Genomic DNA, 72,089 nt, shown 5'->3' with positions numbered 1-72,089 from the left:
ATCAAAGAGATTTTACAAAAACTATTCGAATGGCTATTCCAATTACTATAACTGCAAGCCAGTTCAGAAGAGATATAGACTGAACAATCAGTTGAATAAAGCTGAAACACATATTGTATCATTCGTAAACCACACAAGCACACAAAAGCCGAGAAAAGCCATTTGTAATACAGCTACTGGAAAGCCTGTTAGACTAATCCAATTATGGGTTCCTAAAGGACTAATCAGTTCAGGACCCAAATAGATATGGGTACCAAATTATATTATGTGTGTGACTGCATGTAACAGGTACAAACAAGAACTCAATATGGTATTTGGACAGTGGATGTTCGCGACATATGACAGGAGATGCAAGTGTGCTATCTCAACTGATCAAATACAGTGGTCCAAATATCAGTTTTGGGGACAATTCCAAAGGTAGAACTGTGGGTAAGGGTAAGTTTATCCATGGTAACTTTACTTTTAAAGATGTTCTATTAGTAGAAAACCTGAAGTATAACTTGATCAGCATCAGTCAGTTATGCGACAGTGGATTCTCAATACATTTTGACAAAAACTCATGTTCAGTCAAAATTTCAACTGATGAAATCATACTAACTGGAAAACGTTGTGGAAACACATATAAAGTCAGTTGGAATGATCAAACTTATGCACCAGTTTGTTTTATTGCTTCCAAATCATCTAAAAACTGGTTGTGGCACAAGAGACTAAGTCATCTAAACTTTAAATCCATTGCCTATCTGAGTAAACATGAACTTGTAACTGGTTTGCCCAAAATAGACTTTTCAAAAGAAAAACTTTGCTCAGCATGTCAGTATGGTAAACAAGTACGATCTTCTTTTAAAAATAAAGGTTGTAAATCTTCATCCCGATGCTTAGAACTGTTGCACATGAATCTCTTTGGTCCTATACCAGTCATGAGCTTAGGGGGAATGAAATACACCTTGGTAGTCGTGGATGATTTTTCAAGATTTACTTGGGTTATTTTTCTCAAATCTAAAGACCATACTGCTTCACAACTGATAAAGCTCTTCAAAAGACTTTTAAATGAAAAATCAGTTTGAATTGATCGAATCAGATCAAATCGAGGAACTGAATTCATCAATCAAACTCTTTCAAATTTTCTAGAGAATGCTGGAATTAAGCATGAGCTCTCAGCAGCCAGAACTCCTCAGCAAAATGGTGTAGCTGAGAGAAGAAATCGGACCCTTAAAGAAGCTGCTAGAACAATGCTTGCTGATTCTAGTATTTCTCAAAGGTTTTGGGCAGAGGCAGTAAACACTGCGTGTTATACTCAGAACAGATCAATGATTAATAAGAATCATATGAAAACACCATATGAGATCTGGCATGGAAGAAAAAGTATAATTACTTATTTCAAAATATTCGGTTGCCAGATGTTTTATTCTTGATAATGATAAAAATTATTTAAAAGTGTTCGATGTTAAATCTGCAGAGGGAATATTTCTTGGATACTCATCATTTAGTATAGCTTATAGAGTCTTCAATAAGAAAACCATAAATGTTGAAGAATCAGCTCATGTTGATTTCGATGAAACTGAACTAACAATAAGCCAACTGATCATGTTGAGCTAGTTGATCGATTTACAGATATCAGTTTGGAGGATGATGATGAAAAAGACAATCATATTAATCAAAACAATCTCCAAACACCCGAACCAGAAGTGTCAGATCAATCAGCTGAACCAGAAGCCATTCCTAATGATCAGTTGATAGAGCATAATGATAACATTCAAATACCAGTTGACGAAGCACCAACTGAGACTGAAAACTGTGTTCAGTTACCAACTGAAGAAATTGCTGATACAACAAATACTGAGTACAGATGGAGAAAATCACATCCACCTGAGCTGGTAATAGGAAATCCATCTGATCCAGTAAGAACTCGCAATCAAATGATAAATTTATTTATCTATTCAGCTTTTGTCTCACAACTAGAACCAAAGAAAACTGATGAAGCTCTTGCTGATACTAACTGGGTAAATGCAATGCAAGAAGAGCTAAATCAGTTCACTCATAACAATGTCTGGAACTTAGTTCCAAGACCAGTTTCAAAAACTGTTTAGGTACAAAATGGGTGTACAGGAATAAACTGAACGAGGATGGTTCAGTTGTGCGCAATAAAGCGAGACTAGTAGCACAAGGATATAGGCAAGAGGAAGGAATTGACTATGATGAGTCATATGCTCCAGTTGCAAGACTGGAAGCAATCAGAATGTTTCTTGCTTATGCATCATACAAGAACGTCAAAGTCTATCAAATGGATGTCAAAAGTGCATTCCTAAATGACCAGCTACAAGAGGAAGTATATGTTGAACAACCCCCAGATTTTGTAAATCACAACTTTCCTGATCATGTATATCATTTGAACAAAGCTTTATATGGTCTTAAACAAGCTCCCAGAGCTTGGTACGAAACTCTTTCAAAATTCCTAACTGATCATGATTTTTCTGTTGGATCAGTTGATAAGACCTTGTTCAAATTTACTAAGAATGATCACATTTTATTAGTTCAAATTTATGTTGATGATATCATATTCGGGTCAACTAACCCCAAATTATGCGAGAAATTTGCTAAGCTAATGCAGGATAAGTTTGAAATGAGCATGATGGGTGAACTGACATTCTTTCTTGAACTACAAGTGAAGCAACTGGAAACTGGTACATTCATCAGTCAGACTAAATATACAAAGGAGCTGCTAAAGAAATTTGGCATGGAATCATGTTCAGCTGCAAATACTCCCATGAGCTCATCAGTAAAATTGGACACTGATCAAGGGGGAATATCAGTTCAGGCGACACTATATCGAGGTTTAATAGGGTCATTGTTATACCTAACTACCAGTCGTCCTGATATTGTATTTGCTGTGTGTATGTGTGCTAGATTTCAAGCAAATCCTAAGCAATCACATTTCTCAGCTGCTAAAAGAATTTTGAAATATTTTAAGGGCACACAAAATATTGGGTTATTGTATTCTAAAGACTCTTCTTTCAATTTAGTTGGATATTCAGATGCAGATTATGCAGGATGTAAGCTTGATCGTAAAAGTACAAGTGGATCTTGTCAGTTTCTAGGAGACAGGCTGATCTCTTGGTTCAGCAAGAAGCAGACATCTATAGCTACCTCAACAACTGAAGAAGAATACCTTGCTGCTGGTAGTTGCTGTGCACAACTGATCTGGATCCAGCAACAATTGAGAGATTATGGAGTAATTACAAATAATTCGCCCATATTTTGTGACAATACGAGTACAATTGCCATCACCTATAATCCAGTTCTTCACTCAAGGACAAAGCATATAGATGTCAGACACCACTTCATAAGAGATCATGCTTTGAAGAAGAATATCAGACTGGACTATATATCAACTGAGCAACAAGCAGCTGACATCTTCACCAAACCATTACCCGAGACTAAGTTTTCTTACTTTCGCACTATTCTTGGTTTAATTGATCTGTCTTAAAATTATTACTAATGTTGCTTTACTAATAGAATTATCTGCAGAAAATAAGAACACAACAAATTGAAAATAATACTTTATTAAGAATATCATCGATCCCAGTGTACAGAAGATATCATAGAACCAACTGAATCCTGCCATTCTCTAATCCAATCATTCAACTCATAAATTTGGATTCTAGAAAATGACCTAGTTGTAGAAATCTTCTCAACCACATGCCATTCCTTCCATAACATTGCTTCTAACAGACATTTGTCATCAATCAGATCTGTAACATGCCTAACTTCAAAACGATCAATGTATTTTCTTGTTGTTGCTGCTTGAGCACGAGTAGGAACAGCACCACCACTACTTACCCTCTGCAAATCATGAATCTTGAACCATGTTGACATCACTTTCATCAAGACATATTCTTCCATTGTCTTCTTCAATTCTTCTAAATAAGGACTTAATTGCTCATTAACTTGAATATGCGAACTACTGCATGCATCAAAGTTACATGAATCCGACATATTGAACTGTTATTGTCTCACATTCTATCATCTTATTTAAAGACAGATGAAATTTAAATGTTGAAGAAACTGAAGAGACTCAAATCAACCGAAGCGTCTTTCTCATTTACCGAGGCTTCTTAACTATCAGTTGTTCATTATCAACTGATATCAGTTTGACATTTATTACTTAACGCTTAACCAATCATCAGTTCATCTGTTTATGATCGTAATTCATATATAATAACTAATGAAACTTATTATTTGCAAGAAAAAAAAAAACAAAGTTAAGCCAAAATAAATGTTTTATTCAACCATAAATATTTGCTCGGATTACATTTTCATATTTTTCCTCTATATCATCTATCCACATTCTCAACCAAACGGATAGAGATGAGGAAGATGTCTTGAGAAAGCTGTGTGAAGAAGCTATGCGATTAAGGTTCTCCAGTTCCTTTCGAAGCATCAGCTGATAGATATGACCATCCTTGAAGATCTCCACCCACACAGCTATATTCAATTACTCCCGCACTTCTCTCAACTCTGCCATCAGTTTGGGAGTGGCAGCCTCTCCAGAATTATACAGGAATGCAAGCTCCTGTAACTTTTCCCTGTAGGAAAGACTCTTGTAGAAGACTTCGTCTTCTATAACAGCCTTCCTAGCTTCCAGAGAAAATGGCGAAGCACTCGAGCTACTCGCATCTGCCATTCTTTCGTCTTGAATATTTTCACCAATATAACTGAAACTAACCGTGTTACTTCTATTTATAGCAGAATATCAAGGAAGCTGAAGGCTCGTCAACGTTTCAGCAAACGATAATCTTTCTGACCTTTAAATTTATTCGCTTTAATTTTTTTATGCACTAATTAAGAGGGAATAATGGTTTTAAAAGGTTAACTGAGAAGACAAATGTTAGTAAACTCTCAACTGAAAGAACACAGTCTTACAACTGATCGTTCAGTTGGGTATTTCACTAATCTTCTCATATAAGTTAACTAATTAAAACATATTATATTCCAAATCAAGTGACGTGACTGTCTATTATCTAATGATGAATCTCATTTTGAAAACGTGGAAGCATTTGAACCATTTAAATTGTACACACGCTTATAGCACACGAACACACGTTTTCATTCAAAATTTTGATGGACTGACACGTGTCCAGAATCTAAACAGTCATATACATATAAATAATTTCCCGCTTCAATTTAGCTTTCTTTCTTACGCGTACATCATCTCTCAGAGCAAACTCATACACTCAGAGCTTGTATTTCGCAAAATTTCAGGTTTCCTTACTCTCAGCAATGGCGAATCAAATCCCAGCTCACATGTTGAACGCTATGGCCATTGATTTTGACTCAGTTCTATCAGTTCACGAAGCTGAAATTAAGAACGTCTTTCTGAAGATTGAATCTGCTAGTCTCAGAATGTTTTTGGGATAATACTCGCAGGAGATTTACCCAAAAGAACTCCAAGACCTCTACTCAAATGGATATATCAACTCTGATGGAAACATCATTGCCACTATTAACGGTCAGTCGGTGACCATTTCTGAAGATTCTTTCGGAGAAATCTTTTCATTACCCTCTGATGGATTAGTACACCTTGCTGATGTTAAAGCATCAGATATTGAAGAAATGCAAACTGCACTCTCTGCTGATGGATGGAAAATCAAAGTTTCCGATCCTAAGAAGGAACTGAAGCATGAGGTTCAGTTGCTGGCTGATATCGTAGCCAAAGGGCTATTGGCCAAGGCAGGATCGTATGCTGCCCTGACTTTGGAGAAGTTTCAAGCTATTACGATCATTATGGCTGGAAGAAAATTCAACTGGAAGCAACTCATTTTTAGTATCTTGAAGAACATGTTTTCCTCCACCAAGCAATCCAAAGGATTTGCAGTGCCGCTAATCTATTTGATGAAAGTCAAAGGGTTGGTGGCTGATGATTCGGAGCGATTATCTAAATTCAAAATTTTCAATGGGAAGAATATTCTGCCACCCAAGACTAAACTAGACATTTCTCCTGCTCAGTTTGTAAAGATAAAATAGGAGATTGGGACTCAACAGGCGGCTCCCAAATCAGTTAAACAGGAGAAGACATTGGCTCAACTGAAGACAGTTAAAAGAAAACTGATTATTAGTGAATCCGATTCTGAGAAGACGCCCTCTCTAAAAATTGCCAAGAAACCAAGAACACAAAGGACAAAATTACCAACCACAGTAGAATCAATTCCTACTGAAAGACTGATATCTTCAGATGCCCAACAGCCTATCAAAGCAGTTCCTCTGAAGATTATTCCACCAGAAATCTCAGCTGGTGCAACAAAGGAAACAGTTAGAATCAAAGCTCCTCTAATCGACATCAATCGTCCTACCGTTCTAGCACCTCCCAGACCCAAAGGTATAAAGATTATAGAATAGGTGGATACTACTCGTACTGGATTGGAAATTCCACACATCCTCAGTACTGAAAAAGGCAAAGGCAAATTGATTGAAGAGCCCAGGCCATCCAATTCAATTCAAACTCATATGGACCTTGTTTGGGAACAGGTTAATAATTTTGCAGCATCAAAACTTAAAATCTATGATGACTGGACCGTCTACAGAACTCAAATTTTTGCTAAGCAGCTGAAAAAGAAATCCCAGCCGAACAAATTTATCAAACTGGAAGCAATTGTCCTCAAGATGGTCAAAGCTGCTACAATTGTTCAGGCTTTGGAGAGAAAAACATATTTTTTTGATCAAATTCGAGCTAAGAAACTATCTCAACTGCTTGAGAAATTAAAGGCAAACTACATTCCCACCAATCCAACTGCCTATAATGATCGAGCTGTGATCACTCAGCTAGATACAGATCTGAGTTCTGTAAGCGGTCCAGGCATAATAGGATTGAAGTTTTGATGCTTAAAAATTATTAACCTGTTCCCAAACAAGGTCAATATGAGTTTGAATGGGATTGGATGGCCTGGGCTCTTCAATCAATTTGCCCTTGTCTTTTTCAGTACTGAGGATGTGTGGAATTTCCAATCCAGTACGAGTAGTATCCACCAGTTCTATAATCTTTATACCTTTGGGTCTGGCAGGTGCTAGAGCAGCCGGACGATTGATATGGATTAGAGGAGCTTTATTCCTAACTGTTTCCTTTGTTGCACCAGCTGAGATTTCTGGTGGGATGATTTTCAGAGGAACTGCTTTGATAGGCTGTTGGGCATGCGAAGATTTCAGCCTTTCAGTAGGAATAGATTCTACTGTGGTTGGTAATTTTGTCCTTTGTGTTCTTGGTTTCTTGGCAACTTTTGGAGAGGGCGTCTTCTCGGAATCGGATTCACTGATAATCAGTTTTCTTTTAACTGTCTTCAGTTGAGCCAATGTCTTGGTCTGTTTAACTGATTTTGGAGCAGCCTGTTGCGTTTCAATCTCCTTTTTGATCTTCACGAACTGATCAGGAGAGATATCTAATTTAGTCTTGGGTGGCAGAACATTCTTCCCATTGAAAATTTTGAATTTAGATAATCGTTCCGAATCATCAGCCACCAACCCTTTGACTTTCATCAAATAGCTCAGCGGCACTGCAAATCCTTTGGATTGCTTGATGGAGGAAAACATATTCTTCAAGATACTGAAAATAAGTAGCTTCCAGTTGAATTTTCTTCCAGCCATAATAACCGTAATAGCTTGAAACTTTTCCAAAGTCAGGGTGGCATACGATCCTACCTTAGCCAATAGCCCTTTGGCTACGATATTAGCCATCAACTGAACCTCATGCTTCAGTTCCTTCTTAGGATCGGAAACTTTGATTTTCTGACCATCAGCAGAGAGTGCAGTTTGCATTTCTTCAATATCTGATGTTTTAACATCAGCAAGGTGTACCAGTCCATCAGAAGGTAATGAAAAGATTTCTCCGAAAGAATCTTCAGAAATGGTCACCAACTGACCATTAATAGTGGAAATGATGCTTCCATCAGAGTTGATATATCCATTAGAGTAGAGATCCTGGAGTTCTTTTGGGTAAATCTCCTGCGAGTATTGCCCCAAGAATATCCTTTGCCCAGCTGATTCAAGCTTCAGAAATACATTTTTCACATCGACTTCTTCGACTGATAAAGATGATTCAAAATTGATAGCCATAGCATTCAATATATGAGCAGGGATCTGATTTGCCATTGCTGAGAGTAAGGAAACCTGAGATTTTGCGAAATTCAAGCTCTGAGTGTATGAGTTTGCTCTGAGAGATGATGTACGCGTAATAAAGAAACTGAATTGAAGCGGGGAATTATTTATATGTATGTGACTGTTTAAATTCTGGACACGTGTCAGTCCATCAAAATTTTGAATAAAAATGTGTGTTGTAAGCGTGTGTACAATTTAAACGGTTCAAATGCTTCCACGTTTTTTAAAATAAGATTCATCATTAGATAGCAGACAATCACGTCACTTGATTTGGAATATAATATGATTAATTAGTTAACTTATGTGAGAAGATTAGTGAAATACCCAACTGAACGATTAGTTGTAAGACTGTGTCCTCTCAGTTGAGAGTTTACTAACATTTTCCTTCTCAGTTAACCTCTTAAAAACTGATATTCCCCCTTAATCGGTGCATAGAATAATTAAAGTGACGATATAAAAATAAATTTAAAGGTCAGAAAGATTATCGTTTGCTTAAACGTTGACGGCCCTTTAGCTTCCATGATTTTCGGCTATAAATAGAAGTAACACAGGTAGTTTCAGTCATATTGGTGAAAATATTCAACACAAAAAGAATGGCATATACGAGTAGCTCGAGTGCTTCGCCGTTTGCTCTGGAGACCAGGAAGGCTGTTATAGAAGATGAAGTCTTCTATAAGAGTCTTCACTACTGGGAAAAGTTACAGAAGCTTGAGTTCCTGTATAATACTGGAGAGGCTACCACTCCCGAACTGGTGGCAGAGTTGAAAAGAGTGCGGGAGCACTTGAACATAGCTGTGTGGGTGGACATCTTTAAGGATGGTCGTATCTATCAGCTAATGCTTCGAAAGGAACTGAAAATCCGTAAGCGCATAGCTGTTTCTCAGAGCTTTGTCAAGACATCTACCGCACCTTTATCCACTTGGTTGAAAATGTGGATAATTGTTGTAGAGAAAAAATATGATGATGTAATCCGTGCAAACTTTTATGGTTGAATGAATTATTTATATGAGCTTAATTTTGTTTTTTTTTTCTCTTTCCTGCAAATGATAAATTTCATCAGTTGTTATATATGAATTGCGAACTTAAACAGATGAACTGATGAAAGACTAACTTATATAAGTTGACTATGAACTGAAATCAGTTAAGCATTAAGTAATAAATGACAAACTGATATCAGTTGATAATGAACAACTGATAAATAAGAAGCCTGGGTAAATGAGAAAAACGCTTCGGTTGACTTGAGACTCTTTGGTTTCTTCAACATTTAATGTCATCTGTCTATAAATAAGACGAGAGAGATAAAATGTGAGACAATAACATTTCAATATGTCGGATTCAAGTAATTCTGATGCATGCAGCAGTACGCATATTCAAGTTACTGAACAATTAAGTCCTTATTTAGAAGAGTTGAAGAAAACGATGGAGGAATATGTCTTGACGAAAGTGATGTCAACATGGTTCAAAATTCATGATTTGCAGAGGATAAGTAGTAGTGGTGCTGCTCCTTCTTGTGCTCAAGCAACAACAGCAAGAAAATACATTGATCATTTTGAAGTCAGGCATGTTACAGACCTGGTTGATGACAATGTTCTGTTACAAGCAATGCTATGGAAGGAATGGCATGTGATTGAGAAGATTTCTACAACTGAATCATTTTCTAGAATCCGAATTTATGAGTTGAATAATTGGATTACAGAATGGCAGGATTCAGTTTGTCCTAAGTTATCTTCTGTAAGATGGAATCGATTTTATTCTTAATAAAGTATCATTTCCAATTTGTTTTTATGTTCTTATTTTCCGCAAAAAATTTTATTAGTAAAACAGCATCAATAATAATTTTAAGACAAGTCAATTAAGCCAAGAATATTGCGAAAGTAAGAAAACTTAGTCTCGGGTAATGGTTTGGTGAAGATGTCAGCTGCTTGTTGCTCAGTTGAAATATACTCCAGTCTAATGTTCTTCTTTAAAGCATGATCTCTAATGAAGTGGTGCCTGACATTAGGTGATGACAATTGTGCTCGTATTGTCACAAAATATGGGCGATTCATTTGTAATTACTCCATAATCTCTCAGTTGTTGCTGGATCCAGATCAGTTGTGCACAACAACTACCAGCAGCAAGGTATTCTGCTTCAGTTGTTGAGGTAGCTATGGATGTCTGCTTTTTGCTGAACCAAGAGATCAGTCTGTTTCCTAGAAACTGACAAGATCCACTTGTACTTTTACGATCAAGCTTACATCCTGCATAATCTGCATCTGAATATCCAACTAAATTGAAAGTAGAGTCTTTAGAATACCATAACCCAACATTTTGTGTACCCTTAAGATATTTCAAAATTCTTTTAGCAGCTGAGAAATGTGATTGCTTAGGATTTTCTTGAAATCTAGCACACATACAGACAGCAAATACAATATCAGGACGACGGGCAGTTAAGTACAACAATGAACCTATTAAACCTCGATATAATGTCGCCTCAACTGATATTCCCCCTTGATCAGTGTCCAATTTTACTGATGAGCTCATGGGAGTATTTGCCGCTGAACATGATTCCATGCCAAATTTCTTCAGCAGCTCCTTTGTATATTTAGTTTGACTGATGAATATACCAGTCTCCAGTTGCTTCACTTGCAGTCCAAGAAAGAATGTCAGTTCACCCATCATGCTCATTTCAAACTTATCCTGCATTGGCTTAGCAAACTTTTCACATAATTTGGGATTAGTTGACCCAAATATGATATCATCAACATAAATTTGAACTAATAAAATGTGATCATTCTTAGCAAATTTTAACAAGGTCTTATCAACTGATCCAACAGAAAAATCATGATCAGTTAGAAATTTTGAAAGAGTTTCGTACCAAGCTCTGGGAGCTTGTTTAAGACCATATAAGGCTTTGTTCAAATGATATACATGATCAGGAAAGTTGTGATTTACAAAACCTGGGGGTTGTTCAACATATACTTCCTCTTGTAGTTGACCGTTCAGGAATGCACTCTTTACATCCATCTGATAGACCTTGAAGTTCTTGTGTGATGCATAAGCAAGAAAAATTCTGATTGCTTCTAGTCTTGCAACTGGAGCATACGTCTCATCATAGTCAATTCCTTCTTCTTGCCTATATCCTTGTGCCACTAATCTTACTTTGTTGCGTCCAACTGAACCATCCTCTTCAGTTTATTTCTGTATACCCATTTTGTACATATAATAGTTTTTGAAATTGGTCTTGGAACTAAGTTCCAGACATTATTATAAGTGAACTGATTTAGCTCTTCTTGCATTGCATTTACCCAGTTAGGATCAGCAATAGCTTCATCAGTTTTCTTCGGTTCTAGTTGTGAAACAAAATCTGAATAGATAAATAAATTTAGAATTTGATTGCGAGTTCTTACTGGATCAGATGGATTTCCTATTACCAGTTCAGGTGGATGTGATTTTCTCCATCTGTACTCAGTATTTGTTGTATCAGCAATTTCTTCAGTTGGTAACTGAACATAGTTTTCAGTCTCAGTTGGTGCTTCGTCAACTGGTATATGAATGTTATCATTATTCTCTATCAACTGATCATCAGCAACGACTTCCTGCACATCTGATTGGTCCAATACTTCTGGTTCAGGTGTTTGAAGTATGTTTTGATTGCCATGACTTTCATTTTTGTCATCATCTTCCAAACTGATATCCTTAACCACAGTTCTACCTTTGGAATTGTCCCCGAAACTGATGTTTGGACCACTGTATTTGATCAAATGAGATAACGCACTTGCATCTCGTGTCATATGTCGCGAACATCCACTGTCCCAATACCATATTGAGTTCTTGTTTGTACATGTTACCTTTTGGCTAGATGATTCTTCTTCTGCATCATTAGCCATCAAGCACTTGACTTCGTCATCATCACTAGAGCTACATGAGCTTTCTGGTTCTGACTCCTCATTGTCAGTTTATGCCCATTTAGATTTGTTTTTTTTCAGCTAAGAGTACCTCATGTTTCTTTCTGAAGGACTTCTTATCTTCCTTGGGTCTTCTTTTGTGTTCATATGATTTCTTTCTTCTATCAGTTGAGGCTTGACTGTCCTTCTTGGGTTTAGGACAATCAGCAATAAAGTGACCTGATTTGCCACAGTTGTAGCAGGCATTTAATACATCTTTGGAGTTGTTCCTTTGGTATGGCTTCTGGAAGTTTCCTTGATTCTTTCTCATGAACCTTCCAAATTTTTTTATGAACAATGACATAGCATCACTGCTCAACTGATCAGCAGATTTCTTGACTGAATTGATTGGTTCTGTTCTGACAGCAGCTAGAGCAGTTGTGGCTGCAGGGATAGATGGTTCTCCTTCTCTGGTCTGCAGCTCAAATTCATAAGCCTTTAAATCAGCAAACAGATCATGAAGTTCAATCTGGTTCAGATCTTTGGACTCCCTCATTGCCATGGTCTTGACATCCCATTCCTTGGGAAGACCTCTCATTACCTTCAGTGCAATCTCTTTGTTGGTATACACTTTTCCAAGCGCATTTAACTCATTGATGATACTGCTTACTCTTTCATCATACTCGTGCATTGATTCTCCTGCTTTCATTTTGATGTTATCAAACTTTTGAACAGCAACAGAAAGTTTATTTTCTTTGGTTTGATCATTTCCTTCACACAGCTGGATCAGCTTTTCCCAAATTTCTTTGGTTGTCTTACACATCTTTATTTTGCTGAAGGTTACTTTGTCCAGTGTTTTGTACAGAATGTCTTTAGCCACATTATCAAGATTTGCTTTTCTTTTATCTTCAGTTGTCCATTCATCTCTGGGCTTTTCTATTCTTTGTGGTGCCCCTTCTGTTATGGCAACTGCTGTATTTGTTTTTAGAATCTTCATGGGTCCATCAGTTATGACATACCACATGTCATCATCATGTGCAGCTAAATCAGCCTGCATTCTGATTTTCCAATCATCAAATTCTTCTCTGGAGAACATTGGAATTTTGTTGAATGAAGTCATGCTAGCAAGTTTATAGATCAAAAGTATTCAAGAACAAGATTCAACCGCTCTGATAACACTTGATAGGATCGATTAACGTATCAAGAGTGTTTAGAAGGGGGGTTGAATAAACACTCACAATTAAAACTGATCTTTTCGAATTTTGAGTTCAGTTTGGTGGCAAACTGATTCTAGGAATCTTGCTGGTCAATGACAATCAGTTAAACTAAAGTAGTTGCGGAAAGTAACTGACTGAAAGATAGAATACAAAACTGAAATAAAATACACAAGGATTGTTTCTGGATGTTCGGAGATTTCAATTACTCCTACGTCACCCCTTCTATCTCAAGGATATGATTTCCACTAAAAGACTTTGATCGAATACAAGATTTGTACTGACCCACTTCAGTTTGGACTTATCACTGCCAAAAGCTGAAACTCTTAGTATTACAAAATATTCTCAGTGCGTAACTGATCTTAGCACTACCGAATTTAACGATTATTACAAAGTGCCAGTGAGCTCAAATTGTAGCCTTGACTGCTAGGAATAAACCAAGTAAGAGTGAGCTAAGATTTTTGCAGAGTAACAGCAAGCTTTGAATAGAGTGATCTTCTTTTTTTTCTTTAGCTGTTCTTCTGTCATATTTATAAGCTTTCCTTCCATCGGTAACTTGAGATATATTTGAATCTTTTTATTTGTTGATTGCCACTTCATTATTTCTTGGGCATTGTTTGCTTCATTTATTGTAATGCGGCGTCTTAACTGCTTTAACCGAAATGCGTTGTTCTAAGCTGTATAGATTGAAGTGCGGCATTTTATATTCAGTTGCAGTCTTCTATGTCTCTTTGTCGGTTGAATGTTCTTTCCCGAGACATGTTCAGTTGAAGGATGCTTAGCTTAAAAGCATACGGCTGAATGTATCAACTGATCGATTTCCAACTGATCAGTTTTCTTTATTAGATCAGCTGAATTCAGTTGTTAAGTCCAGTTGCTGAATATAATTGCGCGTATCAGTTGGTTCATATTTTGTCAAACACCGGAATTTAGTTTCCAACACCATCAAACCTGTATAATATATAAATAACTGGTAACTCTGACACAAACCAACTCAACTCACTAGGTGCCACTTGTTGACGCATCAAATCTCCCTGAACTGTTACGATATTGGTTTTCTCGTGTCTAAATCGCAGCGGAAGTTTAAAATTTTTATTTTGACATTCTAAATTTTCTTTGGACACTCGTATGGTTTAAATAAAAAAACATTCATAGGGTGTTAGTAGTTATACCTTTAGTTAATTAATTCATTCGACTCCAACTATTCTGGTATTGGCGGATATAGCTCTTGTTGAATATTCCTACGAACTTTCTTCAAGAACCTTTCTTTAATCCTACTGTCAAGTCCACGACTGGAATGATTGTTCCTCTTCTAAATTGCACTAGAAAATTTAGAAGAGTTTTTCGTTGGAGATCAAAATTCGAGAGACGGCTCAACACTTAATTTTCTTTCAAGGTGGCTGAAATTTTGAGAGAAAATTTTAAGAGTATTTTAGAAAAAATTTAGATGTAATGGAGGCTAGGGTTAATCACCTCCTTTACTTAATTTTGTATGTTTGACCTAATTTCCATAAAAATATATTTAAGTTTCATAATTAACATTAATAGGTTTGTTCAATTAATTGTACTTGCCCATCTAGTTTAATTAATTAATCAAAGTATATTAAGATAGTTAATTATTTAATATGTTGGACTTGTATTCCTACAAGTCCATCAAGCATACTTCTCACTATATATTTAATTTAATATTAAAGAAACTCAAATTTTGAGTTTAATAATTAAATTCTCAAATTTATAAATTTAACTCCTTGAATTTATTCTTTCCAAATTTTAAATATCATAAATTCAACTTCTTGAATTTAATATCTCATAAATTCAACTCTTTGAATTTATTCTCTCAAAATTTAATTATCATAAATTAAAATCCTTGAATTTACTATATCATAATTTTATATAAATTCAACTCCTTGAATTTATTATCTCAACGAGAACAAATGACACATTGCTTGTGTGACCCTCAACGGTTCAGGGATATAGCTATCCATATGTTCACAACTCTTTGTGATTCAGAACAATTTCCTTTATTCGGGCTCATCTTAATTTTCCCACATTCCATGCACCAACATTTGATCTTGAGAATGTTAGAAATGATTTTCTGATTAAACCCATCGAATCATGGTAAGAGCGTCTAGTAGCATCGCCCCATGATTCCCTAGGTATCACTGATAGTGCCTGCAATAACCAATCAGTTATGATTAACGTACAATATGGTCCCTTCATCTCATATATCCCGATCAAATCTGCAAACATTGATTCATCTAGGATTGCATATCAAATTCGATAGCTATGTGATACAATCATGAAATATTCATAGTGTCATTACATGAACAACCAGAGAAGTCTTTCCCTAACGTACATCCCACACTCTGGCCACAGATTTCATGTACTATTATTTCGTTATATAACATAGGATATCCATACCCGTAGGTGAGCGGTGAATCCCCGACTATAATGCACTGGCTCCTACACATTTCCCAATTGCACCCAAACTCGCCAACTTGTGATCCTCACGGATTCGGTAAACGAGTCAAAGCACAATCCTAGTATGTAGAGGCTCAGTGTTGTCCCGGGTTGTAAGAACTAATCACGTACAATCACAACCACAGATTTTTCCTCGCGATGAATGATAATCACTTGGAAAGTTTGAGGGAGGGTTGTTCGGTAAAATCATTGTATGATTACCCATCTGCATTATTGGACATCTCTATGCCCTTACCATGAAAGACGATACAAGACATCACATATGCTAGTCTCAATCTCAAGCGACCTTTATCCTGTTTTAGGCGGCTGAATCGACTATGAATGAATTTAGAATATACGGTGTTTATAAATGAGTTTGAAGATCGATTTACGATTCATTTGTATTAAAGTAAATCAAGGAATTAATCTATGCTGATTGCTTGTGTATATAGATAAAGTAAAATGAAACCATGAAAAGTTAAATTATATTAAAATAAAGATTTTTTATCACACTTGAGTCAATAAATTTCCTAGCCAACCGTTGGCTTGCATGACGTCTACTCTAACAATCTCCCACTTGCCCTAGAGCCAACTACCCATAAACTTTAATCTCATTGCTTCGCGATGCTTTTCAAACAATGGTTCTAGCAAGGGATTTGTAAGTGGATTAGCAACGTTATCTGCAGAGGCGACTCTTTCGACTGATATATCTCTTTTTCCCACAATCTTTCGGATGATGTGGAATTTCCTCAGTATATGTTTGGATCGCTGATGAGACCTTGGTTCCTTTACTTGTGCAACGACACCAGTGTTGTCGCAGTACACCGGGACTGGATCAACTCCATTAGGAATAACGCCCAAATCTTGGACGAAATTTCTCATCCAAACTGCCTTCTTTGCTGCAGCAGATGGAGAAATATATTCAGCTTCAGTGGTGGAATCCGCAACGGTGTCTTTCTTGGAACTCTTCCAAGAGACAGCCGCACCATTGAGCAAGAATACAAAACCAGAGGTCAATTTCGAATCATCTATGTCACTTTGGAAGATAGAATTAGCGTAGCCTTCCAATTTTAATTCTCCACCCCCGTAGACGATGAACAAGTTCTTAGTCCTCCTTAGGTACTTAAGAGTATCTTTCACATCCTTCCAATGCATTGAACCAATGTTCGCCTGATATCTGCTTGTAACACTAAGAGCGTAAGCAACATCAGGACATGTTGATATCATATCATACATGATACTACCAACGGCTGACGCATATGGAATATGTGTCATCATCTTTATCTATTCATCAATCTTGGGGCACATTGCTTGAGATAGTGTAGCACCATGACACATTGGTAAGTATCCTCTCGTTGACTCTTCCACAGAGAATTTTTTCAGAATGGTATCGATATAAGTCGGTTGGGTGAGCCCCCAACATCTTTTTTGATCTATCTCTATCGATTTTTATTCCCAATACATAAGATGTTTCACTCACGTCTTTCATGAAAAATTTACTTGCTAACCATACTTTAGTTGATTGCAATAATCCTACATCATTTCCAATGAACATGATATCATCAACATAAAGTATTAGGAATGTCACTGTACTTCCACTAACTTTCTTATACACACATGGTTCCTCGGGATTCTTGGCAAAACCAAATACTTTGATATTGTTGTCGAATCTGAGGTTCCAACTTCGGGACGCCTACTTGAGACCATATATTGATCTCTAAATTTTGCATACCTTATTCTCACTTCCTACTGATGTGTATCCCTCAGATTGAGACATATAAATATCATCTTTAATGTCTCCATTGAGGAATGTCGTCTTTTCATCCATTTGTTATATCTCATAGTCATACCATGCTGCTATGACTAGTAGTATTCTAATAGATTTAAACATATCTACTGGTGAAAAAGTTTTCTCATAGTCAATTTCTTTCCTTTGAGTATAACATTTTGCTACAAGTCTTGCTTTTAAAGGTCAATACCTTCCCATCCGCCCCAAGATTTCTTTTGTAGATCCATTTGCATCCTATGGGAACGATTCCCTCAGGTGGATCCACTAATGTCTAGAATTGGTGTGAATACATAGAGTCCATCTCAGACTGCATGGCTTCAAGCCATTTGGATGAATCAGTATTAGATATTTCTTCTTTAAAGTTCATTGGATCACATCCAACACAAGGCTGAGCATGGCCTTGTAAATGAAGAAGCGTATATCTTGCAGGTGGTCTAATAATCCTATCAGACCTTCTATGTGCGTGTACTTCAACTACTGGTTGTTGGGGATTAGGTTCAACTTCTACAGTTGAGGGAGTATCTTGAATCTCTTCAAGTTTTATCATCACACCTTTTCTATCTAATAGAAACTCCTTCTCTAGGAAGTTGTCTGTAGAGTTCAAAATCAGTACACATAAATCCTTGCATTTATTAAATGGATAAAATTATTTATTTACTTTTAAAATGATTTTAGTGAGGCATGATTGATTATTTTGCATAATTTTTAATTATTACATGTTTATTTGATACACGTTAAAATGTCTTCTTGAGTTTTGTGTTTCTGGCGAATATTTGATGCGGGATCAGGAAAAGAGATCGATGACGATTTAGGAAATTTATGAAAATGTGGTATTTTATTTCAAGGCAAGAAATGAGTATTTTAAATGATTTATGAAGTTTTTAACATTTTTAAAGCTTAATTTAATTTATTAAATGATTTTAAGATTTTAAACTTTTAAAGTTTATCACATGTGTATTTTATTTTTAATTAGGGGATTTTTGTAAATTTAGTATTGGGTTAGTATTCTAATTAGTATGTTAAATAGTTACTTAAGCAATTTTTACCTTAATCTAATCCATTTAATTAACCCCTACACACACACACACAGAGATTCTCACGCACACACACCTACACGACACACAAACACACAATTCTCTTGTGTTTTGTTTTGTTTTTTTTTTTTGAGAGAAAAGCTAGGGTTCTAAGTTCTTCAGCAGCCAACCTTCCCCTTCAAATTATTTCAGCAAATTCACGTCCTTTTTCTTCATAAATTGTGCCATAAATCATCCCGGATCGACCCTCGCATCTCTCCGCTTCGGTATCGCCATGTTGTGAGTTTTAAATCATCAAAGGCATGTATATTCTTTCGTTTTTGCATTGATCTTGTCATATTATATGTTTCAATGTTTATTGTGTGTAAAAATTTATGTTTGTTATGCAAAGATTTGAGCAAAAACGTTTGAAACGATTTTGGATCAAAAATTTTAGATCTCGAAACCGAGTCTGCTGTCATTTTGATTACTGTGAATTTTCGGTTGATTTTCTGGAAAACCTTTCGACATATAAAACGTAGTGTACCGGGTTTTGATCAGGATTGGAAAGCGGTAAAGTATCACTAGGGACCAATCCACCCGGTAAAGTATGACCGGGGATTTTATGTATGTGGTAGTGGACATCCCTGCCAGCCCAGTACTGTGGTTTAGTCTGATCAGGCGCATTATGTATGGGTCACTTGCTTTGAAACATATCTCTACGCAAAATGATGATGAAACACATGTTCAAGTATGTATGATGCAAGTATGTTTATGAAAATATTTTTGAACCTATGGCACGTCTATGGTATTGTAAGTATGTTTAAAATTAAGTTACATATATGCTACTTTAAAATGAATGTGGTTTTATTATACGTTACTTGTTATTCCTAATTTATACATGTTGAGTTTTTAGAATCATTAGACTTGATCGATGCAGGTGAGGACGAGTATGAGGAGACAAGAGGCGAGGATCAGTGAGCTGGCTCGGACTATACTCTGGACTAACCCGGGGACCGCTTAGTTTTTAAGGATTTTTATGCATGTTATTTCATTTACTATGATTTTTTAGGAAATTTTTTCTGGTTGTTTAAAACAAGTACTTTTGCAAGTTCATTATATTCCAAATATTTTGTCAAACATTTTATTTGTATTTCATTTTGAAATATAATTACTTATTTAAGAAATTTTTTATTTTTCCACAAATTTTAAGTATGTTTAAAAGTACGATACGTTACAGTTGGTATCAGAGCTGTGTTCTTGTAAAGGGTTATGCCTACTGCCAGTTGCGAGAAGCTCACGAAGTCACGCCTCAAGTATGTAAGTTTTAAAGTTTTAAATTCTTTCATGTATTAAGCATCAAAGTCATAATTTCAGCATGTACATGTTTATTAAATTCGATTTACGTGAATCTTATGCTATAGATATTATGTTCATGAATGTTGGTTTACGTGTTGGGTAAATTTTGGAACAGTATGCCTCCTAGACGTATTATTGCACGAGGAGCAGGTGAAGAGAACCTAGAGACTAGGGATAAGGAGAGGGCCAATTCTCCTCGCCCACCGCCAGATGTGCATGCACAGATGCTTGCAGGTATGACTTAGTTTTTCGCATAATTTATGGGGAATAATGCTTGAATAGATACAGGGGCGAGGCCCAAGCTAGAGGCAGTATATGAGATGTTCAAGAGGATGGACCCAAAAGAGTTCCTAGGACTACTGACCCGATGATTGCTGAGTGATGGATTAAATCCATCGAAGTGATTTTTGCTTTCATGGAGCTGGAGGATGCATATAGAGTTTTATGTGCCACCTTTTTGTTGACAGGGGACGACAGGCTGCAGTGGGAGAGCGCGTCTGTGTCGGTGAATTTGCAGACTCTATATTGGGATGGCTTTAAGGAGGTCTTCTACTACAAGCACTTCGCTGAGGAAGTACGATCCCGCCTGACTAGGGAGGTTATGACGCTGCGACAGGGAGACATCAGCGTAGCATAGTTCGTAAGGAGATTTGAGAGGGGGTGTAACTTTGTGCTCTTGACTGCTAATGATGGTCGGGAGAAGTCGAGGCATTTCCTTGATGGTTTACGGCCGATCTTGTGCCGTGATGTTCAAGTGGCTGGTCCTATTACCTATGCGATTGCCATGTCGAGAGACTTAGCGGCAGAGCAGGACCAGAGGGACATCGAGAGTGATAGGCAGGGCAAGAGGCCCTATCAGGCACCCTAGCAGCAACAGCAGAAGTTCAAAAGACCTTTCCAGGGACAGCCGAGAAAGAGGTCATTTCCAGGAGCACCGAAAAGCAAAGGTCCTATGCCACAAATGAAGGCTCCTCAGAAGCCGGAGTACCCAGCGTTCCCGAAGTGCAACCATCAGCACATGGGCCAGTGTTTATGGGGTTCTGGCAAATACTTCAAATGCGGAGCCAGTGATCATATGTTGAGGGACTGCCCGTAGTGGAGACATCCTAACCAGGGGAGAGTGTTATCCATACATACTGAGGCGGCGAACGCAGACACGACTCTTCTGACTCGTGACCTATTTAATTCAGCACAATAATTATTTTTGGTCATGCATGCTTCAAATTTTGCTTAGGATATTAGTATGTTGTTTTTGTATTTTGGATACTCTGGATGGAAATTTTCAACTATGCATGAGGTTAAGAGTTGTATTTTAGGATATAAGTTTGTGTTGTGCTAACGTCCTTCAGGAAACATTTTCATAAAGAAAGTGGCCACAAAATCTTTGTTAGATTCTGGGGCCACTCACTCTTTTATCTCGGAGACGTTCGCCAATTATTTAGGCGTCAAGTACATTGGACTCGATGTGAACTAATCCGTGACACTCCCATCAGGGGAAGAGTTATCAGCTACTAGTGTGGTCAAAGATATCGATCTTGAACTACAGTGCTACCTAGTTTATGCCGACCTGATTGTGTTGCCCATGCCAGAATTTGATGTCATTTTGGGTATGGACTGACTAATGAATAACAGAGTTCTGATTGATTTTCATAAAAGATAAGTGTTGGTAAGACCGTTGGGCCTGGAGAAATTTCTTTTCGACCAGGTGGAGAGTTTTCCCTCGCATGATCTCTTGCATGCAGGTACGGAAACTTATACATAAGGGGTGTAAGGCATTCTTGGCTAGTATTATTTCAGCACCTGATGCATCCACCCCGTCGATATCTGATGTACCGGTTATCAGAGAATTTCCCGACGTTTTCCGAGACGATGTCACAGGCCTTGCGCCATAGAGAGAGGTGGAGTTCGCCATTGACCTTGTGTCAGGCACTGTGCCAATGTCTAAGGCACCGTACCATTTGGCTCTAGCAGAGATGTTAAAGCTTAAGCAGCAAATTCAGGCGCTCTTAGACAAAGAATTCATCCGCCCTAGTTTCTTACCATGGGGCGCATCAGTTCTCTTCTTAAAGAAGAAAGATGGGAGCATGAGGTTGTGTACCGATTACCGAGAATTGAACAAGGTAACGATCAAGAAAAATTACCCATTACCAAGGATCGAGGACTTATTCGATCAGTTGCAGTGAGCTACAGTGTTCTTTAAGATAGATCTACGTTCTGGGTAACATCAGGTGAAGTTAAGGGATGCAGATGTTCACAAAACAGCCTTCAGAACTAGATATGGGCATTACGAGTTCTTAGTGATGTCATTCGGACTGACGAATGATCTAGCAATTTTTATGGACCTAATGAATTGATTATTTCAGCCTTACCTAGATCAGTTCGTCATACTATTCATTAACGATATTCTTATATACTCGAAGAGCCATGAGGAGCACAATCAGCATTTGGGTACAATTTCGGAAGTCCTGCAGAGTCGCAAGTTGTTTGAAAAATTCAGTAAGTGTGAATTATGGTTGGAGAAAGTAGCATTTTAGGGACATATCATTTCTAGCAGTTGCGTTGAGGTGGACCCAGCTAAAGTGGCAGTAGTGAGAGAATCGATTGAGCCGAAGAATGTGTCAGAGATCCGTAGTTTCCTAGGCTTGGCAGGCTACTACAAGAAATTTATTCAGGGTTTTTTTTCAATTGCAGTGCCACTCACTTCCTTGACTAAGAAAAATGCTAAATTTGTATGGAGTGAAGATTGTTAGAGGAGCTTTGATACTAAAAAGCAAGCTCTTATTACAACGCCAGTCTTATCCATGCCTTCAAGGCAAGGAAATTTCGTGTTGTACACCGATGCATCTAAGCTCGGTTTAGGTGCAGTATTGATGCAGCATGGTCAGGTTATAACTTATTCCTCCAGAAAGTTGAAGGTGCCTGAGAAGAACTACCCGACTCATGATCTCGAGTTAGCTGCCGTTGTCTTCGCGTTGAAGATATGAAGACATTATTTGTACGGCAAGAAATGCCAGATATTCACTGATCACAAGAGTCTCAAGCAGTTCTTCACGCAGAAAGAGCTGAACATGAGACAAAGATGGTGATTAGAGTTGGTTAAAGACTACGATTGTGAAATTAGCTGTCACCCAGGGAAAGCTAATGTTGTTGCAGATGCTTTGAGCAGGAAAAGTAGCTGTCATAACACAGCTTTCAGCGCAGAGATCCCTTCAGTCAGAGATTCAGAGGTTTGGCTTAGAAGTTTATCCTAAGGGCAGAGCTCCCGAGTTGTCTAATCTGACAGTTCAGTCTTCTTTGCTAGACCAAATCCGTAGAGGTCAGCCTTCAGATTATCAGCTACAAAAATGGAGACCGAAGGATGAAGCCAAGGGCAGGGTATCTACGCAGTGTCTGATGGTATTGCAAGGTACAGAGGGAGGATGTGAGTGCCTAGTGTTGATTCGATCAGAGAAGATATTTTGATAGAGGCACATACATCTCCGTATTATATCCATCCAGGAGGTACTAAGATGTACAAGGACTTACATATGCTGCATTGGTGCCCAGGGATGAAGCGAGACTTTCGTCGATTTGTATCTGAGTGTCTCATTTGTCAGCAAGTGAAATCCGAGCACCAGAGGCCTGCAGGTATGCTTAAGCCGCTCCTTATTCCCGAGCGGAAATGAGATAATATCATCATGGATTTCGTTGTTGGATTGCCGAGGTCAGTTAGGGGATCTAATGCTATTTTGGTTTTAGTTGATCGACTAACTAAATCGGCACATTTTTTACCGGTGAAGACGACTTTCTCCATAACTCAGTATGCAGAGCTCTATATTCGGGAGATAATCAGATTGCACGGGAACCCAATTTCTATTGTGTCTGACAGGGACCTGAGATTCACATCATCTTTTTGGAAGAGTTTGCATTTAGCTATTGGGACGAAGTTGCTATTCTGTACGGCATTTCACCCTCAGATAGATGGCCAGTCTAAGAGAGTAATTCAGATTTTGGAAGATTTGTTGCGAGCATCTGTGATTGATTTCCATGGGAATTGAGAATCGAAGCTACATCTAGTGGAGTTTACCTACAACAACAGTTTCCAATCTTCTATAGGTATGGATCCTTACGAAGCACTATATGGAAGGAAGTACAGATCGCCGATTCATTGGGATGAATTCGGTGAGAGATCAGAACTTGGCCCAGAGATTGTTCAGCAGACTGCAGATCTGGTGATCAAGATCCAAGACAGGACCTAGAGTCGTCAAAAGAGTTATGATGACAAGAGAAGGAGGGATCTCGAATTTGCCATAGGAGATCACGTATTCGTGAAGATAGCAACTATGAAGGGTGTTATGAGGTTTGGGAAGAGAGACAAGATGAGTCCGAGATTTATTGGGCCGTTCGAAATTCTTGATAGAGTTGGGACACTTGCTGAACGTGTAGCTCTACCGCCTAGTCTGGCCGGAGTACACAATGTGTTCCACGTCTCGATACTGAGGAAGTATTTGGCAAATCCATTGCATGTTTTGATTTTTGAGCCATTGCAGTTTGCTCCAGATCTATCATATGGGGAAAGACCTGTCCAAATTCTAGACAGACAAGAGCGGAGACTTCGGAACAAAGTGACCAAGTTGGTCAAAGTCCAGTGCCTGAATCAATCAGTGGAGGAGGCCACTTGGGAGGCCAAAGCATATATGAGAAGCAGCTATCTGGAGTTGTTTGGTAAGGTTTAATTTCAAGGACAAAATTATTAAGTGGGGGAGGATTTGTAGAGCCCAAAATCAGTACACATAAACCCTTGCATTATTAAATGGCTAAAATTATTTATTTAATTTTAAAATGATTTTAGCGAGGCATGATTGATTATTTTTCATGATTTTAAATTATTACATGTTTATTTGATGCACGTTAAAATGTCTTCTTAAGTTTTGTATTTTAGGCGAATATTCGATGCGGGATCGGGAAAAAAATCGGTGACGATTTAGGAAATTTACGAAAATGTTGTATTTTATTTCAAGTCAAGAAATGAGTATTTTTAATGATTTATGAAGTTTTTAGCATTTTTAAAGCTTAATTTAATTTATTAGGAGATTTTAAGATTTTAAACTTTTAAAATTTATCACATGTGTATTTTATTTTTAATTAGGGAATTTTAGTAAAGTTAGTATTGTGTTAGTATTCTAATTAGCATGTTAAATAGTTAATTAAGCAATTTCTACCTTAATCTTATCCATTTAATTAACCACTACACACACACCTACACGACACACACACACACACAATTATCTTGTGTGTGTTTTTTTTTTTTTGAGAGGAAAGCTAGGGTTCTAAGTTCTTCATCAGCCACCCTTACCCTTTGAATTATTTCTGCAAATTCACGTCCTTTTTCTTCAAGGAATCATGTCAAAAATCATCCCTGATCGGCCCTCGCATCTATCTGCTTCGGTATCGTCGTGTTGTGAGTTTTAAATCATCAAAGGCATGTATATTTTTTGCATCGATATTGTCAAAGTTTATGTTTTGATGTTTATTGTGTGTAAAATTTATGTTTTTTATGCAAAATTTTGAGCAAAAACGTTGGAAACGGTTTTAGATCAAAAAATTTAGACCTCAAAACCAAGTCTATTGTCATTTTGATTACTGTAAAATTTCGGTTGATTTTCTGGAAAAACTTTCAACATATAAAACGTAGTACTTTTTGATAACTTCGATTTGACAGTAAATTCGTAATTTTTGAACAATAAACCTGTGAGTTATGATTATTTTTGTGGGACTGCTCAAATTGCGATTATATGAAAATATGTCCTTTACGTGTTCTTAAGAATTGTTTCTTGCAGGCTTCGTTTTGGAACCGCCCGGTGATTATTGCTGCGTTTAGGTATATTTTATATGGTGTTCAGAAATATTTTGGTGCTTCATTTCGTGTCGTTAGGCACTTTGTTGTATTAGAAGTCGTAGGAAGCATTTTGTGTCGAAAATCCGTGTTTATGGGTTGTGTTGCGTTGCATGTCGTGCATTGATGTTTTGGGGCGTTTGTGTGAGTTTGAATCATTGCTGTAGCGTCCTAGGATGGGTCTCGCTACATCGGTTCGAGTCGGTTGGGCGTGGCATAGATTTTGCATCAAATTTGTTCTTTGGGGCCGAGTTTGCGCAGAGTTAGCGCTGCAACACTCTATGGGAAACGCCGCAGCTCCCGTCTTTCGCAAGCCTAGCGCTGCGGCGCTGCCCTTGTGGCACCACAGCGCCGCATTACCCAGAACCTAGGAACATGTTCAGGACTTTTAAACCATTATTTTAGGTCCATGTCTTCCATTGTTTGGGAAATGTTCACACATCATTTCAGGATTTGTTTCGGGGTTCGAAGTCATGGTTTAGTTTGATGAATAAACGAGGTCAAGTCTCGAGTGATCTAGAAAGTCATAAGTCAATTGTTTATTTCGGTGGTAAGCACGACTATTACGTCTAAGTTATGGAAATTAAGTGCTTGAAATTGAGTTAGTATGTTCAACAGTAGCCCAAGCGAGATCCAACGAATCTCTCAACGCTATGTAAGTATGTTCGACGTGCAAAGAAAAATATTTTATATTTTTGAGGTATGTTAATTGTCTTGTGACCAATTATGAATGGGTTTGGAAGCCGGAGAACATGTTCTGGGACCTCTCCACCCCTATAAAGTAAGACCGGGTTTTGATCAGGATTGGAAAGCGGTAAAGTATGACAAGGGACCAATCCACCCGGTAAAGTATGATAGGGGATCTTATGTATGTGGCAGTGGACATCTCTGCCACCCTAGTACTGTGGTTTAGTCTGATCATGTGCATTATATATGGGTCACTTGCTTTGAAACATATCTCTACCCAAAATGATGACGATTCGCATGTTCAAGTATGTATGATGCAAGTATGTTTATGAAAATGTTTATGAACCGATGTCACGTATGGTATTGTAAGTATGTTTAAAATTAAGTTATGTATTTACTACTTTAAAATGCATGTGGCTTTATTATACTTCACTTTCTTTTCCCAATTTATACATGAGTTTTTAGACTCACTAGACTTGATCGATGCAGGTGAGGACGAGTATGAAGAGACGAGAGGCGGGGATCAGTGAGCTGGCTCGGACTGTGCGGTGGACTAACCCGAGGACCGCTTAGTTTTTAAGGATTTTTATGCATGTTATTTCATTTACTCTGATTTTTAAGAAAATTATTTCTGGTTGTTTAAAACAAGTACTTTTGCAAGTTCGTTACATTCCAGATATTTTTTCAAACATTTTATTTGTATTGCATTTTGAAAGATAATTACTTATTTAAGAAATTTTTTATTTTTCTGCATATTTTAAATATGTTTAAAAGTACGGTACGTTACATTGTCATTTCTTGAAATAAACACCTTTGCTTCTTTAGGATGATAGAAATAATATCCAACAGAATTCTTTGGATATCCTACAAAGTAATACAAAATGGATCGACTATCCAATTTGTCTCCCACTGTCTGATTTACGTAAGCAAGATATCTCCTTATTCGTAAGTAAGAATATTTGGGAGTTTTTCCCATCCATATCTCATATGGTGTTTTATCAACTGTGTTTTTATGGACATTATTCAACAACATTTCCGCAGTTTCAAACGCAAAGCCCCAAAATGATGTAGGAAATTCAGTGAATCCCATCATAGATCGAACCATGTCCATCAAGGTTCGATTACGAGGCTTAGAAACTCCATTCAATTGTGGTGTTTCTGTTGGAGTCCACTGTGAGAGATTTTCATTCTCTTTTAAATAATCAAAGAATTCAGTAATCAAGTATTCTCCACCTATATCAGATCGAAGTGTCTTAATACTTATTCCTAATTTTATTTCTACTTCTGCTCTGAATTCATTGAACTTTTCAAAAGCTTCAGATTTGAGTCTCATCAAATAGACATACCCATACCTTGAATAGTCATCAGTAAAGGTAATGAAGTAGGTTTGCCAATATTTTGTGCTAACACTTAGCGGTCCACAAACGTCTGTGTGGATCAAATCCAGTAGACCATGTGAACGTTCCAAATTTCCCTTAAAGGGAGTCTTGGTCATTTTTCCTTTCAGACATGACTCACAAGTAGGTAGAGAATTTATGTCTGACAAATTAAAAATGACTTCTCCCACTAGTTTGTGCATCTTTCTTTGGAAAATGTGACCTAGTCTAGCATGCCATATTTGTGCGGATTTGGATTATCAAACTTTCTTTTGTTTGTTGTTTTCTTTTGTGCTTGGATATTGTTCAACGGAATATCTTTTAATTTTAAGTTATATAGATCGTTCATTAATTCACCGGTTCTTATCAAACATTCATTCTTGTAAATATTGCAAACACCTTTAGCAAAAACACAAGAATAATCATCTCTATCAAACATATAAGTAGAAATAATATTTTTAACCAATTCAGGAACATATAAAACGTCTCTGAAAAGTAACTTAAATTATTGCTCAAAATCAAATTAATCTCCAATAGCAGTTGCAACAATCCTTGCTCCATTCCCCAATCTTAGAAATGTCTCGCCATCTCTAAGTCTCCTGCTTCTTGCCATCACCTGCAAATCATTGCATAGATGAGAACCACATCCGGTATCCAATAATCAAGAAGAGGAATTAACTGAGACATTTCCTTTTATGTAGAACATACCATGGCCAGAACGCTTTTGGGCAAGATACTCCGTGCAGACACGCCTCTAATGTATAGGCTTATTGCAGTAGAAACAGATATGTTCTAACTTTTCGGGCTTTGAGGGCCCCTGAGTGGGTTTCTTGTATGGCTTCTTGTTGGATTTGTTCTTCTTTGGTGGGGCAAAACGCTTCTTGCCTCTATTTTGAGCTCTCGTTTTTGTACCAGACGATGAGCCTACTAGAAGAATAGGTTTTTCTTTCTTGATTGTGGCTTCATAAGTAATAAGCATGTTAACCAACTCTTCAAGGGTGACCTCAAGCTTATTCATATTAAAATTAACCACAAATCCATCGAACGAGGGGGGCAGTGACAACAAGAGAATATCAGTTGAGTGTTCACTAGGAATAACCATGTCGAGTCCCACTAACTTCTCAATGAGCCCAATCATCCTAACACGATACTCATGGACCGAAGTCCATATCGCAAATTAAATGCTTAGTCATGAGTTCCTTAACAACAGCATGTCTCTCTGAGCGAGTTTGTACATCATACAATTCTTTCAGATGAAGGTGAATATCAGCAGAATTCACCGCCTCCTCGAACCTCCTTTGAAGTTCATTCGACATAGAAGCCAGCATGTAGCTTTTAGCTTGAAGATCATGGTCCCACCATTTATCAAGCTTAGCCAACTCAGTCTCACTGATGTCCGAAGGTGCTTCCCTCGGTGGATTCTTATCAAGAACATACGCAATCTTTTCCGAGTTCAGAACAATCTTTAAATTTCAAAACCAGTCATTATAGTTAGGGTCAATCAACTTGTTTTGATCGAGAATGATTGAAAGCGGGTTACGAGTCGTCATCGTAAATATACTGAAAACAAAAACAGATAATGGTTACTGATTATTTTGAAATACTTTGAAGATATAAAATATGGATTTTTATTTTATAAATTTTTCTCCCACTATTTTGACATTTCCACCACCCTCTGATGAAAAAAAGAAATCACATTTCCTTAGTGGTCACGTAGAGCCCAATTAGACAATTATGATTCGAATACTATCAGCTAATCACAATTTCTAAAAGGTAGAATCCAATCACATCCCTATGAAACATCTCCTGTGTTTACATCATGTTTAATAAGGACCCAATAATATGACGCCGTTTATTTTCACTTGGCAAACCGATCCATCAATATCGAATTGTGGTGGACGATCGCCATGAGTTCCCCCAATAACATGAGCCGAAGTCACGGGAGTTCCACTCAATTCACATCATACGTCTGGTGGAAGTCACAGCTTTCTGGCGTCCAGGCCTCCTCAATAATATGAGCCAGACACTGTCCATGGGTAGCGTTCAACATGCAACCACTGTTGATGGAAGACAAAAATAAATTAAACTCCTTTAATTTTTAATTTTGTGGTTTGATATAAATTTTGAATCTTATTCAAATGAGGGATTTTAATTTTAAAATTGTCTCATCATTTTAATTTAAAATCGCGTGTCATGTTTGTATGTTTGTCGAATTCATGAAACTATATTATTTAATAATATACATACATGCATACTACTATATATATCACATATATATATCATGATATGACATTCAAAAATAAATAAGGATGATCGACCACAAAAACTATTATATTCATGTGAGCCAGACATAGATTCAGGCCCAAAACCTAGGTGGATGTAGGGATGCAAATGCGACTTATTACAAGAGCTTCCAATAAGGGCCCGCCATCTTCAAGTCTCGATATCCCACTGTTTATAATAATTACATTTAAATAGCCATGACACATAAGGGATACATCTCATGGGGTGGGAACGAGCCATAAACCAGACCCACTTTAATAATATCAAATATTAACAAAATGAATAAAACAGTAAAATATCCTAACATACACCTAACACATTGGTCAAGGCTCTCGATCATGCTTCATGCATTTAATATCACATATTAACTTCAATTAATTAAACAAATTTAATTAATTGATTAAATCATGCATCTAATAATTTTATTATTAATCACCACAATTATTAAAGAATATAATAAATTAAAATTAAAACCAATAATAATTGCTTTCTTGTAAAAATATATTTTTATCATAAATAATTAAATTCATATTCTAATTATTTACTTTGCAAGAAAATTATAAGTTTAGCAAAATTTGATTTTAAGGAAAAATCGAACAATTTTTACAAAATATCATTTTTATCCAAAATTTTGTAAAATCAGAAAAAATTGCACTCTAGGCCCGAACAATTCAAGCCCACTACCCAACTCGGTGTCTGAGACATTCTCGGGCAGCCGCCCACGCTGCCCAATCAGATCGGGCACTGGCGGGCACGCTTTCACAGTAGCACGCAGGCTGCGCGCACTCTGGGTATCCGTGTGCGGCCCTGCGCGCACGATCTGCCCGGAACAGATCCGGGCAGATTAATTTTTTTTTATTAATTTTTTTTTTAATGATGAATCAATTTTCTGAAAAATTTTCTTGTGTGGTTAGATATATTATTCAACATGATTTAAAAACCATACGATAAAGAGAACCTCGCTCTGATACCATTGTTGGGATATCGATTTTCTCGTGTACAAATCGCAGAGGAAGTTTAAAATTTTTATTTTGACATTCAAAATTTTCTTTGGAGACTCGTATGATTTAAATAAAAAAAATATTTGTAGGGTGTTAGAAGTTATATTTTTAGTGAATTAATTTACTCGGCTCCAACTATTCCGGTATTGACGGATATATCTCTTGTTGAATTTCCCTATAAACTTTCTTCAAGAACCTTTCTTTAATCCTTCTATCAAGTCCACGACTGGAATGATTGTGCATCTTCTAAATTGCACTAGAAAATTTAGAAGAGTTTTTTGTTGTAGATCAAAATTTGAGAGACGGCTCAACCCTTAATTTCTTTCAAGGTGGCCAAAATTTTGAGAGAAAATTTTAAGAAGATTTTCAAAATTTTTAGATGGAATGGAGGCTAGGGTTAATCTCATCCTTTACTTAATTGTGTATGCTTGACCTAATTTCCATAAAAATACATTTAGGTTCCATAATTAACATTAATGGGCTTGATTAATTAATTGGACTAGTCCAACTAGTTTAATTAATTAATCAAAGTGCATTAATAACTTTAATTATTTAATATAATGGACTTGAACTACTACAATTTCATCAAACATACCTCTCACTATATATTTAATTTAATATCTAAGAAACTCAACTTTTGAGTTTAATAAATTAAATTATCAAATTTTATAAATTCAGCTCCTTGAATTTATTCTCTCCAAATTTTAAATATCATAAATTCAGCTTCTTTAATTTACTATCTCATAAATTCAACTCCTTGAATTTACTATATCATAATTTTATATAAATTCAACTCGTAAAATTTATTCTCTCAACGAGAACAAATGATTAAATGCTTATGTGACCCTCAATGGTTCAGGGATACAGCAAGCCGTATGTTCACAATTCTTTGTGATTGAGGACAATTTTCTTTATTCGGGCTTATCCTAATTCGCCAACATTCCATGCACCAACATTTGATCATGAGAATGTCAGAAACCATTTTCTGATTAAACCCATCGAATCATGGCAAGAGCTTCTAGTAGCATCGCCTCGTGATTCCCTAGGTATCACTGATAGTGCCAACAATAACCAATCGGTTATGATTAACGTACAGTACGGTCCCATCATCTCATATATCCCGGTCAAATCTGCAACCATTGGTTCATCGAGGTTTGCATATCAGATTCGATAGCTATGTGATACAATCATGAAATATTCTTAGTGTCATTAGATTCACTAACTAGAGAACTCTTTCCCTAATGTACATCCCATACTCTGGCCAGAGATTTCATGCACTATTATTTCGCTAGATCACATGGTATCTCCACACCCGTAGGTGAGCGGTGAATCCCTGACTATAATGCACTAGCTCCAACACATTTCGCAATTGCACCCACCCTCGCCAACTTGTGATCCTCATGGAGTCGGTAATGAGTAAAAGCATAATCCCAGTATGTAGAGCCTCAGTGTTGTCCCGGGTCGTCAGGACTAATCATGCAAAATCACAACTGTAAGGTCCAAAACTAAGACGACATAACTCAACTGAATGCAAATCTAGGAAATATGAAAAAGGACTAATTAAATGATTTTAATTGCTTAATTTATTATGTGACATACATGATTATATGTTAAAAAGGAATTTGTTTTCATTATGAATAAAATTTTATTTTTAAAGATTATTCAAGTTGCGATCGAGGAATGGAGGCCGATGGCTGAAAATAAGGGGTTTTGAGGTGATTTTATACGTCGGAACGTAAATTTTATTGGTGTTGGTTTTTCAATAAAAATACGAACTTTTTGGAAATCCGGATATTAAATTTACAAACTTATTTTAACAAAACTTTTTTTAAAACATTAATTAAGCACTAATGGGCCTAAGCCTTATTAGTGACTAATTAAATGTATTTAACGTGTTAAATCACCCCAAACCCTACCATTATTCTCACGCCACTTTTTCAGAATTCCCTACATCATACACAAGCACACACATTACTTTCAAGGGGAAAAACAAGCAAGGTTTTGAAGAAAATCATCCTAGAGTCTCCTAGTCAAAGTTCCTCGCACTGTCAACGTAAATTCGTACGTTTAAAATGCAAAGGCACGTCATACATCTTTTTTTCTCGTCTATCACAATATAGTATCATTTTAATTATCGTTTGTATTTAAAGCATGGTATGCATATTATTATTTTCGAAATATTGATCACTCATACGTTAATCTCATGTTTTCATTTCCAAACTCATGTTTTGATGCTATTCTAGAGGCTTCCATGATTAGGAAAAGGTTAAAGGGGATTCCTACATGTTTTATAGAGTCCAAAGACACACCATATACGTTGCATGAATAAGGGAAACAACTTGGTTCGAAAATCTGTCACATGGGTTTGAGGGCTCGGTTGTGGGAAGTAAGTGTTTTTCTTGGTCACGGCTTGAGTCCAGGGGTTAGCCAGGGTTGGTGAAGGGTCAAGGGGAGAGTCTTAGCCAGGCTAGGACTCGAGCTCAAGGCTCGGGAAGGAGTCCTAGCATGCTAGGACTCCCACCCGAGAGCTTCATGAATAGCGCGCAGGGTTCAGCGGAGCGCGCAGGGAAGTTGGTTCGGTCTAGGGTTCAAGGGCTAGGCTAGGGTAAGTCCTTAGGGTCCTAGGTGGGTGTACAGCATGTTGGTTCAGGGGCCGGGGCGTCGGCTAGGTCCTAGGAGCGAAGCTAAGGAGTCCTCGCCAAGGTGCACTCTCGGCCGAGGGTTGCAGCTGGGGCTGTGGCTCACGGTTGGGGCTAGGGTAAGGTTCATGGGGTCATGTGGGTCCAGGGGGAGGCTGGCTAGGGGTTGGTTTGAGAGGGCTCAAGCTTGGCTCGACAAAAATCCATCATGGTTCGATGGTGACTCAAGTATAGGTCTAGGGTTTGATCCTTCGTAAATTAATCGAAACACGGCTCACGGGGGGGGGTGGGGACGGGGGGGTCGAGTCGTGGTTCACGAGGGCTAAAATAATATAAAAAGTCTAAGTTTTGAATTTAGGAGTTTTATATTAAAGATGAAATTTTTCGGGATTAAAACGTCTTTAAAACGAATAATTACGAATTAATTAAAAAGTCTAGTATTCAAGCTAGATAAAATTATGAGAATTTTAATTTATGCTTAAATAATTATTTGGGACATGTTAGAGTCAATGAAATCAAGAAAAAGTCAAAAACGTGAAATTTTACGTCCATGGATAAAACGGTCATTTTACACATAAAAAATTAGTAAATGTCATGGCAGTGCTCTGAATATTGTTTTATATGCTAATATGATTATTTCAAATGTTTATGAATTTTTACATGTTAAATTATAATTTTTAAATGTCCATGGATTTTGATGATTTAAGGATGACATTTAAAAGACATGTTGCATGCTTGGTTTCAAAAACAAAAATGATATGTTATCCATGATTTTTATAAAGTGATGAGAATGTAAAACGTTGAAGGAAGTAAAGTAATTGTGACTATTGTGGATATGAGGACTTGAGGTAAGATTGAGAATATCGTGAGGGAAAAGGACCCCAGAGGGAGCCCATTTATGGGAGAAGGCCCTAGAGGGAACCCGACGATCGTATTTTCATTGGATGAGGATAGGCCAAGGCCCAGTTGACCGGTGAGAGTGTTACTGGTGTCCCCGCCGCCCAGTACCGTGGTTACATGTAAATGGATCCATCGACTTTTGAGGTTGAGGAAAGTCACAATTAACGATCTGAATTTAATAAAAAGGGAAAATGTTTATGTCATGATAAAAAGGTTTTCTATCATGTTTGAGGAAAAAGAAAAAGATTAAGGTTTATGGTTGCATGTCATGAAAATGTTATTTTTATGTAAAGGTATTTTCACTGTTGCTTGTGAATTTTTATATGTATTATTTGTTATAAAGATTTTGGTGTGTTGAGTCTTTAGACTTACTAGGTGTGATGGATGCAGATAAGTTTGATGGAGGTCTTGATGGTTGACCTGACTGGATTGAAGGTGCACACAACCCGAGGACCAGCGCTTCTACTTTTTTCGCAATTATGATTTATGATTACGATTTACGTTAAAAGATTTTAATACTATTTATTCATGCTTTTAAGTGGTTTTTGAGAGGATGATACTTTTTAAGTTTATGGCTTTTTAGGTTGGTAAACATTTGATGATTTTACGTGGGTCTTATTTCCTTTAATTTTCAAATACTAGTTGGTTGATTTATTGTTTTAAAAGGGTGCTAAATATTTTATAAAAATATTTTTATGTGCTTGAGAAAAAAAATTATAGTACATTTTAATCAATAAAAATGGAAGACGTTTCAGTTGGTATCAGAGCAAAGGTCCTGTAAAGGGTTGTGCCACCATCAGCGCCGAAAAGATTAGTCGTCAAGCCTCAAATTTGTAAGTTTTTTCATGCTTTAAATGATTCAATAGGATGTTACCTGCATGATGACCTGAATAATATGTTTACGTTACGTGTTTACGAAATTTTGGAGTATTTATGTTTTGCATGCTTAATTGCTAAGTGAGTTAGGATATGTCACATGATTAGAGAACTTAAATTTAAATGCATGTTGGTTACGTTAGAATTTTTAAAACATTTAGATAAAATGCCTCCTAGACGTGCCCCTGTTATTGAGAATCTAGAAGAGAACAGTGTGAATCATCAAGGGAATGCACCCCCACCACCACCTCCGGGGGATGCTGCTACTCGTGCTTTAGAGGGGATGGCTCGTCTCTTCGAGCAGTAGATACAGTAGCAGCAGTTACAACAGTAGCAGTTACAACAGCAGCAGCAGCAGTTACAGCAGGCATCTAGGCCACAACATGACATATATGATCAGTTCCGAAGGCTAGGGCAAAGTAATTTTCTGGCACCACCGATCCCTTTGCTGCTGAGAGTTTGATTCATTCACTTGAGGTACACTTTCGTTATTTGGATATGGGGAATGCGGACCGTGTGAGGTGTACTACTTATCTATTTAGGGATGATGCTTCTTTATGGTGGGAAGGAGCCGAGCACAGTGTTAATATTGCTACTATTACTTGGGTTCGTTTCAAGGAAATATTCTATGAAAAATACTTTACTGTTGATGTTAGAGGGCATCTGATGAGAAAGTTTATGAGCCTCCGTCCGGGAGACTCGACTGTTGCTGAATTTTTGAAGAAGTTTGATAAAACAGTAGCAGTTACAACAGCAGCAACAACAGTTACAGCAGGCATCTAGGCCACAACATGACATATATGATCAGTTCCGAAGGCTAGGGCCAAAGTAATTTTCTGGCACCACCGATCCCTTAGCTGCTGAGAGTTTGATTCGTTCACTTGAGGTACACTTTCGTTATTTGGATATGGGGAATGCGGACCGTGTGAGGTGTACTACTTATCTATTTAGGGATGATGCTTTTTTATGGTGGGAAGGAGCCGAGCACAGTGTTAATATTGCTACTATTACTTGGGTTCGTTTCTAGGAAATATTCTATGAAAAATACTTTACTGTTGATGTTAGAGGGCATCTGATGAGAAAGTTTATGAGCCTTCGTCCGGGAGACTCGACTGTTGCTGAATTTGTGAAGAAGTTTGATAAAGGTTGTCATTTTGTACCCCTTATTGCCAGGGATCCTACAGTGAAGCTTAGGCATTTCATGGACGGCCTACGACCTACCCTTGGAAACAATGTTATGATGATGCATCCATTGGATTATGCTACCGCCACTGCTTATGCTTTTCAGTCTGAGCAGTCTTTGAGGGACATCTATTTTGAGATTCAGCACAAAAGGCAGCACTTTCAGAACAATAATCAGCCAAATTTAAAGCTATATACGGGTCCTCATAGACCTCAAGGGCCTCAAAAGACCCAAGGTCAAGTCAAGAAACAAGCACCACAAAAGCCACAAAATCCTGGAGCACCAAAGCCTGCTGAGAGGCAACCATGCAAGGAGTGCAATCTCTTACATCTTGGCAAATGTGAATGGGGGACATTCAAGTGTTTATATTGCAAGGAGAGTGGGCAAAATGCTGCTGATTGCTCAAAGCGGCAGACACTACGCTTATCACGGGTAACCTAGTCATTCAAGTGTTTAAAATCATCTATTGCTTATTATTGCATGAAATGTTAAATTGGTTATTAGAATTGAAATGGGAACAAGATTTAACCTAGTGGAAATTAGGTTGCATGTTCTACCTAGTTGAACTTAAGATATGATTTTAGAAACCATAGAAATGGTATTTGTTTTGTGCATTAATTTATGTGAAGGACGTAATATTTCCAATTCAATCCAAGCCATGTATATGTACTTGTTATGTATAGCTTTCTACTTACTGAGTTTTATCTCATTCCAGTTAATGTCATGTGATGTAGGTAATAAAAAGGAATGAAAAATGGATTGTCCATGAGGAAGAAGTCATATAATAAAGAAGGAAACTTTTGAACTTTTGTCATGAAACCTTTATTTTGGGGTACATTGAACATTGGAAGTGTTGATAATTTTGTATTTTGCAAATGAATGATTGGAAAAAAAAAAAATTTGTTGGCTTTATTTTGGTTGATTCAAAGGTGAATGTTTATGTATACTAGTTTTGAAAATGTTTATGATGTTAAACGGTATATTGTTCTTTCCCTTTTAAATGATAAGGCTTCCACATATGTTATTAGTTTTAAAATGTTATTCCTATGGGAGTGGGTTGTTACAATTGGTATCAGAGCAAAAGTTCTTCGGGCCATATATGACTTCTTCTACCTAGGACAATCCAGCATGTTTTCTATCCTGCATCTATTGATTTTAACATTGAGAATTGATTCTATTATATTGCCATTGATGTATCATTTCTTCCTATCTATGTTAAAGTGAGCATTTGTGTAGGATATGCCTCTATTGAAGGGGATGATAGGACCCCTCCTACTGATAAGACTGCCAAGGTTGTTAACGAATTCAGTAAGTTATTACAAGAACAAGAGAAGGTTCATAGCGAGCAGATTCAACAGCTATTGAGCATGCACACCTCGACCCAGGGTCATGGTCGTGGAAGAGGTCAAGGCACAACTGAAAGTTCAGAAAATGGTGCATATAATCGTTTCAGGCGTATGAACCCTCCGATTTTATTGGTGGCCCTGATCCACTAGTGGCTCTGGAATGGGTCAAGTCATTGGAGGCCATATTCAATTACTTGAAGTTCACCGACCAAGATAAGGTAAGTTGTGTTGTGTTTATGTTGGTCATAGCTGCTCGTATTTGGTGGGAAGCTTACCAAGGTTACAGTTAACGTCCGAGAATTAAAGTGGGACGAGTTCAAGGAATTATTCTACGCCAAATATTTTTCAAGAGAGGTCAAGGCCAAGAAGGTGAAGGAATTTCTTGAATTGAAGCAATATGCTATGTCTGTCGCTGAGTATACTTTGAAGTTCGAAGAAGGATGTGTTTTTGTTCCTTTTATTGGTGGAAACGACAAAGATAAGGGAGAACACTTCCTTCGAGGTTTGAAGTCAGAGATTCGAATAGATGTTTATATGTCAAAAGTGATCACCTACCAAGACATTGTTGAGAGAGCCTTACTTGCCGAGCACGATGAACAAGAGATTGAGAAGGAACGGCAGTTAAGGAGGCAAGCTTTTCAAGCTAGAGGGCAAGGGACAAGTACTAATGTGCGAGGTGGACACAAAAGAAAAGGCAAGTTGGAGCAACACAATAAGCCTTCTTTACCTTCTTCAGATACGGAGCGACCTGTGTGTCCTAAGTGTGGCAAGCCACACAAAGGTGAATGTTTGGTTGGTAGTGGTCGATGTTTTAGATGCAAGGAAATGGGGCACACAGCAAAAAAGTGTCCTCTTTCTTCGAATCAAGGAAGAGGTTCAAGGAATAGTTTTTGCAATCACCAAAGAAAGTGCTAATCCTGATTCTTCAGTGTTATCAGATAATATTTTAATCTTCAACAATAAAGCACTTACATTAATTGATAGTGGTGCGATATGTCTGAAGTGTTTATGCATTCTTTATCTGTTGAACCTACGGTTATGTCATTACACTTCAATATTGTGTTCCCCTCGGGAGATGAAATTTGTCCCACTAGTATCCTTAAGGTTTGTCCTGTTCAAATGAATATGAGATTATTGTTTGATGATCTTATTGTTATTCCGATGGTAGCATTTGATGTCATATTGAGTATGGATTGGTTATCTGCTTATCATGCGGTGATTGACAGTGTGGGCAAGACAGTGAAGTTTTTAGCCGATGACCATGAGAATGATGTATTTGTTGGTCTAGGCTCTTCGATGAGTATTCTTATTATTTCTTGTCTAAAAGCTACTAAGTTGTTGCACAAAGGTTGTATTGGTTTTCTTGCTTCAGTGTTGGATATGCAAAAGGAAAGTAATATGCAATTGCAGGATATTGATGTGGTTCAAGATTATCCTGACGCATTTGCAGATGATGTGCCTGGATTACCACCTGATCGAGAGATGGAGTCTGTTATTGATTTAATTCCAGGTACAGCTCCAATCTCTAATGCTCCGTACAGAATGGCTCTGACTGAGATGAAAGAATTGAAAAATCAATTGCAGGAGCTATTAGATAAAGGTTTTATCCGGCCTAGTTCATCGCCATGGGGAGCTCCGGTTTTATTCGTGAAAAATAAGGATGGATCGTTGAGATTATGCATTGATTTTCGATAACTCAACAAGGTAACGGTTAAGAACAAATATCCTTTGCCACGTATCGATGATCTTTTTGATCAATTGCAAGGAGCATCAGTGTTTTCGAAGATAGAACTTCGATCTGGTTATCATCAATTGAAGGTGAAAAAGTAGGACATACCAAAGACTAGTTTTTAGAACGAGGTATGGCCATTATGAATTTTTGGCGATGTCTTTTGGGTTAACCAATGCTTCTTTTTGTTTTTTTGGATTTAATGAATCGTGTCTTTAAGCCGTATTTGGATACTTATGTCATTGTTTTTATTGATGACATCTTGATTTACTCAAAGACACGAGATTTTCATCGTGAGCATTTGAGGATTGTTTTGCTTGTGTTGAGGGATAAGCAATTGTATGCCAAGTTAAAGAAATGTGAGTTTGGTTGAAGCAGGTGGCATTTTTGGGCCATATATTTTCGAAAGAAGGAATATCGGTGGATCCTTCTAAGATTGAATCCATTAAGTAATGGTCCATTCCAAAGACTGTGTCAGAGGTAAGAAGTTTTCTTGGTTTGGCAGGATATTACAGAAGATTCATAGCGGATTTTTCGAAGATCGCGTCGCCATTGACGAGTTTGACACGAAAGGCTGCCAAGTTTGAATGGACCATAGAATGCCAACAAGCATTTCAAACATTGAAAGATAAGTTGACTTCTGCCCATGTATTAGTACTTCCTTGTGGTACTGAAGATTTTATTGTATATACAGATGCTTCAAAGTAGGGGTTAGGTGCCGTATTCATGCAGCGTGGGAAAGTGAAAGGATATGCTTCTCGTCAGTTGAAAGAATACGAGAAGAATTATTCCACTCATGATTTGGAGTTGACGGCTGTGGTTTTTTCTCTAATGATTTGGCGGCATTATCTATATGGTGAGAAGTGTGAAATATTTACGGATTACAAAAGTTTGAGTTATTTGTTTTCGTAGAAGGAATTGAATATGCGGCAGCAGAGATGGTTGGAACTTGTGAAAGACTATGATTGAACCATTAGCTATCATCCTGGTAATGCTAATGTGGTTGCGGAATGCTTTGAGTCGCAAGTCGAGTTCTTTATTGCGATCTATGATTTCTAAACCTTTGTTGTTGGATTTGCAAAGGAATGAGATCAATTTGGTATCTCCAGGTACAGTGGCTCGATTATCTGCACTGGTTCTCCACTCAACCTTATTTGATCGAATTTTGAAGGAACAAATGCTGGACACTCAGTTATTAGAGTTGAAAAGGAAAAGTGATCTGACAGGAGTTTCTGAATTTGGGTTGAATCGTGATGGTTTATTGATCTTTCGAGGAAGAATATGTGTTCCTATGGATGATGACATTCAAAAAGATGTACTTCTTGAAGCTCATACAGCGCCATATTCTGTACATTCCGGTAGTACCAAGATGTATCAAGATCTTCGACGTCTTTACTGGTGGCCAGGTATGAAGAAAGATATCATGTTATTTGTTTCTGAATGTTTAACCTGTCAGCAGGTTAAGATTGAGCATTAGAGACCGGTAGGATTGTTGCAATCCTTGCCTATACCGTAATGGAAGTCGGAGCCCATAACTATGGATTTTGTTGTTGGGTTGCCAAGGACGCAGAAGGGCTTCAATTCTATTTGCGTGATCGTGGATCGATTGACCAAGTCATCTCATTTTCATCATGTCAAGACGACGTATTCTATGAATCAATATGCTGAGGCTTATATCCAAGAGATTGTGAGACTTCATGGAATACTGGTATCGATAGTTTCAGATCGTGGTCCAAGGTTTACATCTGAGTTCTGGAGAGTTTACATCAAGCATTGGGAACAAAATTGGCTTTTAGTACCGCCTACCATCCTCAAAGCGACGGTCAATCAGAAAGGGTTATCCAAATTCTTGAAGATATGCTAAGGGCTTGTACGATTGATTTCCCGGGAAGTTGGGATTCCAAGTTGCCTTTGGTGGAGTTCACGTATAATAACAGCTACCAGTCTTCTATCGGCATGGAACCTTATGAAGCTTTATATGGAAGAAAGTTCCGATCTCCTTTGTTTTGGGAAGAGGTAGGTGAAAGGAAGATGTTGGGCCCGGAGTTGGTTCAACAAACAGCAGATGTTGTGGAATTGATCCAAGAAAGAATGAGGATCGCTCAGTATCGACAGAAGAGTTATGCCGATGTTTGACGACGACCTTTAGCATTCGAGATTGGTGATCATGTTTTTATTAAGATAGCTCATCTCAAGGGAGTTATGCGATTTGGCAAGAAAGGTAAGTTAAGTCCTCGATACATTGGGCCATTTGAGATTCTAAATAAGATTGGAGACCGAGCCTATCGTCTTGCATTACCACCGGACTCGGATCGAGTTCACAACGTATTTCATGTTTCTATGCTACGTAAGTACCTTTCTAATCAATCTCAAGTTCTTCAGTACGAGTCATTGGATCTTTTACCTAACCCAAGCTACGAGGAAATGCTGGTTCAAATTCTTGATCGCAAAGTTAAAGTGTTGAGAAACAAAGAAATTGGCCTTGTCAAAGTTCTTTGGAGGAATCAAGTGATTGAAGAGGCTACGTGGGAACCAGAAGAGGAGATAAAACATCGTTATCCGAGTTTATTTGATGGTAAGCAAATTTCGGGGACGAAATTTTTATAAGGAGGGGAGATTGTAATATCCCGACCTTTTATCATGTCATTGTTGATGGTGTAATTTATGATTTATTGTGAAAAGGTATGGTTATAAATATTTTAATGGTTATTGGTTATGGATATGTTTATTGGAATGGTTAAATATGGTTTGTTATGGTAATGAATGAGTTTTGTTGATGGTTGTGTTGGATGAATTGAGGATGTATTGGGATGCTAATTTCATTGGTATGGAATGGTATTGGAAAAGGTTGGATTTAAGGTGAGTCGGGGTGTATTTTTGGTGCAGGGGATAGCGCCGTAGAGGCAGAGCTGCAGTGCAGGAGCCGTAGCACGGGCGACGCAACGCCATTCGGGCGGCGCCGCAGCGCTAGTTGTGCGAGAATTTCTACTCTAAAACACGTTTTGGTGTATTTCAAGGCTTTTAAACTTAATTCTAGATCCTTCCACTCACTTCTCATTTCTCTCCTTCTCTTTGATCGTTTATTGCCTTCTCCCTTCAAGATTTTCTTCCCTTCAATCTCTACTTCAAGTTCAAGGGTTCTAGTTGAATTTTAGTGTCTCCTAATTTAGACTTCAAGCTACAAGGTAAGACTTCTATATTATTGGGAGTTGGAAGGGTTTGAAATATTAAGGGTTAAGTTGGGTTCTTTGATTCATTGGATTATTGGTGATGATTTATGGTTATTATTGTGATTATTGTTGTAGGATTCATTCAAGATCATCATATCCATCATAGTTCTTGTGGGTAGTAAGTAGAAGCCTCCTTTCCAATGCTCACATGATATATATGTATATAAGCCATGTTTATTAATGTCTAGCTCCTTCCATTGTAATATTAGTGATGTATGTATTGTTATTTGTTCATTGATCCAAGAATACCATTGAATTCATTGATAAGGAGCTATTACTCTATTGTTGCTTACCAAGTATTTGTTAAATTGCCTCAATGAAATTCTCATGATCAAAGCCAAGGAAATGATAGTTAATTCAAGCATGTCATTGGCGAATTTCATGATTATGAGTATCTCTCACTGTTTTATGTATATTTATATCCAAGAGATACTATCCACAGGTCACAGGTCACAGGTCACAGAATTATCATTTCCTTTCTTTTAATTCAATCTATGAAATATCATCTATATTGCTTTGTTATCTATTGTTCATTGAAGATGATATTATTCATTGTTCATTACCATTGCTATAGCCATGTTTCAAGCGAAGTCATGTATATGTATTTGTTATGTATAGCTTTCTACTTGCTGAGTTTTATCTCATTCCAGTTAATGTCATGTGATGCAGGTAATAAAAAGGAATGAAAAATGGATTGTCCAGGAGGAAGAAGTCATATAGCAAAGAAGGGAAACTTTTTAACTTTTGTCATGAAACTTTTATTTTGGGGTACATTGAACATTGGAAGTGTTGATAATTTCGTATTTTTCAAATGAATGATGGGAAAAAAAATTATGTTGGCTTTATTTTGGTTGATTCAAAGGTGAATGTTTATGTATACTAGTTTTGAAAATGTTTATGATGTTAAATAGTATATTGTTCTTTCCCTTTTAAATGATAAGGCTTCCGCATATGTTATTAGTTTTAAAATGTTATTGCCATGGGAGTGGGTTGTTACATCCACTCTGACCAAGGTATGAGATAAGAGTATTATTCATCACACCAAGCTTGTATCTATGATAGAGACATGTTTTGTGGTCCCCCAAGATGACAAGTGGATAAATTCCTTGCTTGAATATATCTCAAACACTAAGTTGCTCGAGGATCTAGGTGTGGCCCAAAAAATCAAAAGACAGGCTCCTCATTTTGTAGTATTGAGTGGAATGTTGTATCGACTATCCTAATAGGACTCGATGCTCAAGTGTTTAATAGTGAAAGAAGCCAAGTATGTACTTAAAAAGATTCAATGAAGGGTGTTGTGGGGATCAACATATTAGAGATATAACACTAACTCGAAAGGCATTGCTAGCCAGATTTTGGTGGTCTACCATGAACTTAGACGCTATAAAAATTAGTCAGATCTTGTGAGGGATGCCAACATCATGGAAATTTTCATCACAACCTAATGTCAACCACTGAAACATGTCTGAGCATCCTATCCTTTCGATCAATGGGGCCTGGATATTGTAGGACCCTTTCTGATAGCTCGGGCACAAAATAAATTCATGTTGGTCCCATTAGATTATTTCTCCAAGTGGGTTGTGGTCGAGCCCTTGACTAGAATCACAGAGGAAGAAGGTTGAGATTCATGTTGAAGAACATGGTGTGCCGGTTTGGACTACCAAAGAAGTTGATAACTTACAAAGGTCGACAGTTTGAGGGATGAAAAGTGATAGCCTGATGTGAAGAAATGAAGATCGTCCAGTATTTTGCTTATGTCACCTGCCCACAAGCTAATGGGTAGACCGAAGTCAACAACCACACAATAGTTCAAGCCTTAAGAACCAGGATTCAAAGAATCACGAAAGATTGGGAGGAAGAAATACCAAGTGTTCTATGGGCTTATCGAACCACTCCCCATACTGCTACTGGGGAAACACACTTCAGCTTTGTGTATGATTCTGAGGGTGTGCTACCCACCAAGATAGGGTAAATTTAATCACAGGTAGAAGCCTACTCAGAAGGGAATAATGTAGCATGGGCTCAAGAATTAGAACTCGTGGAAGAAAAGAGAGAGAAGACTGCCATCCGTAAGGAGGCCTATTCGAAGTTGGGTTATACGAACTTCCCGAGACTTTCAAGTAGGTGATCTTATTATGAAAAAAGCCAATCCAACTGAAGACGTTGGCAAACTAGAAGTGGTGGGAAGGACCTTATAAATTCATTTGCAAAGTTAGTTCAATAGTATTGTATTTAAAAGATGTCTAGGGCTGATCTCCCAAAAGGCCCTACAACACTTTTAGTTTAAAAAAGTATTATTCCTGAGTTGTATTGATCGTTTGGTTATTAATGAAGTGATCTTTCCATATGTGAAAATTTATTTAAAACCTGAGAGATATGAAGCCCCATCATTTTATTATAGGCCCGGGAGGCATGAGGCCCTGACTTTCTATTAATGACTGGGAGATACGAGTCTCCGACATCTTATCCTATTTAAGCCCGAGAGATATGAGGCGCCATCATTATATTATATGCCTAAGAGGCATAAGGCACCAGCTTCCTATCAAAGCCCTGGAGATACAAGTCCTGGACATCTTATCTTATATAATCCTGGGAGATATGAGGCCACAACATTTTATTTTAGACTCGGGAGGCATGAGGCTCCAACTTCCTATCAAAGCCCGGAAGATACTAGTCCTCGGCATCTTATCTTACATAAGCCCGAGAGATGTGAAGCCTTGACACTCCCATCATATTTAAAGCCTGGTTGATACGAGGCCACAACATTTTATTATTGGCATGGGAGGCATGAGGCCCCCTGCTTCCTATCAAAGCCCAAGAGATACTAGTCCCCAACATCTTATCATATTTAAGCATGGGAGACATGAGGCCCCAATATTTTATTATTCTCCTGGGAGACATGAGGCCTTAGGTTCACACCAAAGCCCAGGAGATACAATTCCAGGTATCTTATCGTACATAAGCCCGGGAGTTTCGAGGCTCCGACACTTTGCTCTTAGGCAAACAAATGTTAGAAGGATGAACCAGCCTAATCTATCTCCTAACATTTATGAAATTCTTACAAATATAGAAGGTGTCCGGAGTATATTAGCCTGTAACGTCCCGAAAATTTGAAGGTACACCTATATCCCGTGCATCCAAGCTATTAAATTCCTTTGTATTTTAATTAAATGTTTTAATTGATAAATTGATTATGTTGACATGCTTACATGATTTTTAAGTAGTCTTCTACTTACATGCATTAAAAATGTATTTTTAAGGGTTATTCGGGTTGCGATCGAGGAACGGAGACCGAGGGCTGAAAAATAGAAAATGTTTTTATTAATTAATTATTTTTAATTATTTAAAATATGATTGATGATTTTTCTTATTTTTGAAAATAAGGAGTTTTGAAGTGATTTTATACGTCGGGACGTAAATTTTATCGGTGTTGGATTTTCAACAAAAATACGAATGTATTGGCAACCCGGCTAATAATTTCACAAACTTATTAAACAAAATATTTTAATTAAGCAATAATGGGATAATTGGGCCTAATTAACTTTCTAAATGGGCCTAAAATATTGTTAGTGTTTTAATTAACTATTTAAAACTCAAAACCCTTCCCCACAACATTCAAACTCACGCCCCACTCCCCTAAATCATACAAACTCCTTTTCTCTTTAAGTACACGGCACACACACAATTCTTCTAGTGAAGTTTAGAAATTTTCAAGGTTGACAAGCCAAGGTCGTTCGTCACCGTTCTTCGTAATCGTCAACGTTTAATCGTGCGTTAAAATGCAAAGGCACTTCATAATCTTTCCTTTACTCATCCGCCACACCATAGTATTTATTTAATTGTATTTATCATGAAAAACTAGTTGCATCATGTTATATTTTCAGATATTCATCATACGTGATTTTTAAGGCTCGTGTTTTCATCCAAAAACATGTTTTATATGGACCTAATAAAGGGGCTTCCATGTATTAGGATGATAAGGGGCATGTTTTACATGAGTTTTAGGGTCCTAGAACACACACAACACGCTGCACAACATGAAGAAACAAGCTGGAAACCGAAATCATGTGTTTTATTGCCATAGGGCTCGGTTGTAAGGAGTTTGTGGCTAGGATTGGTCTCGGCTGGGACCAGGGCTAGATAGGGTCGGGGTCAGGGAAGGAGTCCTAGCCATGCTAGGACTCGAACACCAGTGCTGGGAAGGAGTCCTATCAAGCTAGGGCTCCAACCCGACAGGGCCGCGCTTGAGCGCGCGAGTGCGCAACAGTGCAGGGGAGGGGCTCTGCCTGGGTGGCTCTTGGCTGGGCTAGGTTGACTCACTAGGGTCCTAAGAGGGTGCACAAGGTGTTGGTTCAGTGGCTAGGTCCTCGGGGTGAGTTCGAAGAGTCATACGCTAGGAGGAGTTCTCGGCTGGATTTGGTTGCAGGGTTGGGGGCTTTGGATTCAAGTCTAGGGTTGAGTCCTTTGGTTCTAAGGGTCCAGGAGGGTTCCTAGAGTGGCTGGTCAGGGTTCGGTTTAGCATGCTTCGGGCTTTGCTCGAGGAAAAACGAATATGGTTCGAGATGTATTGCATATGCTTGGTTAGGGTTTTCTTATATTGAAATAATTCGAAACATGGCTCACGGGGGTCGATTCATGGTTCACGAGGGCTAAAATAATATAAAAAGTATAAGTTTTTAATTTAGGAATTTTATATTAAATTTGTAATTAATTCGGGATTAAAACGCATTAAAAATGAATAATTAAGGAATAATTGAAAAGTATAGAATTTAAGCTAAATAAAATTGTGATAAATTTAATTTAGGCTTAAATAATTATTTGAGATATTCTAGAGTCAATGAAATTAAAAAAAAGTCATTTTACACCAAAAAATAAGTAAACATCATGGCAGTGTCACGAATGTTGTTTTATATGCTAATATGATTATTTCAAATTTTTATGGATTTTTATGATTTAATATGTTAAAACTTTTATTTTAAATGTTTATGGATTTTTATGATTTAATATGTTAAAATGTTTATTTTAAATGTTTATGGATTTTTATGATAAAACGATAACGGTAAAAGATATGTTACATGCTTGGTTTAAAAGAAAAACGATATTTATATGCATATTTTTATAAAGTGATGGAATTACATGTTGAAGGATGTGAAGGGATTGTGACTAATATGAATACGATGATACATTGATATGTTAATACGTAAGGCCAATACTCAGTTGACGGGTGAGAGTGTCGCTGATGTCCCCGCCGCCCAGTACCGTAGTTACATGTAGATGGATCCATCGCCCCAATATGAATACGAATACGAAACTCACAATCAACGATCTGAATTCAACGAATATGAATATGAATATGTTGATGATGAATATGAATGAATATGTTGATATGAAAATGTTTATGTTTAAGTTTATGCATCTTCATGAAAATGTTATTTTACGTACAAGTATTTTCACTGTTGCATGTGATATGTATATGTATTATATTGTTATCAAGATAATAGAGTGTTGAGTCTTTAGACTCACTAGGTGTGATCGATGGAGATGAAGTTGATGTTAATGATAATAGAGGTCTTGATGGTCGACTTTTCTGGGCTGAAGGTGCACATAACCCGAGGACAAGCGCTAGTTTTCCGCACTAGTTTATGATTTATGATTATGTTAAAGATATTTTTAAGACAATTTATTTAGCTCATGAGAGGTTTTTTGAGAGGTTGCTAGTTTTAGCTTTATTGCTAATTTAGAATTTGTAAACGAGTGACGATTTTATGATTCAAACTATTTTCCTTTGGAATTTTTAAATGTTAGATGGTTGAATTAATTTTAAAATGATGTCAAAAATATTTTATGTATGTGTACGTAATTCGGCCGAAATTATGAGGGTTTCAAAAAAAATTCTAGTATTTTTTAAGAAAACGAGTAGTGAGCGTTTCATAGCCCAAGCTTGAAGTCTCGGTTATTCCTCAACACTTAAAAATATGGGAAAGTTCTTGTGATATTCGATCTACTTACGGGTCCAAATTGAGAAAAGCAGAAGAAATAACTAAGGAAGGTAATTTTTATTAATGATAAGAAAAGATACAAAGCAAGGCCCTGAGGATTGAAATTCAAAAAGAAAAGAAAAGTTTTATAGGCTTATTCTACATTTTCCGGGCCCTCAGACTCTGCAGCATCGGCGTCCTTCCCTCCAACCCCTTCCTCATCCTTTGGAAGAAAGTCGATAGCTTGGTTGAAGTCTAGAAAGCCTTCTTTATCCTCTGGGAGAAGGCCAACCTCTTGAAACTGCTCCCGGTACTTGTTGAAGCCTGTCCGGAAGAAGTAATAGTTCTTGTCCTCAACCGCCGTTTTGAACTCTTGGGACTGTAGGAAGGAAGTTCACCATTCCTCCTCGAACCACTACTGGACAGCTAGGGTAGAGTGCTCCATCAGCTCGGGACGTATGACTATAAAAATTTTCAACCGGGGATTGGACTCGCGCCTCTGAAGTCGAGAGCTCGACCTTCAGTATTTCTGCCTCGATGATAGCAGCCTTGGCCTCTATTTGGGTCTTCTTCAAGCTCACCTGAGAGTCTTCTAACTGCTGATATGCCACCTCAGAAATCGTCATAAACCCGATTACTGTCTCATTATTTATCAACCAAGCTCGATCCAGCTCATCTTTGACCAGGGCATGGAGTTCACTGGCAGTCTGGGCCCGAGCCGCTTCTCATTAGGCCACGGAAAGAACCTCTTCATATATCAGCATTCGAAGGCATTATGTAAGCAAAAGATTAAAAAAAAAAAGAATAAGCAGTTACTCAAGGCCCAAGAAGCATCAGGAACGAAAACTTACTGAAAAAGTTCAAATAGTGCCCTCGAACAGCTTGTGGTTGGGCCCGAAATCTTGGAGATGAGCCTTCGGCGGGCGAGGTCAAAATCTTCACAAGCCACACCCCCGCCGAGGAGACCCCATCTGGAAAGAGGTTACCCGATCTCCTGGGGAGGCTTGGTTGATGCTGCTCCATTGTATACCGGGAGGAGGACAAGGTCCCTGGGAGCCCCCTCGTCGGTGTTACTAAAGAAGATTGTCTCAGGATCACCGATAGCTTTCTATTCCGATGGGTGAGGGGTTTGTGTCCTTGGTCTCTGGGTGGAAAATGGATTACCCAAGATCTTCTTCTTCATCCCAAACCTCAGCAACCATACCCTCTCCGATGGCATGCTTGGTCGTCACCCTCTCCTAGTTTTAGCAACCAACTTCTCTTCATCTTCCCGGGCTGCTTCCTTAGCTGCCTCCTTCTTTCCTATGGCTACGACCTTTTCAGTGGCCCGCCTTTGCGCAAAATCTTCTTGCATCTCGAGGTCACCTACAAAGGACAAACAAATATCAATAATCATACTTAAAAAAGGTAAAAAAATAAATAGGAAGATAAGAAGTAGTAGACCCGAGGACTCCAAGGTACTCATCGGACCAGCATGTGAAGAAATAATGAAGGATAAGGGGGTTAATTGAAAGATTATAAATCTTGAAAACAACAAAGGTGAATGCTATAATCCCGAAGGAGTTGGGGTGGAGCTGGTTGAGAGGGACCCCGAGAAAAAAGGACACCTCGATATAGAAGGAAGGGACTGGGAACTGGAGACCACTACAGACTTGGTCTCGTAAAAATGTATAGAATCCCTCAGGGGGTTGGTCGGCCCGATTAGAGGGACCGAGAATGAGGATGGAATAAGAAGAAGGAATAGACCCGAGGACTCTGAAGCCCTCATCAGCTCCCGGGCACACAATACTGACCATGGTAGAGAACAATGGCGTATTCAATGGAGTAGTTTGTGGTTTTCCAGGAGCACGAGCTTTGCCCTTATCTTTCTCTGGGGCCTAGGAAGGCCCAACAGCGTAGTGGGTGGTTTTGGATTTTTCGGATTTCTTAGAGGAGAGGGCTAGAATGGGTCCTTTGGAAGTAGCGGGGGAAACGTAAAGAGTGGAGTCGAAGTTGAGCGTGGCAGACTCCAGATCCGAGGAGCCACGAAGGTTCGTGCCAGAAGAAAAATAAATAGAAATTGACATGAAATGAAGGAAAAAATAACTTACGATGTGGTAGGAGAGGAGAAGCTGGCCGGAATTAACAATGCGAGTTCATCAGAGAAGAACGAAAGGCACCATAATTGCAAGAACAAGAATAGGATTGAGAGAATGAGAAAGTATGAAATGGAGAGAGGCGGTTGATATTTATAAGGGTAAGAGCGTTAATCACTATCATTGCTCTAAAAGATAGGTAGACGGTCAGGATTCACCTCAGAAATTGAACCGGGTCACCCTAGAATACGAAGATTAGTGTCAAGAATACAAAGAGACATCTGTTAGGGAATATGTATTTTCAACTGCTAGGGCTTCATGTTTTCATCAGCCCTAGCCCGCTTAAATTCAAAATATAACTGGTTTCAAGACTAAGTCCCACCTAACCACTCGAGACAACGAGTGGGACTCTAGCCTAACTATTTAAGGAAGAACTGGTGATACCTTGGTAAGAGCCTGGGACGTCCCAGGACTCGGGCAGAGGATAGATCGAGAAGATGAGGGAAGCTGAGGTAAGAACTAGCCCGGGAGAAGGAAATGCTCTTTTATAGGCCATCCTTGGGTTAGCAACAACCAGGAAAGCCGACCACAAACAAGCCCGACCTCTCAACTTAGTTTGAATATTATTTAAAGACTTAGTGAATCACGGACTTTGTCTGTGTCCTGACATCTAAATCACTGCCCAAGCACTTCGAAACAAGCATCAATCCTTGGCCCACAGGTGTGGAGGACCATACTCCAATGTTATTGGCATATCATTCAGTACACGTGGGGGCGAATTGACAAGACCAAAAGCAATATAGGTTTTCAGTTCTGACAGCATCAGGGGACAGGCCATGGGCAGCCATCATGCTATGAGCAGTGGCCGGGTGTTGAAAATAACTTCATCATATACCTCTCCCCTATAAATACCTAGGTTACTTGATCATAAAGAGGTCAATTCACTTAACAGTTTCCAAAAGCACTAGGCATATACTCTTTATTGCACTTTGGGTCAATACTTGATTGACTTGAGCGTCAGAGTGGCTACGTTGGAACCTTCTGGCGCCCTACTAGCGTTCTTCACTCTTAAAGTGTAGATTCTTCAGCCCAGGTATCATCTTCCAATCTCTAACGTGCCCGAGAAGAACCTAATCATCCTGATAAATCGCCCACGCAGCTCGATCCATTTTTCCGACTATCATCAATATGTATTTAAATATTGTCTATAAATCGATATTTAACTTGTACATATTTTTAACACAGTTAATTTATTTGGCTTGATTATTTTAATTTCACATTTTAAAATAATTAAATCTTGCCAAATAATTGAGTAACTAACATTGAGTCCTTACATATTAGCACCCAAGTAGGTTTACTCTGTATTGCATCGAGTATAAGAAAATAAAATTGTGCATTGGCTAAGAGCTATAGCTTTTGGTCTAGTAGTAAACGCTTGAGCATAACAATTTTAAGTTTCATTTGAAATAACGAATTTGATGTTAGAAATTTCAAATACTTAATAATAAATATGTTTGTTTTGGAAAATCCACTTGACAATGAATTTCAAATATCGATTGGTTATTTTTTACATCGTTGTGATGAATTTCAAATTCATCCTAATATAAAATCATTTCAAATCATTTTATAAAATATCTCTCAAATCCAAATTATGTTGTCCAAACACAACTTTAGATCTATTTAACACAAAAAATCAAGTATGCCCATGATATGGTAATAGAAAGAGTACAGTATTCGCACACCAAATTATATATTTATACCTCTTTAAGTTTCAATAAATCTTTGAATTATTCATGTTAAATTTTATTTTCTTCACAAAAACCGATGCACAAATATTGAGAACTATAAACTTCATTCATCTTAGCATCAAAATTTTAAATTTATACTACCTTTCACTATATATTTGTGTGTGTGTGTGTGTGTGTTTGTGTTTTATAGAATATAAAAAACATTTCACTTAAAGAAGTGACAAATAAATAACAATTGAATTAGAAATAACTAAGTAACAATTGAATTAGAAATATGAGAAATTTTTGTTATTAAAAAAAAAAGAGTCGTCAATTTAAAGTGTAGAAAATAATTTGATTTAAATCTTTTTGAGTTAACTTTATAAAACTTGTCAATTGCAATTATTTTAAGAGAGAATTACAACTTTGAATGACATGAGATGTCCCTTCCCACGTTCCAACCTTCTACTTTACCTAATTCTTTAGGTTTTAATTTCACACTTTCCAAACTTTTTACTTTACCTAATTATTTAGGTATTAATTTCGCACGTCATGTAGGTGTCCTTATTTTATTTTCTTCTTTTTTTCTTTTAAAATTTTTTCCCGTATGCTGCGTGAGATATTTGTTGGATAAGTTTTGTGTAATAACCAAACAATAGCAGAGTAAAATTTTCATTAAAAAAATATCACAAAATTCTTATGAGATCGTCTCATATATCAATTTAATGATATGAATCTCACACTCGACTTAAACCGTGATCAAGAATATGTTTCTTAAGAGACGATATCACGGATATTTTTTGTGAGACATGTCAACTAAATTCATACATGAAATAAATTACTGTTTTTAGTATAAAAAATAATATTTTCCATAAATCAGATTGGAATAGAGACTCATCTTACAAAATTAATTTGTGAAACTACTTAACATGTGAAACTATCTCACAAGAAATTTTTTGTTATGTCAAAATTATTATTTACTCCAAGTATAGATCGGGTCAACCCGTCTCATGAATATAGATCTGCGTGACCGTATTAGAATATTTTTATTGCCAGGTAGGTTTCTTCACTGAATTTTATGGCCTTCCAAGTTTGTGAGCCAGATAGCAGAGATTTTCGTTCCTTGGACTTTCCATGGTATATGATTTCCTTTTGAGTCGGAGTCTGAAGTTTAACAGCAGTCTACCATGGCATGGTGTTTAGCTAATCAGTCCATTCCAAGAATGATGTCGAACTCAATCATATTGAGTTGAATCAATTCTGCCTCAAAGTTATGTTTACCAAAATTTTACAGTTCCGATATACCTTATGGGTCTCAATAGTTTTGCTAGCAGGTGTTGCAACTCATAATGGATCACTAAGAGTTTCATGATCAAGTTTCAGCTTTTTAGCAAATCTTCTAGACACAAATGAATGCGTAGCACAACAATCAAACAAGGCATAAACAGGAATTTTATTGAGTAAAATCGTACCGGTCACCACATTGTTGGTGTTATCATCTTCTTCCAGGGTTATAGCATATACTCGAGCGTTAGTCTTGTTTTCATTTGGTTTGCTGGGTTCAGTCCCTTTATCTTTGTTTTCAGGACAATCTTTAATCCGATGTCCTACTTTTCCACATTTGAAACAAGCGCATGTTTTTCTGTAACATTCTCCGATGTGATTCTGCCGATAAGTAGAGCACCATTTTCCTTTCCCTGTTGACAGCATTGTTAAATGTTCCTTTTGAAGGGCCACTTGATTGATTTGGCCTTTTGAACTTGGGACCACCTTGAGCTGACTGACTGACGAAGGGCCTCTTGTTCTTGTTTTCTTCTTCCGAGCGCCTGATGTCTGTTTTTGCGCTCATAGTTGTGTTCATTAAATCTTAAAAATTGTTTGGTCTGAGTACGGCCAAAACAGATTAAATTCGGCTGTTCAGCCCTTTCTTGAAACGGTGCATTTTCAGAGTTTCATCTGACATGATTGTTGGAACATAGGTTTCAAGATCATTGAACTTAGATGTGTACTCAATTATTGGCATGTCCGATGTTTGTTTAAAGTTTTTCAATTCACTTAGCTTTTGTATACGAAATTCTGCTGGGTAATATTATTTCAAAAATTCCCTTCGGAATATTTTCCATGAGATTTGCTCAACCTCGGCCAATGATGGCGATATTGTCTCCCACCATTTTCGTTCCCGATCCTCCAAAAACGGTGTCACCACTTTCACTTTAAGCTCTTCAGGTATTTCCAACAAATGAAGTTAGGTTTTAACATTCTTAAGCCAGTTATGACTGGTTTCTGGATCAGGATTCCCATAAAAGATTGGGACTCGATTCCTTTGGAGGGATTCATAGTGATACTTGATGCCACGAGGTTGTGGTTCTGGCGGTGGCTGGATGGCGTTGGCAATTGGGTTCACAATTCCTTGCAGTGTGGCGGCTACTATAGTTGCTATTGCCATCATGTCTTCTCAACTGAGATTCACCTTCGGTGGTGATGGTTGATTTTCGTTTTCGTTTTGAATGACTCCGCGGGGGTTACGATTGTTTCTGGGTGGTTTGCCTGTCATTTCCTATAAAAATATATTTTATGAATTTGTTTGAAACAATACATAATCACAGAAATATTTTCATTAATTTTTTGAAATCATACACTCAGTCTTTCAATATCAAAATGATTAACCTAATTGACCTAAATACAATCGATGCTAATCCTAGGAATCATTCTACTCGTCCAGTACTTCGCAATCTTCTACAGCTCCGTCAATTTATTCTTCCATGGGATTTCCTCCTTGGTCTTCTTCTAGTTTTCCCATGAGATCTTCCATATTGATCATATCATTTTGAAGTTGATTGATGTGTTTTTCCAAGAGAGCGTTGTGATTTGTCAATGTTTCCACTTCCTCTTGCAGCTATTGAATCGTGGACTGGTTCACGTTCTCATTGACTTCATGCTCTTCGATTTGTTCTTCGAGGCGGCATGGCATTTTGAGACGACTGTCGTCCCGAATTTGGAGCGTAAAAATCCTATCTTGCGCTTTGTTCAACTCTCGTTTGGTGATCTCGTGTTGCCATTCTGATTCTTGATGGTAGGCGGCATATAGTCTAACGTCCTCTCGTAATTTGCTTGCTTTTTCGCGTGCCTTGTAAATGTCATTATCCATGCATTTATTATTTCCATCTAATGGATAATTATCTCTCTCAAGCTTGTCATTTTTCATCTTCAGCGTTTTTATTTCTGCTTCCTTTGCCTTAAGATTTTTGGATTTAAGCTATAATGATTAGAGGATCCATGTTTGTTTTCCTATAAAGGTTAAAAAAAATGAATTGTATTGACAAGTTGATAAAATTCTCATAAAATGAATGTAAAGGCAAAAATTTAAGGCTAATAATAATGTTTTTTTCATAAATAAGTTATTACACTTAGTGCTTTTCAAAACATATTTTTATTACAATCATAATCCCAGACTAGCCTAGTCTATCATATCTCCATCGTTATTATCGCTATCATCATTGACCACTTACATCGGTGCTTCCTCCTCATCTTCCATATTTTCTACCACCATATGCAAATAATTATTCTGGTCTTGAAGCCTATCCATGGTGCAATGAAGTTCGGATATGTATCGTTCTTGCTTGTTGTTGAACTCTTGTTGACGCTAACGAGCACGAGTAGCACGGTCAGTCTCAGTTTTCAATCTCTCTAGCAAGTCCCTATTCAGTGTAGCTAGGCGCTCGATACGAGCTGAATCCGTAGGTACCAGAAGAAGTTGCCTCTCTGCCAAGTCTAGATGATGAGTGAGTCGTTGCACATCCGTCTCGAGTATGTTCTTGATCTCTATAAGCTCATGTTTCTCCCAAGCGAGTTGAGCCTTCAGTGTCACGATTTCTCTAGTTTGATTGTCTATAGTAAGCTGTCACATGCGAAGGGCGGCTTGAGCATGGGTTTGTGGAGTAGTCATTTCCTAACATAAATTGAGGAAAATTTCAGAACAATACAAAGGATAGAAAGGCACAAAAATGGAAATAAAGTTGTCGTGGAATTTTTCGATACTAAGAATTTACAGAATGATTGAAGGAGACAGAATTCGAATGTCATGAAGAATTTTGGAAAGAATGAGAGATTGTTTATAATGCACTAGGCTTTTGACAAAATTTGACTTGTCTGTCAAAATCCCAGCGAGATTATGAACCTTGCGGCTCTGATACCACTTAAATGTCACGCCCCAAAACCGAGACATCAGTGACATCTGGCATTGTTTAACAATTACTTGAATACAATTAAGCATCGTAGCAAATGGCCAAAACCAGTCTTTTTAATATAACAAAATATTGTCTTTACAATGACAACAGAATAAAAATTACATCAGAAATGCGGAAGAGAAATACAAAAAAGAAATTGTAAATTCTTGATTCTCGTTATTTTAATTCGATCACCATCCCCGGAAAGCTTCTTGTTCCTCCTCATTCATTTACTCTTTATTCTTATCTGAAATTTGTAAGGGGTGAGTGTTTTGGGAAACACTCAGCAAGTGGGGGACTGATCGAATTCCAAATATACATATAAAACATAATTTTTAGAGCATCTCTTTAAAAAACTTTCAAAACCTATTACTTTTGACTTATCATAACATGACCGAATCAAATATGAGACAGAGATTATCAGACGATTCAGAGCAAATCAGAGCAAACACAACATTGTTACTCATCTCATTTTCCATGGTCCAATTGTCCTCAATATATTAGTCCTCTAAGGGGCGAGGCCAGAACACAGTTTTATACCCACTTATGAGGGCCAAACAGAACACAGTTTTATACCCACTGATGGGGCCAGATATAATTACAATTATTGTCCCGTATGAAATTCGAATTGTAACAGTGTATCACATAATTCAGATTTTTAGGACAGAACTTATCAGAATTTTGAAAGGAATTCGGCGGAATCAAAGAATATCGAAATCAGAAAGAACATAACATTCATCGATCAAAATTTTAAATTATATAAGCAATGATTTCGAAAATAAAGACACACATACAAGTATGTCATATTATATTTATGCAAAGTTTAAAATACTAGAAAATACGTAACAAAAATCCACTTACCGAAAGTCGAAGATGTTGTTCGAAACTTGCTTAATTTTGGACGTACGAAGGTTGCCGAATTCGGACCAGATGGTGACCGAATTTTGGACAGGGCCTCCCCACAGTGTAGACAATAATTTCCAGTATGAAAATGACGGCACGAGCTTTCCTTCTTCTCCCTTTCCTAGCGGCGGTTGAGGGCTTTTGGGTGAGGATGAGGGCCGAATTTTGCTTTAGGCTTTTTGGTATGATTTCCTTTAGCATTGCATGCCCTATTTATAGGTGAATTTTTGCCCGTTGAACTACCTTTGGCCGTCAAGTTCCATCCAAGCATCAAGAGTCACATTGGTTTTCTAAAGGGACAATTCTTGTAAAATTAATTTGTATAAGTCTCCTTGATTTTCCCTTAGCTCCATTTGGATTATTTTAGGACAAGGAGAGATGAGCTTCTTTGAGCTAAAATATTGAGTCTTTGAGCTGCGGGTTTTCTCATCTATTGACGGTTCTTCGATTGATGCGGTTTCATATGGCGTAGATCTCTTTTTAGTTCATCTCCGAGCTTTTGAGCTAATTCCTCGAGCTGTGTTAGCTGAAATATTTAAGTATATAATTGATTCTTATAATTAAGCTTAAAGTTATGAGCTTAATTTCTAGTTTTATTCCTTACATGATTTGCTTCGGAAATTCCGGGTTCTCACATCAAAGCCTTTTAGTAAACATCATATCCTCGAGATAGAAGGGGTGACGTAGGAGCGTTTGAAATCTCTGAACATCCACAAATCTTGCGTTCTTTATTCTGAGTTTTATTCTATCTGTCATTCAGTTTATTTCCGCACTTTCATTAGTTAACTGATTGACACTGACAACATGATTCGCGAATTCAGTTTATCACAAAACTGATTCATTCTTTGAAAGTTGTGAAAATTGTCAAGTGTTCCCCCCCTTCTAACACTTTATCACACCCAACCAATCCTAACACATTTATCGAGAATTATTTTTATCTCGGTCGTCTCCTGGTTTCCTTTCCACATCCTATTATCGAATGTTATGATAAAATCTTTAATTTTCATGAAATCATGCAATTACACTTTCAATCATATACTATGTATCATTTAAGCATTTAAAATCAATTAAATAAAGAAATTAATCGATTTAAATAATTTGCATATATGTGGTTTACGTGGGCTGATTTTTGGACGTTAAAAATCCTCCCCTCCCCCCCCCCCTAAACAAATTTTTTTCCTCGAAATTAAGGCTTACCGAATAATTCGGGGTAGCGACTCCTCATCTCTGTCTCGGTCTCCCAAGTGGCTTCTTCCTCCGAGTGATTTAGCCACTTGACCTTGACCATCTTTATAGCCTTGTTCCGGAGCCTTTTGTCTTGTCTTCCCAATATTTGAGTAGGCATCTCCTCATAGGACATGTTTGGTGTAAGCTGCAGTGGCTCAGAGTTCAGTACATGTGAAGGGTTTGACATGTACTTGCGTAGCATCGATATGTGGAAGACATTGTGAACTCCTGCGAGATTAGGTGGCAACCCCAATCAGTATGCTAATGATCCCACTCTCTCGAGTATCTTGAATGGTCCGATGAATCTTGTACTGAGTTTGACTTTCTTGCCAAATCTCATAACACCTTTCATAGGTGTTATTTTTATAAATACGTGGTCACCGACGGCAAACTCGAGATCTCGTCTTCTTTTGTCTACGTAGCTTTTCTGTCGACTCTGAACAGTCTTCATTCTGTCCCGAATCTTGGAGACCATTTACGCGGTGTGCTGAATTATTTCGGGTCCCATTGTGGCTCTTTCTCGTACCTCGTCCCAATGGATGTTCGATCTACATTTGCTTCCATAGAGTGCCTCGTATGGAGTCATTCTTATAGATGACTGATAACTTTTGTTGTTATTAAACTTAACTAGAGGTAGTTTCGGTTCCCAACTCCCTTAGAAATCAATTACGCATCTCGGAGTAGATCCTCTAAAATCGGTATGACTCTCTCAGACTGACCGTCTATCTGAGGATGAAATGCGGTGCTGAATAGTAGTTTGGTCCCCGAGGCCGCATGTAAACTCTTCCAGAATGATGAAGTCAATCGTGTGCCTCTATTAGGCACTATAGACACTGGAATTCCATGCAGTCTGACTCTCTCTCGAATATATAGTTCCACATATTGTGTCATAGAAAAATTCATCTTTACTAGTAGGAAATGTGATGACTTAGTAAGATGGTCCATTATTAACCAAATGGCATTGAATCCTTTCATCGTATTTGGCAAAGCTACCACAAAGTCGATAGTGATTGTCTCCCACTTCCACTCGAGAATGGGAAGTGGTCGGAGCATTCTTGCTGTTCTTTGATGCTCTGCCTTCACTTGTTGACACGTCAAGCATTTGGATACAAAGTGCATAATATCTCATTTCATTCCTGACCACCAATATAAGAGCTGCAAGTCCTTGTACATTTTTGTACTTTCGGGGTGTATAGAATAAAGCGTAATGTGGGCTTTTGTCATAATATCAACTCTAAGTGAATCTTCAATAGGAACCCATAGTCGCCCTTTATATTAGACAATGCCATCTTCGACTGGATATAACATGCTGCTTTTCGATTAATCTTGCTGTCTCCATTTCTGTAGTTGCTCATCGTTAGACTGTCCGGCTCGAATTATATGTCATAGAGTAGGATGTACTATTAAAGTAGCGAGATTAGGGGCCTTTCCCCTAGAATAAACTTAAAGCTCGAACAGCTGAATTTCAGTTTGTAAAGGTTTCTGCACTGATAATTGAGCCAAGACTGTCCATTTTCTGCTCAAGGAGTCCGCAACTACATTAGCTTTGTTGGGATGATAGCTAATGTCACAGTCGTAGTTCTTTACAAGTTGTAGCCATCTTCTTTGTCTCACGTCCAGCTCCTCTTGGGTAAAGAAATACTTTAGGCTTTTATGATCCGTGTAAATTTTGCATTTCTCACCATATAAGTAGTGCCTCCAAATTTTATGTGCGAATACGACTGCTGAAAGTTCAAGGTCATGCGTCGGATAATTTTTCTCATGAGTTTTTAACTGTCTAGACGTATACGCTATGACTTGATCGTGTTGCATGAGAACTGCGCTGTGGCGCCCCAAACCTCGCCACGTAATCATGCAACATGTGACGTCATATGCATAAAATTTTTTCTTTTCGACGACGTAATAATATAATGCATATACGACAAAATAGTGCAATCATCACACTATCTACGTCAGTGTAGCAGAAACAGTATAATAAATACACACATACAACTCAAATAAGACAATAAGCTATACTGTCTCTATCTACTATCAACTACAAGACTGTTTGACTAGACACACCTAGTCCTTCACCACTATCCTGTCTCACGCCTAGTCCTGTAATCTGCCCAACAAAAACAGCCCTCAAAGGGTGAGCATATACAACCATCATCATCGTAATACATAACAGTTATATTAACAACATAAAATATAAGTGAAATCATAATAGAAATACCCCCTTTGCCGTTTCTGGACAATCAGCCAACAACAACCTCAACAACATCACAATACAACAACATCGACGATACGTTGCACCCCAACACCGGCGACAGCAATATCGTCGAACGAACAACAACATCGACGATACATCGCACCCCAACACCGGCGACAGCAATATCGTCGAACGAATAACAACATCCACGATACGTCGCACCCCAACATCGGCGACAGCAATATCGTTGAACGAATAACAACATCAACGATACGTCGTACCCCAACACCGGCGACAGCAATATCGTTGAACGAACAACATCAACGTGACAACATCAACGAAACGTCTCCCAACAACGATAGTCAACAATATCAACAATAATAAATAACAACAAATATAATATCAAATCACCCAATTCCGGTGATTTATCATCGTTCAACGCAATAGTATTCATCAATACTAAACAATAACAACATATGCTCGTACGTCAACACGTACCTGATAATCGAGTATATATACAATCTGGCTATTTCTTTGATCCTGAGGCTTGTGATGTATCTAAATAATTCAACAATAATTATCAAATCATTGTCACCGTATCAACACAGTTTTAACAGCCTCAATATATAACATCAAATAGCCCAACAACAATTAATTCAACAAAATATAAAACTCGATTATAAATTCGTATTGTTCAACAATTTAATAATCTGGTGTATTTAATTCACAATACTACCATCAAATACACCCTAATTAATTAACTTCAAATAATAGGCTATTTTACAACATCCGTCAAATTACGAAATTTTTATATCAATGTGTAGCCTATACTTCGTAGACTCAGAATATATAATCAGAATTAATAACAACTGACAAACAACTCTCCAATCTCAATCCAATGATTAAAAATCTCTAATTATAATAAATTAGGAATAATTCAAAACAACAACACAATAATCTTCTCTACTTCGTTAAAATCATACACTACTCAACAATCTTCAATTTTAGTATGATTTAACAATTTATTGGATTTATTCCAGAAATCGACGAATTTCAAACATCACCAAAAATATAAAATTTATACCTCAAATCGAAGACCTCGTGTCAACGATCCCAGAACTGAAGTCCGTTTGTCGGTTGGATAAACCGATAAATCGCACGATCGAAAAGAAAATAAAAAATCGTATCAACTCTTTTCTCTCACCTCTCGTAAACTTACTGCAAGAATGAAAGATTCATTCTTTCTCACGTGATTCCATCTTTATCTTTTTTTTTAATATTATATTATATTATATTAATAAAATAAAATAATATAATATAATATATAATATTTAATATTTTAACACCGGTATATCCTTTTGGACCAGTCAAACAATCAAATTTTCCAAAACTCAAAACATGGAACTTCTATATCTTTCAGTTTTCTATGTTATATCCAAATTTCAAATAATTTGGACTTCATATGACCAACATATGTCATATTTCATTCTTTAAAAATCATTAATTATTTAGTAATCTCATATTACTAAATCAACAACTTGTGATATTACTTCAGGCATTACATTTCTACTTTCCTTAAATGAATTTCGACCCCGAAATTAATCAACAACAGTAATAACATGCATAAATAAAAGATACGTCATACCATCAGAATAAGTAGGGGTAGAGCTCCCTCATATGCCGCTCTGTCTCCCAAGTGGCCTCTTCGACACCTCTATGTTCCCACTGAACCTTCACCAACGGTATAACCTTACTACGAAGCTTCCGTTCAGATCGATCCAAAATACAAACTGGTCTCTCAACATAAGACACGTCAGGATCTAACTGAACCTCAGAAATATCCAACACATGTGAAGGATCCGGCTCATACTTCCGCAACATCGATACATGAAACACATCATGAATACCAGATAAAGATGGAGGTAGAGCCAATCGGTAAGCCAAAGTGCCTATCCGCTGCAATATCTCATACGGGCCAACATACCTCGGTGCCAACTTTCCTTTCATGCCAAATCGTACTGTGCCACGAAAAGGAGAAACTTTCAAAAATACTCGATCGACCTGCTGAAACTCTAAAGGTCTTCGTCTTTTATTGGCATAGGCGGCCTGTCTATCTTGAGCTGCTTTCAATCGTTGCTGTATCAACTTTACTTTCTGTTCCATCTCATGAATCATATCAGGACCGGTAACTGCAGCTCGATCAGCATCATCCCAGTATAACGGAGATCTACAACGTCTCCCGTACAATGCGTCAAATGGAGCCATCTGAATACTACTCTGATAACTATTGTTATACGCAAACTCTACCAATAGAATAGATGACTGCCAAACAGATTTAAAATCCATAACATAAGCACGCAACATATCCTCCAGCGTCTGAATAGTACGCTCAGTCTGACAATCTGTCTGGGGATGATAAGCCGTACTCAATCTCAACTCTGTCCCCATCGCAGTCTGTAATCCTTCCCAAAAATGAGAAGTAAATCGAGGATCTCTATCAGAAATAATAGATACTGGAATCCCATGCAACCGTACAATCTCTCGTATATACAACTGTGCCATCGTCAAGTACGCACTACTCATGCTATAGGGTATAAAATGTACAACTTTCGTCAATCAATCAACAATCACCCAAATAGCATCAATAGTTCCAGTGCTTCTTGGCAAATGAGTCACAAAATCCATCGATATGTGCTCCCATTTCCAAGTCGGCACTTCTAAACTCCTCAATTCACCTCCCGGCCTTCTCCTCTCAGCTTTGATCTGTTGACAATTAAGACATCGACGTACAAAATCAATCACATCATGTTTCATTCCCTTCCACCAAAACTGAGAGCGTATATCCTTATACATCTTCTTGCCACCAGGGTGGATAGAATATCGACAACAATGTGCACGCCGCAACAGGCCCTGGCGCAACTCAGATATATCAGGAACTACCCATCTATCATTCATCCTCAAACTGCCATCATAGCCACTCTAAAACGAGTATCTTGTTTCTGAGAAACTAACTCCCTCCATCGCTGAACTCTCTCGTCCGTCATCTGTGCATCATGAATACAACCATATATATCAGGTTCAGCTAATAAGGTAGATACCTGGATAGGAGTCGTCGAGATATCAAAATCATATCCCAAGGAACAACAAGACATCATCATAGCTGATAAACGACTCATATCCTCTGCAGTACAACTCACTTTACGTCTCAATGCATCAGCTGTAAGATTGGCTCGACCAGGATGACATTCAATCTCACAATCATAATTCTTCAGCAAATCTAACCATCGTCTATGTCTCATATTCAACTCTGTCTGGGTAAACAAAAATCTCAAGCTCTTATGATCAGTATAAATCGTAAACGAGGTACCATATAAATAGTGCCGCCATATCTTCAAGGCAAAGATAATGTCTGCCAACTCCAAGTCATGCACAGGGTACCTTGTTTCGTGTGGTTTCAGCTGTTTCGAGGCATATGCCACAACATGTCGATCCTGCATCAAAACACATCCCAAACCATGTAATGATGCATCAGTATAAACAACAAACCTCTCATTTTCTGTAGGAATTGATAACACCGGTGCAGTCGTCAGTCGGTGCTTCAACTCCTGAAAACTCCTCTCACATGCTTCAGACTACTGAAATCGCACACCTTTCTGAGTCAACTGTGTCAAAGGCCTAGCAATCTTTGAAAATCCCTCGATAAATCAACGATAATAACCTGCTAAACCCAAGAAACTATGAATCTCAGGTACAGATGTAGGTGCAGACCACTGTAACACGGCTTCGACCTTCGTTGGATCAACAGAAATCCCATCTCTCGATATAACATGACCCAAGAAGACCACTCGATCCAACCAAAACTCACACTTACTGAGTTTGGCATACAACTGTCTATCTCGCAACACCTGTAACACTGAACGCAAGTGCCCTGCATGCTTAGCCTCACTCCTAGAATATATCAATATATCATCAATAAACACAATAACAAATAGATCGAGATAAGGCTGAAATACCCTATTCATCAAACTCATGAACACAGCTGGAGCATTCGTCAACCCAAACGGCATAACTAAAAACTCGTAATGCCCATATCCGGTCCTGAATGTTGTCTTCTGAATATCCTCCTCTCTAACTCGTATCTGATGATATCCGGACCTCAAATCAATCTTCGAATATACTAAGGTTCCCTGTAACTGATCAAACAAATCATCAATACGAGGGAGGGGATATTTATTCTTAATCGTTACCTTATTCAGCTGTCGATAGTCGATACAAAGCCGCATAGTTCCATCTTTCTTTCTCACAAATAAGACTGGTGCACCCCAAGGCGATACACTAGGACGAATGTATCCCTTGTCCAGCAAGTCCTGCAACTGGGCTTTCAACTCTCTCAACTCTGCTGGTGCCATTCTGTAAGGAGTACGAGAAATAGGGGAAGTATCTGGCATCAACTTGATCCCAAACTCCACCTCACGGGCTGGTGGGAAGCCTGGAATCTCATCAGGAAATACATCGGCAAACTCAGCAACTATAGGTATCTCCTCTATTCCCACCTCCTTCTTTTCTGTCACATCTACAGCATAAATAAAATAACCCTCATGCCCATGCTCCAATAACCGAGACATCCGGATGGCAGATACCAACGGAACACGGGGACGAGAACCCTTCCCATAAAATGTCCAACGCTCTTTCTCATCTGTATAAAAATATACCACCAGCTGATAACAATCAACTGTCGCACAATATCTCCTCAGCACATTAATTCCCACAATACAATCAAAATCAGTCATCTCTAGAATAATCATATCAGATCTCAGCTCATAGCCCTCATAAGAAAAAATACCATATGATATCATAGATACAACTGATATATCAACTCCAGAAGGTGTCGAAACAGAAAGAGGCATAGACAATGGAGACGAGCGCATATGATGCTCAACCACAAACCTCTTCGATATAAAAATATGCGAGGCACCAGTATCAACAAGAATATAAGCAGGATAAGAACATAAATAACACTTACCAGCTATCATCTCCTCTCGTGCCTCCTCTACCTGCTCTCGTGTCAAAGCATACACCTGTGCCTGAGGCGGACCAGCTCCCTGCATACGTGGCTGTCCTCCAGAAGGTCGTGGTGTAAACTGCTGAGGCTGTCGTCCTCCTCTCTCTGAGGATCTACCTCTAGCACTCTTAGGCTCTCGCTGTCCCTCACGACTAGGACACTGTTTCGCCAGATGACCAACACCGCCACACTCAAAACAGGTGATCTCGGTCTGTGTACACTCTCTGATCAGATGAGGTCTCCCACAATGATAACATCTCACTGCTCTGGACTCTCCTCTCTGCCCCTGAAAAGACTGAGAACTGCCCCCACGACTCTCAACACGTCGTGAATCAAATCGACGCTTCCCAGATGATGCTGAAGAAGAAGATGAACCCTTCTGATATTTAAAAGACTGTCCCTGAGGTCGCAATGACTCCCTAGTCAGCTCTGATAATCGTCCCTGAGCCCCATACTCCTGCATAACTAACTCAGCCATCTCAGCCCTCGTCACTGCATCCTCAAATGATACCTGGTTGTTTGATTGCACACGATCAAATAACTCTAACTTCAACCCTTTCAAGAAATGCCTCATCTTAGCATGAACATTCGTAGCAATATGTGGCACATATTTCAACAATGCAGAATATCGAGTCTCATACTCAGCAACAGACATACTACCCTGTCTCAAATCCTCAAATTCTTTCTCTTTCTTTTGTCTGGCTGCTATAGAAAAATATTTATCAAGAAAACGAGACCGAAATAATCCCAATCAACAGTACGGCCCTGAGCTCTCAATCCGGCCTCAGTCGTCTGCCACCACAATAGTACATTCCGCGAAAGCTGAAATGTAGCCAATCGTAACCAAGCAGACCTAGCACATGGTGCAGTCACAAATATCTGCTCTATCCTCTCAATCCACTCCTCTGCTCGCTCACCGGTCTCAGAACTATCAAATCTCGGCGGAAGATAACTGCTGAACTGTGCCAAAGTCAACTCACCATGCAATAAAGGCTGATCTGCTGGTGCCTGTCCCATAGGAGGAGGTGGCAATGGATTTATCTGTCCAAATCCACTGTCAACCTCGTCTGTTTCCTCTTGTCGATGTACCTGTTCTCTAGCTGCCATCACTGGAAATCAAATTGTTAATCATAACATTTAACAATTACAATCCAGTAATCATCATCACACCTTTCGCACGAAAGTACACGCAACTAAAGAACAATCAATCATATCGAGAAATCATCAATAACAAGTCAAATGCACAGACACACGCAGATAATATCGTCATCCAACTCCCTCATCACAAACCCAACTCTTAACCATCCCAGACATCTAACATATGCTCTGATACCACCAAATGTGGCGCCCCAAACCTCGCCACGTAATCATGCAACATGTGACGTCATATGCATAAATTTTTTTCTTTTCGACGACGTAATAATATAATGCATATACGACAAAATAGTGCAATCGTCACACTATCTACGTCAGTGTAGCAGAAAAAGTATAATAAATACACACATACAACTCAAATAAGACAATAAGCTATACTGTCTCTATCTACTGTCAACTACAAGACTGTTTGACTAGACACACCTAGTCCTTCACCACTATCCTGTCTCACGCATAGTCCTGTAACCTGCCCAACAAAAACAGCCCTCAAAGGGTGAGCATATACAACCATCATCATCGTAATACATAACAGTTATATTAACAACATATAATATAACTGAAATCATAATAGAAATACCCCCTTTGCCGTTTCTGGACAATCAGCCAACAACAACCTCAACAACATCACAATACAACAACATCGACGATACGTTGCACCCCAACACCGGCGACAGCAATATCGTCGAACGAACAACAACATCGACGATACGTCGCACCCCAACACCGGCGACAGCAATATCGTCGAACGAATAACAACATCAACGATACGTCGCACCCCAACACCGGCGACAGCAATATCGTTGAACGAATAACAACATCAACGATACGTCGCACCCCAACACCGGCGACAGCAATATCGTTGAACGAACAACATCAACGTGACAACATCAACGAAACGTCTCCCAACAACGATAGTCAACAATTTCAACAATAATAAAAACAACAAATATAATATCAAATCACCCAATTCCGGTGATTTATCATCGTTCAACGCAATAGTATTCATCAATACTAAACAATAACAACATATGCTCGTACGTCAAGACGTACCTGATAATCGAGTATATATACAATCTGGCTATTTCTTTGATCCTGAGGCTTGTGATGTATCTAAATAATTCAACAATAATTATCAGATCATTGTCACCGTATCAACACAGTTATAACTGCCTCAATATATAACATCAATAGCCCAACAACAATTAATTCAACAAAATATAAAACTCGATTTTATAAATTCGTATTGTTCAACAATTTAATAATCTGGTGTATTTAATTCACAATACTACCATCAAATACACCATAATTAATTAACTTCAAATAATAGGCTATTTTACAACATCCGTCAAATTACGAAAACTTTATATCAATGTGTAGCCTATACTTCGTAGACTCCGAATATATAATCAGAATTAATAACAACTGACAAACAACTCTCCAATCTCAATCCAATGATTAAAAATCTCTAATTATAATAAATTAGGAATAATTCAAAACAACAACACAATAATCTTCTCTACTTCGTTAAAATCATACACTACTCAACAATCTTCAATTTTAGTATGATTTAACAATTTATTGGATTTATTCCAGAAATCGACGAATTTCAAACATCACCAAAAATATAAAATTTATACCTCAAATCGAAGATCTCGTGTCAACGATCCCAGAACTGAAGTCCGTTTGTCGATTGGATAAACCGATAAATCGCACGATCGAAAAGAAAATCAAAAATCGTATCAACTCTTTTCTCTCACCTCTCGTAAACTTACTGCAAGAATGAAAGATTCATTCTTTCTCACGTGATTCCATCTTTATCTTTTTTTTTAATATTATATTATATTTTATTAATAATATAATATAATATAATATAATATATAATATTTAATATTTTAACACCGGTATATCCTTTTGGACCAGTCAAACAATCAAATTTTCCAAAACTCAAAACATGGAACTTCTATATCTTTCAGTTTTCTATGTTATATCAAAATTTCAAATAATTTGGACTTCATATGACTAACATATGTCATATTTCATTCTTTAAAAATCATTAATTATTTAGTTATCTCATATTACTAAATCAACAACTTGTGATATTACTTCAGGCATTACATGCGCTCAATCCTAGCTTCGAAGAATTTGTATATAACACATATTTTCCATTTTCTGTCAGCATAGCTAAAACTGGCGCGGTAGTGAATGCTTGCTTCAACTGATCAAAATTGTTTTGACACTCCGGTCCCATACAAATTTCACATCTTTTTCGTTAAAGATGTCAAAGGTACTGCAATGGACGAAAAACCCTCGACGAACTTATGATAGTAGCAAGCTAACCCCAAGAAACTGCGGATTTCCATTACACTTCTAGGCATTGACCACTCTTTAACTGTCTCGACCTTAGATGGGTCCACTTATATTCCTTCACTAGAAATGATGTGGCCTAGGAATGCCGCATTTTCTAGCCAAAACTCGCACTTGCTGAACTTTGCATATAATTTCCAATATAGGAATAGATCAAAATATCATCGATGAAGACAATAATAAACTGATCAAGGTACGATTGAAATACGCGATTCATGAGATCTATAAAGATTGCTGGGGCATTATTCAGTCCTAAAGGCATCACTAAAAATTCATAATGCCCATAACGCATTTTAAAGCCATCTTATGCACATCTGTCTCCTTTACCCTCAATTGGTGATATCCAGACCGAATATTATCTTTGAAAATACCGTAGCTCTTTGCAACTAATCAAATAAATCCTTGATTCTGGGCAACAGATACTTATTCTTCACTATCACCCTATTCAGTTCTCGGTAATCGATGCAGAGTCTCATACTCCCATCCTTTTTCTTTAAAAACAATAATGGGGCACACCATGGAGAGAAACTAGGACAAATAAACCCCTTGTCTAGCAGCTCTTGAATTTGATCCTTTAATTCTTTCATCTCAGCAGGTGCTAGGCGATACGGTGCCTTAGAGATCGGCACAGTACCAGGCATCAACTCAATAGTAAATTCCACCTCCCTCCCGGTTGGGATACCAGAAATATCGTGAGGGAACACGTCTAGAAAGTCCATGATAACTTCCACATCTTCAATCGATTGACTGCCAGCGTCGGGTACAGATATAATACTAGAAAGAAAACCTTAGCAGCCTCTTCAGATAATCTTCTTCACACGAATGCATGAAATAATGTGCGGCATTTGATTTTTCTATGCCGCCTCAAAGATGAATGCTTTCCCATTGGACGGTCTAATAGATACTGACCTCCGCATAATTCGATAGTAGCTCTGTTGAGTCTGAGCCAATCAATGCCCAAAATAATGTCGAACTCAGGCATTTGTAGTACAAGAAAGTCTGCCCGAATGACATTTATCTACAGCTTGACCTCCAAATTCTTAACCATGCTTGTAGAGACCATACATTCGCTCGAAGGCACTGTAACTCTGAATCTCGACTCTACGTCCTCCGATAAGATTTATAGTTGTTTTACAAAGGATTCAGATATGAAAGAATGCATAGCATCAGAATCTAGCAAAGCGTAAGTGGCTATACCCGGTAATAAAAAACTTTCTTATGATAATATTTGCATTATTCTCAAACAAGGCCATAAAATTCAGAAATTCCTATTATCTAGGCCCTTCTAGTTTCCCATATTAGCATATTAACCCTTGAATTTTTCGGAATTAGCCCAAACTAGTGATGCGAACACGGTTGGTCAAGCTCCAAGGAAAGCATGGGACCCTTTAGAGTTGCCGGAGGGACCAATCATGAGGGGACCACTGAAGAGATTCAAAGAAGCATTGCAATGGGCTTATGAGCAAAGAAGAAGGATGTACAAGCGAGGTACAGAGTGCTGAAGGTTTCGTGATGCATTGGAGTAAGTTTGGGAGTCATATGAACATTATTCAAGCATCCACGCAAAGCAAAGCACAAAACTGGACAGAAGACCTCGCGCACATGCACGAAGACAACGCCAAGACAAGGCGCCCATATGCGCGAGAAACACTGCCACCGAAGACATGGACAGAGACTTCTGCGCATTTGCGTGGGATAGGGCGTGCATATGCGCGCGGTGCAAATGCGAAGACAGTAACTTCCGCGCATATGCGCGATCATAGGGCACGCATATGCGCGCGACACAATTATTTCCTAGTTTAGAATTTCCATTATTTTGGCAACTAGATTTGATATCTTTTGATTATGTAAACTTATTATCACGAATTTTTGAACAGAATTCAGATTTTATTTATCAGGTTTATCAAACTTTTGGAGTTTTCTCTCAAACAATTAAAGCTTTTGCTTTGTTCAAAATCAAACTTATCAAAGTTTATATTTTGTAGCCTTTGTCGATCGTTCTTACGCGGATTGTCAAAGGAAAGTTCTTTGAAGGTTCGTTCGAGTGTCGATTGTTTTCTTGTAATTATTTATTGCTAAATTGTTCATATTTTAGAGGTGAATATCACGTAATACTTGATTCAAAAGATCGGGACAACAACAATGATTCCTTGTTCGTTATTGAATTGAGGGCACAATTCTAAATTAATCGTGTTTGCTTTTCTTACGTATGT

The 72,089-nt window shown here is 37.8% G+C and overlaps 3 protein-coding genes across 3 annotated transcripts; all 3 read left to right on the top strand.

Moving 5' to 3' along the window:
* Positions 1-39,002: 39,002 nt before the first annotated feature.
* LOC142538750 (uncharacterized) lies at positions 39,003-39,704 on the top strand. The gene has a single exon (XM_075644048.1). The coding sequence runs from the start codon at positions 39,003-39,005 to the stop codon at positions 39,702-39,704; it is 702 nt and encodes a 233-aa protein (XP_075500163.1).
* A 1,031-nt stretch (positions 39,705-40,735) lies between these two features.
* Positions 40,736-41,874, top strand: LOC142538749 (uncharacterized). The gene is made up of 2 exons (XM_075644047.1): positions 40,736-41,144; positions 41,510-41,874. The coding sequence occupies exons 1-2, from the start codon at positions 40,736-40,738 to the stop codon at positions 41,872-41,874; spliced, it is 774 nt and encodes a 257-aa protein (XP_075500162.1).
* Positions 41,875-41,940: 66 nt separating this feature from the next.
* LOC142538748 (uncharacterized) lies at positions 41,941-42,479 on the top strand. Its single transcript, XM_075644046.1, has 2 exons — positions 41,941-42,313; positions 42,421-42,479. Exons 1-2 carry the CDS (start codon positions 41,941-41,943, stop codon positions 42,477-42,479), a joined length of 432 nt encoding a protein of 143 aa, XP_075500161.1.
* Positions 42,480-72,089: the final 29,610 nt, after the last annotated feature.

This window comes from Primulina tabacum, chromosome 3 (assembly GCF_025594145.1).
Source record: "Primulina tabacum isolate GXHZ01 chromosome 3, ASM2559414v2, whole genome shotgun sequence".
Taxonomy (NCBI): Eukaryota; Viridiplantae; Streptophyta; class Magnoliopsida; order Lamiales; family Gesneriaceae; genus Primulina; species Primulina tabacum.
Note: the sequence above shows the minus strand (reverse complement) of the source record. Positions and strands in the feature narration are given on the sequence as shown.

Coding starts and splice junctions, on each gene's coding strand:
- LOC142538750 (XM_075644048.1), top strand. CDS start 39,003: ATGTCTGAAGTGTTTATGCATTCTTTATCTGTTGAACCTACGGTTATG.
- LOC142538748 (XM_075644046.1), top strand. CDS start 41,941: ATGCGATTTGGCAAGAAAGGTAAGTTAAGTCCTCGATACATTGGGCCA. Junction 42,314..42,420: donor TTATCCGAGTTTATTTGATG/GTAAGCAAATTT, acceptor TATTGTGAAAAG/GTATGGTTATAAATATTTTA.
- LOC142538749 (XM_075644047.1), top strand. CDS start 40,736: ATGTGGTTGCGGAATGCTTTGAGTCGCAAGTCGAGTTCTTTATTGCGA. Junction 41,145..41,509: donor ACGTCTTTACTGGTGGCCAG/GTATGAAGAAAG, acceptor GTTTACATCAAG/CATTGGGAACAAAATTGGCT.